This window comes from Prunus mume, linkage group LG4 (assembly GCF_029339155.1).
Source record: "Prunus mume cultivar Tortuosa linkage group LG4, ASM2933915v1, whole genome shotgun sequence".
Lineage (NCBI taxonomy): Eukaryota > Viridiplantae > Streptophyta > Magnoliopsida > Rosales > Rosaceae > Prunus > Prunus mume.
Window position 1 is genome coordinate 1,987,990 of NC_142701.1, and position 57,835 is coordinate 2,045,824.

The following is a 57,835-nucleotide window of genomic DNA, read 5'->3' on the forward strand; positions in this document are numbered from 1 at the left end:
GAATGATAGTATGAGGATTATAGCTCAAGTGGTTAAGAGCATTTAGATGCGCACTCGAGGTCTCAAGTTCGATTTTCCCCTCTCCATTATCACTTGTATAAAAAATAAAAATAAAAATAAAAATAAAAAAGTTATTAAAAAAAAGAAGAAGATAGCATTGGGCCTTGTTACCCTTAAAGTACCATCTATCATAAAAGTTAGGTATGGACTCAAGATTTCAAAATGGAATGAGCTAAATTCACCTTACGTGAAGGAGTTACGTGTGAAGTAGTATTATGGGTAGACTTGGGTGGGTTGTATTCGAAATTTTGGACTAAAAAAAAACCCCATCACCTGTGCTATAACCCCGATTAATTAGTTTTTACTAAAGATCGTCCCTGATAAAAGATTCGATTTAGTAGAAGCAGTGACGGACCCAGGATCCGAACTCCGTAGGGTCATAGTGTAAATGTTCGAAAGAAATTTTAAAAATGGGTTATTTTTCTTATCTACTTTTTCTTTTCCAAATTTTATTCCTTTATTAGAAAAATATACTTTGAATGATTTCAAGTTGTCATTTCTTTTATGTATTTTTTGAGTGTTTCAATTCATAAAATTTCAAACCAAACCTATGCCAATTAACCAAAAAACGAAAAAACCACAACCGCCTAATCAACAAAAATAAGCAAAATCTTCATCCAACAAATCAATCTAATACATATAAATCATAAATTTCATCCAATCAATTTTAAATTTGATTTCCATTAAATTAAAACCAGTATACATGCATTTTGTTCTAATTACAATGAAGAAAAACAAGTTTGTTTTTTTTTTTTTGGTGTGGAGAAATTCTTAAGTGTTAAATAGTGGTGATAAAACCATATTGTGGTCATCCTTAGATAAAATTACAAGTAAAGTTCATCATTCATGGATTCTAATTTCTAAGCCAGTCATTAAAATTTGAGAGGAAGAAATAATAATAAATAAAATAAAGTTGACTTGTTGATTCCTACAACAAAACAGGTTAAAAAGATTAAAAGGAAAACAGTGTTATAAACTAAATAGATTGAGATTGAGAAACTGAAAGATTGAGAGAATTGAAAGGGAGAGAAATCCTAGTTAGGGAGTTTTATTCAGATTGATCAATCATTACAATGAAGATGAGGCCTCCCTTTTTTTTTTTTTTTATATGAACAGATGCCTCCCTTTATAGAAGGGAGGATACGTGCTCATCAGGTATTGTACAGGGAAAAGGAAAAACATGTGGGCTCCACATGCATATATTTACAACAAACATTTTAATGTTGGAGAATGGAGGGATACGGAAGGGTTTTTATGACAGGACCCGCCGAATTTCAAACCGGGCGGACCGCTTTGGTGCCGACATCACACCGATGCCGGGCCCACTTACTAAAACCCAAGACATCCTACCAAAATTTTGGCAGAGTCTCCCCTGCAAAGTGCTCAAACCCAACAATAAACAACCTGCAATACTTACATCAATAAAAATCCCAACCACAAAGATGCTTTAACATACTACAATCCAACACAAAATGGCCTCCGGCCTCAAGTAATAGCCTAACATGGGCAGAATAGAGCGTCTCAGAATTTGTTTACAACAAACAGGGGAGTAGAAAGAATTTATACTGACCCTATCAACTGACGACAAGCTTGGAGCTCGTGACTTGCTCGAATGCCTTCAAAGCAACTACTGTCTGGGGGGCGCAAAACAGAAATATGTGAGTGGACAGAAATAAAGTTTCACTTTAAATCAACATAGTAACCCCACCATGTAAAAATAATGCTCTAGCATGCAGTTTCACAATTCAGAAACCAAAAACTCAAACACAAAATCCCAAAGTCCAAAACAACTCCACAACTCAAATCCACAACTCATTCCCAAAATACATGCAACTCTCAACAACCCGTAAATACCCATATATAAATATATATATATATATAGTTAGGACTCTAATATAATATATACTCCTCTCCATACTAATGTACCGGGGAGACAATCCAACCGGGATTGTTAGTGGTACGCAGGATTTCGAACACTAACCCGCGTCCGGGATGAGTAGTCCAACCGGGACGGAACTCCATAGCTCACACGCCGGCCGCCAACGACACGTGTAGCTCACAAATCTCATATCAAGTCCTACGCGCAGCAGTATCATCACCCCACCGCCAACGACGTGTGTGATGATACTCAAACAATATACATACTCTCCCATACGCCGCATCACAACGACACGTATGGAAAGTGTCTCACACACCGCACTGCCAACGACATGTGTGAGACCCGTAATCTCATGGCCTTCCCACCCCACCGCACGCAACGACGTGTGTGGGAAGCCTAGTAACTAGGGAATGGTACTCACCTACCATACTCGTACATCTCACAACCATCCCTCAATTTCACATCTTTCCACAATCTCACCACAACAACCTCTCATACTCTATACATAGACAATATAGATAGCCATCCCAAAATCCATATCAACATATTCATCGTACTCAAATATATATATCTATACTCAAAATATATAGCCAAGATATATAAACATATTCAAATCCATCAGCCAAAGGCTTATTAAATCAAAGTCACCATCATTTAAAATATATGCACAAAACTTTCATAAATAAAAACCATGCATATGCTTAAAACAAAGTCCACTCACAAGTAATCCCAAGCTGTCCGCCCTCGAGGGTCCACTGCGAGTGATCAACCAAGTACCTATTCCAAGATACAATTCCTTAATTAACATCACGTACTTCCAAAACGGAAATTCACGAAGGAAATACTTAAATCCCCAAGTTCCCGGTGCGCTCACGTCCAAAGGAACATCCTAAGGTCCGGTTCTGATTGGAATTCGCTTCCCAAACGCACGGTGATCGCGATTTCCCAAAACTTCAAATTATTGAATCGGAACATCCGGGGCTCCAATTCACGATCCGCGAATTCCTACAGGTTTCTAAGAGTACCTAGATCAACATACTTCAATTTGGAAACGATCCAACGGTCAGAACTTATCGAACCCGGATAACGCACAATATGCGAAATCCGTTCGATAGTCAAACGATATCCAAATTGAGATTCGCGAAATCCTACGCACTCGTGACAGCCTAAGGATCTCAACAGAATGAAAAACAACTTCACCCACCTTGCCCACACGCCGCCACACGCGCCGGCAGCGCGCGGGTGTGTAGAGAGATTTCCGGCGACGGAAAATCTCCAAACCAACGTTCACCCTTCCAATCCTAGCTACTACTCGAAGAATGGAGCAACTTTTCCAACTACGGCAACGTCCAATTCGGACGGCAAGTGGCCGGAATTTCAAATTGAAATCCGGCCAAAACCTAAGTTTCCAATTCGATTCCAAACTTCAAATTCGATCTAATCCTAACCCAAAATCAGCTAGAGCACAGAAAAGGAGAAGAAACCTCACCTGGTTCACCGGATTGACGGCGGAGACGACGGCACAACGCCGTGAAAATTCCGACTTGAACGATCGATAACACGGCTGATTTCGCGTTTTCCGGTAATCGTGGGTTGTGATCGTGGCTTCGAGGAGTCGAAGCTTCTCGCGTTTAATCGGGAGAACCAAGAGAGAGAAAGAGAGGGTCGGGAGAGAAACGGGAGAGAGAGAGGGAGGTACGCGGGGAGAGAGAGTGAGGGGTAAATGTGAAAAATCAGATTTTACCCCAAACTCACTTTGAAATAATTACTTGCCACCGAACAAGTTTTGATCGCCAAAACTTTGTTAAATCTCCGATTCGAACCTACTGTCTACGGTTTCGTCTCAAGTACCACCTACGCAACCACACCACTCACGGTCCCAAAATCTTCCCGGATAAGAAATTGGCCAAAATTACCCTTAACCCAAGAGTAAATTAATATTTTCCCTTAATTAAATTAAATTAGGAAAATAAACGGGTCGGGTGTTACATTTTAATTTTAAAAATTTTCCTGGTCAAAACGACGTCGTTTTGCCTAGGTGTTTTCAAAAAAGAAACGCGTTGCGCTGCTTCTTCTTCCTCTTGCGCACAGCTTCCCTCTTCCTCTCAGGCAAAACATCAAACACTTGGAGGGCAATTCAAGGGGTCACACAGCCAGCTCAAGTGGACTTCCAACCCTATTTTCATGGCTTCCATATGGTCGTTTGACCCCAATGACCCCACTGTGGGTCCGTCCCTGAGTAGGAGGATTAGATGCTCAAATACCATTAAAACTGACACTTCATGTGTCCGTTTCAATAACCACATGTTGGCAAAATAAGTTCCTAGTGTAGCCTTTTAATTCAATAATATATTAAATGTGTATCAAACGTGGAGGATATGGCACGCGTATAATACGTACATTTAAGAAAACTTGTCATTTACAATATATTTGTAAAAAAAAAATATATATATATATATATTCATACATGTATAGTACAAATATTTAATATGTTCGTACATGTATGTATAATACGAATATTATAACTAGATTTCGATTAAATTATTTCAAAGGATGACATTGTGAATTTCCTTTTGCAATTCCAAACCACACATAACACCGCAGAAGGTCCCAGAATCCAGTACTTGTGCGCAGATTGAAAACATTAGACAGCAATCGAACGGTTCAGATTCATTAAAAACCCATTGGGCCCACAATCTTACATAGCATTAGTGAAGCAAAGAACACACGCTCTCTCTCCTTTTGGAGAGGGCTACATCTCATCGGTAGTGCACATCTACAAACAAAACCAGTTGAACAGTACAACGTAGGAAAAGAGAAAAAGAAAAAAGAAAGAGCATTGGATGCCATTATAATTAGTGCAATCCAACGGCTACTTTTGGGTCATGGGGACAAGCCCTGTTCTGTGGGACTAGAAAGTGCTTAGTTAAAAAAAGTGCTTCTACATCTTGACCTCTTTGTCAAAGACCACACCTCTGCAAAAGTGCTGTTGCCATTAGTTAGCTAGGAGTGGAAATTTAGGCGAGAAGTGTAAGTGGCTTTTGGAGACCAATTGCTTGGAATCACATCTCTGGCAGAGAGAGTTTTTGCTGTTGAGAGCGTCGTTATCTTCACTGAGAAGGGCCCGTTTAAGGGTCCTCCATTTATGCACCAATTTGCACCCCATACATGGTTCATCTGTATCCACTCACTAGAACTTGCCTGCCACATAAAATTTTAAAATTTTAATTTCGTAAACAAACATTATAAATAAATAAGGAAATTATACTTCCTCAATTTATTTCAAGGGAAACCATCTTTGCCTTTTTGTTGATTTGTCATGCATAGAATATATTGATATGAATCTTTTGATTTATGGAAAGTAAGAGAGAAGAATATTGTATGTCTACTTTATCATCAACAAATCTTAGATCTAGTGAAAGTTTGTTGATCAACCTGGTTGGACGAGAACTCAAATTCGACTGACATTGATGCGAGAATAATGTATATATGCGACAGAGTTCGAGACCTAGTTGTGACTAGTCCTATTAGGTACAACAATGTAGTTCAAAGGAATAAAAAAGATTTAAAAAAACAGTGTCACTGTGGACATAAAGGTTCATCTTAAAAGAAAGTTATTGGTAGAAAATGATAATCGGAGAAGAAAAAGGACGGAAATGCTTTTCTCAGTTTCTTTCAAGTCTTGGCGTGACATATACTTTTTCCGTTGACAATAATTATTTAACGTGAAGCACAATTCATAAAATTCACTAATGACAATCATCAACAAAATTCATGGTAGTAAAAATAAAACATAACAACATATATAAAAAGGAGAAGGAGAAATATATAGATATACGTACTGGTCTTATATGCATTGATCCAACGTCTCCATCTCCACCCTCAAACTCGACCAGAAGGGATAGCCAAAAATTCGTTGAGCCTTCATTTACATGGAAGGCCACCTGCCTCCCTGGATATTTACATGGTGTCCTGTCAATACAAACAAATCCAAATTTACAGCGCCCTAATTGTGCTTTTTATGAAGATTTGTTGAAAAAAAACAGGAGCCAAAAAAGAAACCGAAAAGGACAAAAGAGGACCGTTAAAGCAAACAAGAAGAGCTAGCAGAGAGAGAGATAGAGTCACACACCACATAGCACACAGTATAAACCACAAAACAGTAAACAAAGATGACATTTCGTACACACCGTCGGTAAAGGACTGAGAGTTCGCCTCGGTTTCTGAGCATGCCACCTTCACCGGCCACAGCCATGCGCCCGAAGGCGGCGCCACTGAGATCGAATTGGGTCCTACCCTTGGTGCAACCGGGGCACTCGTCCGTCACGATTATCGTCACCGCTCTTCTCGAGCATATGCTCTTGTCCAGGCACTTCACTTTGTAGCACGCCCCGCACCCCTCGCCGTTCTTGAACAGCAGCGGGTTCACTGCTCCCACCCTCGCCCTCAACGGCTTCACGTCCACCATCGACCCGTATCCACATGCTCCGCCTACCAAAATTATGGCCACCGCAATTAGCATACGAATAAAACTATTTGTACCATCTTAACTGACTATATATAATAAAATATAGCATCATTTTTATAATAAATGTAATTTCACTTCAATTAGAAAGCTTTTGCATAATTAATAGAAAAAATAAAATTATTTGTACCATCTCAATTAACTATGTGACTATGTGACATTATTATTTCCGTAGATAATTAATTAAGATAGTACAATTAGCAACTCTAACGGTCCAAATAAGCGGCATTGTGTGCTAAAACCAAATGGGGTCTATGGGTAGGGGCTTACCGTCGCTGCCGTCTCCTTCGGGGCTGCCGTACCAGGTGGCGACGGCTGGGAGCCATACCGTGTGCGTCCCAACCGGGTGCTGAACTTGAGCGGAGGCGACAAGCTGCCCCAAACAATTGGCCACCAGGAGGACCAGCAGAAGCCCAGAGCCATGGCGGAGGAGGAGCTGCATTGTGCGCTGAGCTTGAGTGGGTCTTGTCGGCGGCGTCACCAGCTTCAAACTGGTTTTGGTCAACAGTGAACCCAAAGCTCTGCCGACAGTTATGAACTGTTTTCAAGGCGTAGAGGGGTTTTGGGTCTCTTGGTCCATGTGTTGCTCTTTATAAAGGCATAGGATATTAGCATTAGCTGCAAAAGCTGCCACAGAAAATAGGTTTTAATAATTTCATTATGACCGCGTGGCCCATGGGCTGTGGTATTATTTGCGAGACATGCCACTGCATCTGGGGCCCACCGGCGGTTAAGGCGTTAACTCCGCCCTGACTGTTCCTCCACGTGTCTGCTGTGCATTGAGCAGCGAGGGAGGGTGTTTTGGTCACGGAAATTGGACCGTTAAACTTTTTTCTTCTGGTAAGTTATGTGCTAAACCTCTTTCTTTATCATTTGATTGTTTTGGTAAACAGTGTGCCGTTAAACTTTAGCACGTGGAGGGCAGTGGCGCAACCAATGTTGGCGCGGCAAGTGTAGCCAGGAACGACGCCGCTTCGGAAATTATGCAGCAGTGTGAACAAGGGCCGACACATTCTACGCTTCTACTCCTAGATATCAGAGTTGCTGCTGGCAGTTATTGTTGACTCGTAGCGAACTCATATCATATAGAAGAGTAAATTGTAATGTCACATTTGTAGTGTGTTGAGGTACATTTTATTTTAAAATATGTTTCCATATAAATGAAATCAATTGATGTAGTACATATGTATCTATCATTTCATTCAACAATCACTTTCTCATGGGATGGTGAACCATATTAACTTTGGAGTAGTACGATAGACACCAATTTATTACACTAACTTTTATGATATATCAATTTATGCGATGGTGTTTGGTTCTTGACTTGGTTCACCTGAACTTTATTTTATTGCGTAGTTTTACTTAGTACTCGATGAAATCATATGCATAATGTGTGGCGAATCTTTTCAATAAGATGCGCTAACTATGGTAGTAGATATGGGCGTCATTTCCATGAGGCCGAACACTTTTTGGGATGTCTTGAGGAGGTCTCATGCCATTTTATCCCAAGAGTGGAGAACTATATTTACTTTTTAGTTACCTTTAGCTTGAAGTGATTGCTAAATGTACGATGCCCTCCTCTCCGTCCAAAATGTTTGTGTGAATTGGGTTGCGGTTTGAGGACTTACAATTGAAGCACAATTCTGGTTTGGTAGTCAAATTTCTCTGTGAAGAAAAAACAATAATAATTCCCCTCTTGCTGATAAGTCTTCATCACAAGGATGTCTTGGCTATTTTTTTCTTTTGGTTAATAAATGTGTGGCCCAAGGAGGCAAAATTTTGTCTGGTCCATTAATAAAATTTGTAGCCTATCAATCCTAGCAGATGGAGACAAAGCTATAGCTAGTGGATAGACCTCCAACCAATTTAAAAACAACATAAAAACTTACAAGAAAGTTGGAACAAACACACATGCAAATAGCAATTTCATTGTCTTGTTTCATATTTTCAAATCACTTAAAAACTAAATGACAGTTTCCATTGATGATGGTTGGTGTTATTGCTTTGCCTCCCAACTCCACTGAAATTTCTAGCCAATACGCATGTAATCTCGTGGATGAAGTTGCCCCAACAAGCACATGCACTCATATAATCGAAGATGACTTCCACTGTGCGTGCGTCATGAGGATCATGACGCAGCCAATGACTACATATCAACTCGTCACGTAACTACAAATGATATGGTGCTAGAGCTGAACCATAGGTAACAATTCGCAGCATTTTCTTGATCTGCAGTTCAAAAGTCATGCCGAGCAGGATCCTGTCAAGCATCAGTACGTCTTGGGTGATGCCCAGACCCAACAATAGATAACATTTTTATTATTATTTAAACATCCTTGATTATCGGTAACTGAGAAGTTAATTAGGACTAACCCATTACAAAATCACATCTTTGTAATATTATAAAGCTTAAACACAACGCATCGAACAAACGAAGAGTTAGCTAGGTGCTCTAAAAAGAAGATTTTCTTAAAGCTTTTTTTAGCATTCTTTGACCAACTATACAGAATTAATCTAAACAAACAAAAATATAATCATATAAAAATTCTATAAAAAGTCGGCTTTTTTTAATTAAGACTATAACTTCTTCTCATTTGTAATGTGGAGCGCTTGCATAGTTGGTTGAGTTCTTCAACCTCCACTCATTTGGGCAAATTTTCAAAACTGCCAAACACCCAATGAATATTTGTGTGTAAATCCTCGTTCTCCAATCGCTTGTACTAAAAAATGGAAATGGTTTAATACAAATTACTAAGATTAATAAATAATTAAAGGCCCTCTCAAAAGACAAAAAATAATTAAAGGCAAGCACGATGCATTTCCTAGCTAAAGGTACCCCTTAAAAAATTTATTATAAAAAGAGTGTGCGTTTGTTGATTCTGTTTTATCAAGTACGACTTTCTGGTAGTAAAGTTGCAACTGTAGAAGAAGATACTTTGTGAATCCATTCAGCAAAACCCACAAAATCTGCCCCAATTATTATTTATTTAATGATTAAATCTGACACAAAAAAACCCAACCCAGTTTTTATATTCAAGAGCATGGCTTGGGTGCATGTCCTCAGAATGAGTAGCTGCATCATGCTTTCTCCAAAGGCAAATTGAAAGAGAGAGCCTCTTTTAATAAAAATTACTTTACTTTTCCTCCCCCTTTATCTTTTCCTTGTTTTGTGTTGTGGGTTATGACTTTAAGCTGGAGGTGCTTTAAGCGTTGTACATATGAGCTCAATGCTAGGAGAAACATTTGTGCAAAATGGGAATAACACTATTTTGTTATTTTCAGTCAATCGCGACATGTCATGCTTGATAATTTTCCTACGTAACAATCTGTGATGGTTGAGTATAAAGAAACAGTGCTATCCCTGTTTCGTACAAATTTTTCTACAATGCTAGGCTGTATTAAGGGTTGAATTTCTTTGTTCATCAGTTGTTGCCACATGCCTCTTTACAAAAGCAAAGTTTTCTTGACACATACAAAGTCATCAAAAGCACCAAAAAAGAAAGAGAAAAAAAAAATGCCCACGTATCGAAATGTGATTTGCCTATGAGATTGACTTGGTGATTTGCCAGTATGCAGAACATACTTTCACAATGTACATGGGAGGCAACATGCACATATTCTTGAGGAAGTTGTGCGTGTGGTTTGCAAGTTCATTTAACTGTTAGTTGTGCATGTCATCAAAGAAATGGATCAAAACACGGAGAACGTTAGAATAATACTTTTAAAATTTATACAAAATTTATAAATAAACCCAATTCTAGACATGTATTTATAAAAAAACCCAAGCACTATTTAAACATAGAAACACACCCAGAATCAACCCCAAAGTCAACTTTTTGGGTGTGTTTATAAATGAGTTTTGAGTGTGTGTAATGATGGGTTTTGGGTGTGTTTATAAAGTGTTTTGGGTGTTGGATTTTTTTTATAATTTCAACCTCCATTTTGGGTGTTTTAGTGAAACTCCCTAAAATTTATGAGCAATTATTCAATCCGGTAAGATTTTTATATAAGCTGTGTATAATTTATTAGACATGTGGAACAATCTTTGCATATGCAGGAATACCAGACTAAGAAGTCTTTAATTAATGGTAAAATTGTAAACTAATCGTTACTCTTCTTAAAGTCAAATACCATCGCCGTAGCTCGAGTTACTAGCTCAACATATGCATCGGGGAAGAATGCTAGGTTAGAATCTGGTACTAAACTCTTAAAGGAGATCATGTCATAAACTAGGGAGAGAAGGAACGTACAAAAATGACGAGATCATTCCTTATAAACTAGGGAAAAAGAAGGAACATACAAAAATGAAAAGTTGTGTGAGGCCGAAATGCGGTGAGGACGTGCTTTAAGCTTGCATAAAAAGTCAGTGCCTTCTAAATTCGAAATATCTAAGAGTATGTATGTTGCCGACATTGCAACCTGTAATGATGAAAGAACACACAAACTAGACAATGTTGTATCAGAAAGTTGCTGAAGATTTAATATCCACACCATTCATGTCGATTATCTTTAAACTTTTCTGGAGACTAGAAGGCATCCATACACCTGTAATTATGATGTTGCTCACAGAATGATTCAAATGGATAAGTAAACTAATGACCAGAACATGCACAAGTACTTGCAAATCCAACTGCCACTCCTCATGTTCCTTCAGTGAAATGGACAAAAAGGGAAAAAAAGAAAAAGAAAAAACCATTTCTAATCCTGCATTTGGGGATGCTTGCATATGAAACATGCAAAAGTTGACAAAATAATTGAAAAGAGGTTTCAAGTAAAATAATCAATGTATTATGCGTCGCTAACATTCTAAAGCACAAATGCAACGATGATTTAATGTCAATTTCATGAGGTTCAGGTATATGGTAAGAGAGTTTAAGGTATGTACATGTTTCTATTCCTAATTCCACCCTCTGTCAGTTCGAAGTGTATGAATGTAAACCTTCAATGCTCAATCAGCCAACAGATATCCGATGAAAACCCTCTTATTGCGCCTCTGCACATCCATCCACAATAGTCCAAATGCAAAGATTTACCTGGTTGCCTGATTTACAAAAGGGGAAACAGAAGGAATGAATAATGAAAAATCATATAATTGTAGTGACAACCCAACTTAGCAACCAAAACCTATGACAGCTCACACCCTGCTCCTCTCCACTTGCAGGTCACTTGTAATATGCTAGCCATCCAATCAGTAAGAGATTGAGTGCATCTCAAGTTAGCCACACTATAAGATGCTAGCCATCCAAATGGAGAGGAGCTTATTCTTAATTACTCCAGTGAAAAGAGTAATAAAGACTGACGCACAAGAATAAGAATAAGAAAAGGTATGAACAAAGTTTGGAATTAGAGAAAACTCATCAAGACCTTTGATTTAATGAGATATATATGCCCTAAATATTGCACACGACCCATTAAAAGAATCAAACATTGCTACCTTGTCATTGATCCTTATGTTCCATGCATCGTTTTTGGACCCATAGACAGGGTCACCAATGACATAAGGAGGTGGGAGAACAGCATTCTTCAGGAGCGGAACTCTCTCAGGAACGTACTCATCATCACTATCATAATACTGATGTGGCCCAAGAGCTTTGAGTATCATTGCCAATAACAAAGACAGTCCCTGCAAAAGAAGACAAATGAACGGTCAACAGAAAGAGAACAGAAACAAAGGAAGGGAATAGCCATGATCTGCAAACCAGAAAGCCCCTCACATTGAGCAATTATTCATCATAGACAACGCTAACAATGAAGTAATAAAACCATAGAACACAGCAAATCTTAAGAAAGCAATTGAAGTTCTGCAGGAGGGCATGGATCATAGGCAACAAACACCAGTAAAGCAACAAACTTTCGAAACTGTTCAGAGCCTTTTAGTATTCCTCATGAGATTTCGGCTTTTACATTTCTCATGTCAGATTATTATTTTGCCTACACACACACATATTCTATGTTTTAATTGTTAGTGGTATGGTATGCAATAAAGTCAAAGTTTGCATGGTACCAAAGCAAATTGATCCTCTCTTTATTTCAACGTAACTATACTTGTTCTTAGCAAATTGCATTTTCTTTCTCAGCAATTCTGTCACATCTCTCGGGGTTTCATACATTAGTGTACTCGCTCTGGTACAGTACTGGTTTTCCAATTTCTTCTTGATAAAAAGTTCAGGTCAACACGATGTCTCTGTTGAAGTTAGCATACGTATCTGGAGTTGTGAGAGTTCCCACTGAACTATGACAGAGAATAAAGCACGGTTAATGGCTAATTTATACAACCCACTTAAATTGTCTACTGGAATACAATTGGCTAAGTTTTCTACGGACAAAGAAATACGGGATCATTTGGCAAGGTTGTATGGGCAGACAAATTTGCCAAAAGCTATCAATAGGAGACAGTTATTAGGACTGCAAAACAAGGAGACATATATCCAAGAGTTTTATGCTATTATCATTGCATTTTGGATCAACCAACAGTCACTGAACCTGCAAGGCTTAGTTTCAAGGAGCCCTATTGCACTCCAATAAAATAGCAAAGAATGGCTAATTTTGTGGCACTTTATTACGAATTGAGGCACCATGTGATTCCATTCTTGACCCTCACCTGATCCCTCTAGTTGATTATGGGGTCAAAGAGCAATTGGGAAAGGAAGCTTGGCTTGAGTCCATTGAAACAAAAGGACTATTTCCAACAAAGGTCAATATATGAATCTAGTGGCAGTGTAAAATTTACATGCATTTGGGGACTTTGAGGGTCCTTACGGTGATTAAGATTTTGAATAAAGGAGGAATGGAAGGCTTTGGTTTTTATAATTTGAAGGTTTTCTGGCTGATATTGAATACTTGAACAAACCAATAAGTTTGTTGAAGTGAAAGTTTTGTTTACTGGTAGATTATGAGAAGGAAAAAGCTTATATTTTTGCAGAATTTGGTGTTGAAAAAAGGATGATACCAATGTCTCAGGTTGTGTCTGTAGGCAATATCAAACACTAGAGTCTAGTTCCTCGAGAGAGAGAGGGAGAGAACGAGAGAGGGAGAGAGAGAGAGAGAGAGATGGGAGGAAATTGTTATCTTATCTTTTATTTTTAAGTTTCAAGTCAATACAGTACAGGGTTCACTAACAACTAAACCTTTGAAAACATTGTACTCGGAACGTAACCTTTTTGATGGCAAATATAACAGATTTCATGGAAAGGACCATTTTAACAGTCAAAACGGAACTGCACGGGGAATATGATTCAAATTGAAAGTCAAGGAGTAAAGAAACAGGCCAAAGCTCAAGGGGCATTGGGGTAACTGACTCTGCAATATATTTTAAATTCTTGACTGGTTCTGCCAGTCTTGGGAAGACAGATTAATTGAGACTCAATGAACATATAACTTTTCATTTCCTTACAAGGATGCCACAAAGTTGCAAACACACACACACACACACACACATGCATCGCACAGAGAGAGAGAGAGAGAGAGAAAGACCTGCACACACACAATTGACAAGCCAATCCATTTGCAGATATCAAAGTTCGACCTTACAAATTCTTTGAATTGATCAAATCTCCCAGTTGGATCATCTGGAAAGTCCTGGTTACAAATTGAAATTATTAGCATAACAGCTAAATAAACCGCCAATACGCTTCATTCTAAGTCGTTAACTGGTTAAACAAAAATAACTAGACTGGTCTTTGAATATATACCTCTTCCCAGTCATGGTTTAGAAATATGTCAGCTGCCACTCCAGCTTCAAGCATGAGGAGAAAAAAGACAAACACCATGTACTGTAAGCAGATAAGGTAAAATACAGACATTTGTATCAAATACTTTTATGAAGAAAATAGTAAAACAATTGAAGCCCCATGGAACTGGACTATATGTCTAAAATAAAATTTACCGAATAAAGGCAACAACCATTTGCAGTGTCTGCAGCAATATGACCTGAGCATGTGATCACACACAGGGTGATCCCAAGGCCAAGAATAGAGTATATAAACCTGCAATTCATGCCACAAAAGTAGTTCTAAAATCAGCATTGAGAAAAAAAATAATTATGTGAAACCTTTAAAAAATAAATACTTAATACATCACAGAAAGTTGTGAATATCAAAAAGAAAAGATTCTTCATCCAGTACGCAACCTTCATGCCCAAATATGCAATGCTGAGGACAAGTAGTCAAAATAAAAAATTACTCCATCTAACAAACCAAAAACAAATGGACATGAAACCCTTTGCACCAAAATCAACTGCTATAAATGACTAAATCACTAAGGAAGAACCAAATTAATTTGAATTTAGTTCATTTTTTCTTTCTTTATAAGATAATAATTAAAGCCGAGGAGATTATCTCAGGCCTCTTTTGTTTTTGTGCTTCTGCATTGCATACGAACACAAACCTGTTCTTACAATAAATTGGTAACGAAACACAAGTTTTCACTTCTCAAGGATTTAAATTGTTCTTGTCTTTTTGCTGCTTCCTGGTGTGAAATGGGGAAAAGGTAAGACTCTGGGAAGATATAATTGGATGGACGAACTCCTTTATTCATCCTCTTAGTTTTAGACTTTAGACTTTTGAAATGTTTCTATCGCTAGTACATGTGCAAATCCTTTTTTTCCATTCGAATTTTGGGTTTTGCAAAAATCTGAGTGACTCTGAGGCTGCGGAACTTTCCTCTTCACTCTCCTTGTTAGATTATAGTCCCTTAATGCTGTCTAGACTCGACAAGGGGATCTGGAGGTTGGATTCATAACGAGTCTTTTCATATAAGTCCTTTGTAGGCATATTGTATTACAACTCATGGTTTTTTTTCATTTCTACCCATCTTCTATGATTTGGCAGGCTACACTCATCTTTTTTTCTTTCTTAATTTCCACCTTATGCTTGCCCTTCTGCCTTCTTGTTTCTTCACTTTCCCATTGCATTAAATTTAGGGTGAGGATTGTTGAGGGAAGCTAATTTGAGTAGGGTTGTTCCAGGAAGTTGTTCTGCAGTTTTCTGTGACAAGTTCAAGGTTTTTAGGGTGTCAAGAAGGGAGAAGTCCTTTGGAGCTGTGGTGTGATAATAGTGTTTTGGATGGTGTAATTTAGAACGAAAGTGAAGGACTTTGACTGATTTCAGAGGATGATGTGGAATTTTTGTGGAACAAAGTTTTATTGTGGTCTTAGCTGTGTAGTCTTTTTAGTCTGATTAGTGTTGATGGATTTTGTTACCAATGTTAGACTTTAGATTGATTGTCAATGGACTCCTAGTCCTCTGTAATGTGCATCTACTTTTTCTGAAACTCAGTAAAATTCTACGTTTCTTATTAAAACAGAAACAACTAACTTCACTGAAGGAGCTTATAAGGAGAGAGAGTTAAGGGCCATTGTTGAAAACCAAGACAACGAGAGGCATAAGCCTCCAAGTTTATTTTCCTTTAATCTTTCCACCTCCTAAGTAAATAATGCAAGAAAAAGGAAGGGTTTTTTTTTTTTTTTGATCAAACAAGAAAAAGGAAGGTTCCCATACTAAAAGGCACCTTTCAGTAGAAAAAGGGAAATTGGCCCACATAAAGGAAGGTCCCCATACTTCAACGGCCATAACAGAACAGATGATCACAAACCCAAGTACTTAACTTTTCAAGCAATATACACATTCATCTCAAAACAAAAAAAAGACATTGTCATTGATACAATGTCTAAGAAAATAAGAAAAAGAAAATTTGTATACTTTCTAGTTGTTTCCGTCTTGTAAATCAAAGATCCATGGATAGCTTTTTATACTTTTTTTCAGGTCCCAGACCATACAATATCTACAACATCCACCACTTAAACTCCCAATTCCCTTATCTTTCCCACATTTTTCTCAGTAAACAAACAGACCCACGATGGCAAATTGAAAAGAAAATGAACATACCAAGGTATTGGATGATGATGAGAATGATCAAATGACAAGTGACCCATGTTCCTTTGCCAGGACCTAATCAACCACAAGGAGTACATGATCATGGCCAACCCAACCATCCCAATCACCGAGTTCACCAACTTGAGGATTGATTGTACGCAGCTCCTTACCACCCCGCCCATGCTTTCTCTCTGATCACTACCCAAATTACCAAAACAATTTACAGGAAAACCCTGAAAATTAGGACCAAAATTGGATGACGTCATTCGGGTGAGTTTAAGGTTTCCGAATTTTACGCTTTTCAAGGTGGATTCGTCTTGCAGTTACCCGCTTCCATGAAAATTGTTATTTTTTATAATAAAACCAAGTATTATATATATTCAAACCTCACATTTATCAACAAGCGGGTGCTGTGGTGTAGTGGTTATCACGTCAGTTTTACACACTGAAGGTCCCCAGTTCGATCCTGGGCAGCATCATTATCTTTTTGCATCTATTTTTCAAGTTTTGAGGCCAAGAGAAAAGATTTTATTATTCATTATCAGTTTTCATTACATTACTTAATTTTTAAAGCTGTGGGGAGCAAATTTGAGGACCACATAAACTAAAATTGGAATTGAAAGACGAAAATTCAACTCGGAATAATATTTTTCCCTTGCAAGGAAGTTAGTTAAGCTACTTTAGTTTGAAACGGTAATCAAATTGACTTCTTGCAAAGTTAAGGAGTGTTTGTTTAGCTCAACTCCTTATATGATAACTTACAAATCAAACTAAATTCTCTTTTCAAAACAAACACATTTACTAACTAGTTCATCTTCAAATTCCCATAATGTCCACATATTGCTGACGAGTGCCAGCCCTACTAAAACCAAAAGACAGAAAACTTGTTTCTAAAATTTCCCCCCAAGTAAATATCGTTCCAGCAGCTTGTTTAAGCAAAAAAAGAAGAGAAAATGCGTATCTTGGGACAAATTATGACCTCTATTTCACTGGCTGGCATCAAAATCCAAGTACATTCTATAGGCATTTCGATCGGAAGAGTAGTAACCTTCTATGAGGTTATCGATTTTGAAACCGAGTTTCTTGTAAAGATTCACGGCAGGAGTCCTCAAGGGATCAACGTGAAGCGTTATGCGCTGCACATTTCTGGTTCTGCATTTCTGAATGGCGGCTGTCAGCAGTGCCTCTCCATAGCCTTGCTTCCTACAAGCATCCCTCACTGCGGAAGAGAACACCCACATGCACAGAAGAAATCAATGTCTGCTGAATATGAGATGTAAAAATTTACCACTCTCTAACCGCAAAAAGAACCAACAAGAAGAAAATGCCAACGAGAAACATCCGTGCAGCAACTTATTTCTAGAGTTTATTTGGAGACTTTCATCAAATAGCTTCTGGGCATATTTAAAATTTCAGCAAGCTAACATTGTGCCTACTAAATAAGCAGTGAAAACCACTAAGGAAGCATTCCAAATTCGTTCCACTAATTAATTTCATGGTTACTTAAAAAAAAAAAAAAAAAACGTAAATTCAGCATTTTGGACAATTCTATCACATTCAGCGAGAGCTTCATATTGATCATCTCATATCCACACAGAAATAAAACCAACCCACAAAGCATCAAAACCAACACAAATCAAAGAAGCCAAACTAGCAAAGAAAAATAAAGCAAAAAATCAGAGCTCTTTTTGAACATGATATTTAACCTTGGACTGTAAATGCTCAAAAATCACATTTGAAGAAGAAATTGAAGAAAACTGATGTGTATGAAAATAGTTCAGGAAAGTAAATGGGTTTTCAAACCTGCGAGCTTTGTGATAGAAGCGTACAGGGAAGAAGGCCAGGAATACATGACATAGCCTGCAACTTCACCATCTACCTCCCTGTAAAGCAACCCACTGTTCTTCTTTCTCAGTTCTTCATCAAAGCTTCTAGCAAGAGATTCATGTTTGGGAAAGATCTTTCGCTCTAGCTTCACTATGTCTTCCACTACAGTGGCCCAGTTGGGAGAGTTTTTTTGGAGCTCCACAATGACCCCCGTTGCCATTGATGAAGAATTGGAGCTTGAATGTTTGTACTCTTCTTGTTTCAACGGTTTATTTGGGTATCGCCATCTTATAGTTTAATTGATCTGTTGTCTTAAATCCAATATATATGTATTGTGAACAAATCGCAACTAAAATATTGGGTTTTCTTTTGTTTGTACCATAATCAACCGAGCGCATTTGGTACTGGGAGACCAGCGCACATACAGACCAATAGACTGCTGAAGGAAAGACACTTCTGGGAATCCCTAAACACCGATGACATCATCATAATCTCAGCTACTGAAGACACCTTCCTCTGATGTGGCAATTGCATGTCGAAGGTGGTTGCCGAAACCCTCAACTACATAATCTAAGCTTTGGACACGTGTCGCCACCAAGGGGATTTGCGCAAAGTCCCACATCGAAACTTTGTGCAAACTTCCACTTGCACTTCTCCATACAAGAGGAATAGTGCCCACGTAAAAAGAGGTAACTACTTTCACATTTACTATTACTCTGCAAAAAATTACTGTGTACCCCACACTTGATGACTTAAGCATAGGAAAGCCTTCGGCAGATACCACATCGGTGCGAAGCTTGACAATTGCTTCTTCCATCTTTCTTCGTAGGATCGTTTTGTGGCCGAAGGTCTCTCATTGCCTTCGGTCCTAACCCCTAATCCTACCAAGACCCTACACTTCTTCTATCTAAGTTGACACCCGATTTTGGGCGTCAACAGTTTGGCACCTGTCTGTGGGAATCGACTTTTGAATCCCACATCTCTACTAGTCTCGCTCGCTCCTTCGCCTATAATCAGACCCGTCATATTTTTAGTTCATCACATTCCGTCATGCCTAGCGAACCTGGCCTTGGCACTCAGCATCACACCTCTTAGTGGAATCCTCCAGAAGGAAACCTCGAATCGATGTGCATCTTTATGCCGAAGTGGAAAGACTTCGTGCCGATGTTGCCAAAATGACGGAGAACTATGACCACCTCCACACCAAAAATGTCGAGTTGGAACATGATTGTTGAACCTTGAAACATAACTAGGAGAACACTCGCCACCAGTTAACCCAGCACGACGACACCTAAGATGTCGGGTATACCCTACTGAATCAACTAGCCATCTCCCTGCATAGCGCTTCAACGCAGCCTTGGTCTAACAAAGGCAAATGCCACCTTCATCCTAAAGCAGCCAAGTCACGACCTCTCCAAATTTCCCTACCAAAGGACCGACCTCATGCCCCAACCAAGGTATCACGGATTGTAGGGATCGCATCTCTAAGCTTCGGTCGAAACCCATTCAGATTCTCGTCAACCTCGACGACCCACGTGTCGCTCACCTTGGCCCTTTGCCTAAACCCACATGCCTCCCTGCTCAAGAAGAGGAGGTTGGTGATTTTGAAAATTGGGAACCTTATAACCCTAAGGATTGGCAGCCTTATCATTCTTGACAGGACCTGCCCGAATTCCTCGAAACCGGACGAATCCCGTAATATTTTCGACATCATACCGATATAGGGCCCATTTACAAAGACACGAGACTTTCTGCCGAAATTTCAGCAGAGTCTCCCCTGAAAAATAGACATTTCCCAAATTTCTCAACCTGTTAAAAATCACAATTTAAATACACCAACTGGCAGCATGCATAAGATAATATCATATAGTTTACATAGATGGCCTCCGACCTCAAAATCAAACCATAGTATGGGCGATAACAGAGCAATCTAAGAGTTTCGGTTCACAAATGATAACAAAGTTTAGCGGAAAGGAAATGAACAAAGCTTATCCTACAGAAACTTGGGATTCGGAAGTTTAAAGCTCGGGTATACTGCTCAACTCGATCAACTACTGTTTAGAGGCGCAAAACAAAAAACATATGAGTGGACAGAAACCAAGTTTGATTTAGTTTGCAAAACAACATACTAACCCCACAATTTGGAAAATAATGCCAAAAACATGCAGTTGATCCTATATCTATATAATCATTGTGAACTCTACATGTTCTCACTTTCCCGAGAACATATGGTCATATCCAAATCAAAGCCTTTTTGAGTCCAACCCAAAAGTTCTCGAAAACAATGACTTACAAACGACATAAGTGAGAATAACTTTAGAATATTTCACTTATACAGAAATATTCATAATTGAACGATATATATTTATATATCTCCATTCCATAGTCATGAAAATCTATTTTTGATGCAAGACAATTTAACCAATCAAAATAATGTTATTTTAAAATAGTGTCCACTCACAAATAGTCCCACGCTGGTTGACCCTGAGAGGGTCTTGCCTGCTGCGTACGTGTGGTCGGAGTATCTATTTCAGAATACGAGTACGAAATTAATATAAAACGCTTCGAACGTGAACTTTAAATTAAAATCATAGTTTCTTGAGTTTCAAGTATATGCTTGAGGAACGATACATTCCGAAGGTCCAACTATGTGTTTCGGATGATGGGATAACGTTGGAAGATGCTCAGTCAACTAAGCGGTCAAACTTCCCAAATTGGGTCAATAGGGCCCACGACATCTGGTTGACAATTCGGAAGTTCCTACGGGTTCAACAAGGTCTAGTAAGTGTGTTCAGTAAGTTTGGTCCGAATCGAACGGCCGAATTGCTCGCGATAGCACGATCAGACGGTTATCATTTAAAGCAAACTTTAAGTTATTGAATCGGAACATCTAGGGCTTCGATTCACGATCCGCAAATTCCTACACGATCTTATGGATGCCTATATCAACATATATTGATATGAACTCGATCCAACAATCCAAACATATCGAACCCGGATAATGCCTAATATGCCATATCCGATCGACGATAAAACGATAACCAAATTCAAGTCTGAGCATACCATCGTGCTCGCGACGACATAGGGATTATTTTAGAACCAAGAGACTAACCACAAAGTGGCCAACGCGTCGCCCCACTCGCCGGTAGTGGTGGGTGCCCAAAGCGATTTCTAGCGATCGGAAAAACTCTAAACCGCCGGTCAAGACTTATACCTACATGATCAGGGCATTAAGTAAAGCAACTTTTGTTCTTGGACCAACCCCAAAAAGTGGCCGGAATCAAGGGGCAAAATTGGCCAAAACTTATATCGCTGATTTGACAACCAAAACGCAGAAATTGATCCTAAATAACCTAACCATTAGGTAGAACACCTCGAGAGGATGGAAAAGCATTTCTGGATCGCGAGATTTGATTGTCGAAAACGTCCGAACGAGCTTTGGGAAATTTCTTATGAAAATCAGCCAATTTTCTCATTTTCCCGCAATTGTGTTGGCTGCCGACGTCGGGGTGGGGTGGGATGGAAGGCGAAGGAGGTGGCGGTCCTTTTGGGATTGGTGTAGTGGTGGTGGAGGGCTGACGGCGGCGGTGGCTAAAAGAGCCAACAGTTGAACCAAAAAAACAAGGAGGGTCTGTGTATGCGACATGAGAGAGAGAGAGAGAGAGAGAGAGAGAGAGAGGGAGGGAGGGGGGGGGGGAGAGAGAGAGAGAGAGAGAGATTCAGATATTTAAAAACCAATTTTGAAAAATTTACGATTATGCCACTGACCTTCTTTTGATCGTAACTTCTTCATTACAACTCCGATTCAAACCCACTACGTGCCTACGGACTCATCTCGGTACGATCTATGTAATAGTACCATTCATTTCCCCAAAATCTTTCCGGATTAAAAAGTGACAAAATTACCCTAACCCCAAGGGTAAAATTGTAATGTCACAATTAATTAAATTAATGAATAATTAAATTTTGGGTCGAGATGCTACAACCTACCGCCTTTATAAAAATTTCAAATTTTACGTACCTATCATTCGAAGAGATGAGGGTACTTGGCCTGCATCTGCGCCTCGGGTTCCCAAGTAACTTCTTCAACAGTTTGACTCCTTTATAACACCTTCATTACTGGAATGGATCTAGTTGCTCCTCATATGTCAAGTCTTCTCTCAACTCCACGGGTTGATGTTCCAAGATATGAGAAGGATCTGGCACGTACTTTCGTAACATGGATACATGAAACACGTCATGGATTCGAGACCATTCTAGAGGTAAAGCAAGTCTGTAGGTAGCGGGTTTAATGCGTTCCGTGATCTCATAAGGTCCGATATAACGATGGCTTAACTTCTCACGTTTCCCGAACCTCATAACACCCTTCCATGGAGATAGCTTCAAGAACACCCAATCCCTAACTGCAAATTCAAGATCCTTGGACCTGTTATCTGCATAACTCTTTTGTCGATCTTGTGCGGTCTTCAACTTTTCTCGGATCATCTTAACCTTCTCGGTTGTTGCTTGGATATCTTTCTACTTTCTCTAATTTCCTGTCACCCACCTCATTCCAACAAATAGGAGTTCTACACTGCCTCCCATACAAGGCTTCATACGGAGCCATCTCAATGCTCGAATGATAACTGTTGTTATATGCAAACTCCATTAAGGCAAGATGAGTATCCCAATCATCCTTAAGCTGCAATACACAAGATCTCAACATGTCTTCCAAGGTATGAATTGTTCTCTCTGATTGTCCATTGGTTTGTGGATGAAAAGCCGTACTAAACCGTAACTTAGTACCGATAGCATCATGTAAATACTTCTAGAATCGAGATGTGAATCTAGCATCCTTGTCTGACACAATGGACACAGGACCTCCATGTAATCTCACTATCTCATCCACAAAGAGCTTAGCCAATTTCGTCAAAGAATAGGTTTCTTTAATAGGTAGGAAGCGAGCGGATTTGGTGAGTCTGTCAACTATCACCCGAATTTCGTCATGCCCTTTCGAAGTACGTGGAAGTTTGATATGCTCCCACTTCCATTCAGGGATCGTAAGTGGTTGCATAAGTCCAGATGGTCTTTGTTGCTCCGTTTTCACTTGTTGACAAATCAAACATCTGCTCACATACCTAGCAATGTTGCCTTTCATATACGACCACGAGTAGTACTCACGTAGTGTCTGATACATCTTAGTATTTCCTGGGTGCATAGAATAGGTTGAATAGTGAGCCTCTTCCATAATTTCTCTCTTCAAGTCGTCATTCTTGGGTACACAGAGACGAGTTCTAGTTACCAAGGTTCTGTCTTCTCTTACTGCATAATCCGTCCGCATATCATTCTTTACTTCTAATCTTATCATGCAAAGAGTATGATCCTCCAATTGAGCCGCAATCACCCGCTCAACCAGAATAGGCCTCACATGCAAACTTGCGAGTATTCCACCCTGTTAACTCTTTCCCAATTCTACTCCATCCTTCTGCAGTTCCACCAATAACGGAAGATATGCCATTTTGAGATGAGCTAAACTTCCATTAGACTTCCTACTTAAGGCATCAGTTACCACATTAGCTAGGCCAGGATGATATTCAATCGTGCAGTTCCACCAATAACGGAAGATATGCCATTTTGTCTCATATTCAATTCCTTTTGAGTGAAAAAGTACTTGAGGCTTTTTGATCAGTGAATATCTGATAGGTCTCACCATACAAGTAGTGTCACCATATTTTGAGAGCAAACACCACTGCAGCAAGTTCCAAGTCATGGGTGGGATAATTATGCTTATGCTTCTTAAGTTTCCTCGAGGCATAAGGAATCACCTAATCATGTTGCATCAGAACACATCCCAAACCTTGTAATGATGCATCATTGTAGATCACAAAGTTCCCTAAGTTTTCCGGAAGAGCCAAAACAAGTGCGGTGGTTAACCACTTCTTCAGCTTTTGAAAACTCTGTTCACACTCTTCCGTCCATACAAACTTAACTCCTTTCCTCGTTAACCGAGTAAGAGGTGCAGCTATCGAAGAGAACCCTTCCACAAATCGATGATAGTAACCTGCTAACCCCATAAAACTCCGTACTTCTGTCACACTAATGGGTTGTACCTAATTCACAACAGCCTATATTTTTTGAGGGTCCACATAGATTCCTTCTGCAAATATCACATGCCTAAGGAAGTCCATTCTATCCAACCAGAACTGACACTTGCTAAACTTGGCATAGAGCTGCTTCCTTCTCAAAGTCTTCAATACCAACCTCAAATGCTTCTTATGACCCTCCAAAGTTTGGGAATATACTAGGTTATCGTTTATGAACACAATCATAAAGTGATCCAAGTAGGGTCGGAACACTCTATTCATAAGATCTATAAATGCTGCTGAGGCATTCGTCAATCTGAAAGGCATCACCAAAAACTTATAATGGCCGTAACGAGTCTTGAATGCCGTCTTGGGAATATCTTCTTCTCTGACTTTGAGTTGGTGGTATCCCGATCTCAGATCAATCTTGAAGAAGTACTTGGCACCATTCAACTGATCGAACAAGTCATCAATTCAAGGAAAAGGGTATTGGTTACGCACTGTCACCTTATTCAACTACCTCTAATAGATACACAGGCTCATTGTGCCATCCTTCTTCTTTACAAACAACACCGGTGCACCCCAAGAGGAAACACTTGGTCGAAAGAATCCAAGATCAATCAATTCTTGTAACTGAGTCTTCAACTCACGTAATTCCTCTAGTGCCATCCTATAAGGCGCTTGATAAATTGGATTCGTGCTCGGAAGAAGTTCAATAGTGAACTCTGTTTCTCTCTGAGGAGGTAAACAAGGGAGATCATCCGGGAAGACATCCGGGAACTCTCGAACAACAAGGACATCTTCTAGATTCAGAGTGACCTCACGAGTATCAATGATGTTGGCTAAGTATCCCACACATCCCTTCTCGAGTAACCTTTTCACCGTTATGGCGAAAGATGAGACATGATGGGAGAACTCTATGCTCTTGGCAGAAAATAACTTCAGGTTGTCCCGGACTTCGAAGTACACCATCTTTTCGGAAACAATCTACTGATGCACGATGCTTCTCTAACTAATCCATTCCCAAGATGATATCAAGATCAACCAAGTCCAAGGGAATCAAATCGGCTTTTAACATTGTTTCAGCCACTTGGATATAACTATCCCTGAGTACCATTTTCGCAAATAGGACATGCCTTATAGGTAAAGAAATACTAAATCTTCCGGCCATGGGTGTAGGTCTAACACTGGCATACTATACGAAACTATGTCCAATGAATGAGTGTGTGGCTCCGGATCTATCAAAACACCTGCAAAATACCCAAACACAGGAATCATACCAATAATGACGTCGGGTGTGGCATGTGCCTCATGCTGAGTCATCAAGAATACACAAGCTTGGGTAGTAGAATGCCCAGGTTAACCCCTCTGGTGTCTACCACCCCTACCCCGGAAGGTGGAATGAACTCCACTGCTAGATAAAGCAGAAGACAATGCGCCACTATGACTCTGGCCCTGGCCATGACTACCCTGCTCTTGATGGGCTCTAGTCCCTTGAACTGCTGAACCTCTCTAATAAGGATTTGGGTAATTCCTCTTGGTGTGCCCTACTTGCCCACAAGCATAACATGTCAAGCCGCTACCTTGGCCCTGCCCTCCGCTCTAGGTGAAGTTAGGACAGTACCTCATAAAATGTCCGACCTGATTGTGATAGGCTGCACTAGTCTGCCGTGAAGGATCCTTGGCTGTACTTAGCCATAGACTGTTGTCCCGAATGCGACTCCAAACTAGTCGAGAACTAGAATTGGATCCTCCAGACCAGCCCTGCTTCTTTGCTACCTTATCCGCCGCTTGGGCCAAAGCCCTCATAGTGGTATATGTGGTGGCAGTGATCACCGCCTGAACCTCTATCCACATACCTTCCTCAAAGCACCTGCACTTCTCTCCCTCATCGCGAATCAGCTCATGAGCAAATCTGGACAACTTGTTGAACTTATGCTCATACTCCAAGATCGACATCAATCCGGATGCAGGAATTGACTTTTTGCATTCCAATAGAGTACGAGTAGAACTGATCAAAGAAAACCTGCTGAAACTTTGCCCAAGTAATGGCAGTAGGGTTAGCATACCCTCTATTAACAGTCTTCCACCAATGATAGGTGTTCTCCTTCATAAGGAAAACGGGCAACCGAACCCTATCCTCATTCATTACACTGTAAGACCTCAAATACCTGCTCAATGTTTGTGAGCCAAGTCTCAGCTTCAGCAGGGTCCGCACTACCCCAGAACTCCTTTGCTCCCATTTTCTTGACCTTCTTTATGTCCGAGCCCTCAGTATTACGTCTCTCCTATAGAGCTGTGGTCACAATTCAGGTGAACTGATAGAGTACATGTCTTATATCTACCTCATTCTCTCCAGCTTGCTCACCAACATGTGGAGGTGGTGATGGAGGTGGAGATGGTGATGGTGGTGGATGTGGTGCATTCCCCCTTCCCCCTTCCAATCTTAGGAAGTGAACTCTCGGCCTACCACGTCGAGGACGCAAGGTTCTATACGAAGGAAACAAGGAAATCGTTAGTTTTCAACAATGCAACAAAAGTGCGAAAGTTGAAGGAAAATGAACCTAATGCTCTGATACCAACTTTTGTTCTTAGACCAACCCCAAAAAGTTGCTAGAGGTGGCCGGAATCCAGGGCCAAAATCGGCCAAAACTTCTATCACTTATTTGACAACCAAAACGCAGAAATTGATCCTAAATAATCCAACCGTCGGTAGAACACCTTCAGAGGATGGAAAAGCATACCTGGATTCCAAGATTTGGTTGTTAGAAACGTTCGAACGAGCTTGAAATTTCTCGGAAAATCGCCGTTTTCTCTTTTCGGCTATTGTGCTGGCTACCGCGTTGGGGTAGGGTGGGATGGAAGGAGGAGGAGGTGGCGGTCCTTTTAGGACTAGTGCCATGGTCGGTGGAGGGCTGTGGTGGCGCGGTGGCTTAAAAAGCCAATGAACCAAAAAGGGGGTCTGTGCGATGGGAGAGGGAGAAAGAGAGAGAGGGAGGGAGGGAGAGAGGGAGAGAGAGAGATTCAGATATTTAAAAACCAATTTTGAAAAATTTACGATTGTGCCACTGAGCTTCTTTTGATTGTAACTTCTTCGTTACAACTCCGATTCAAATGCACTACATGTCTATGAACTCATTTCGGTACGATCTATGTAATTATAAGATTGATTTCCCCAAATCCTTCCAAATTAAAAGGTGACCAAATTATCCCTACCTCCAAGGGCAAAATTGTAATTTCACAATTAATTAAATTAATGAATAATTAAATTTTGGGTCGGGATGTTATAATTCTGAAGCCTTCGAAGAATGGGAAACTTATCCATCGCTACCCACTCGACACCACCAATCTTCCACCTAATATCCTTCTTCATACCAATCTCGCCATTCGACTTTTGTTTAAGAAGGTTCGTCCTTGGAACACCCTTAACCCTATTTAATTGTTTTATTCAATTTATTTCTATTTGTGAAATTACAATTTTTGCCCTTAGGGGTAGGGTCACTTTAATCACTTGTTAATCCGGAAGAATTTTAGGGAATTGAGTGGCACTGTTGCGTGGAGCTCGCCGATATGCGTTCTCAAACAGGTGGCACACTCAATTCCGAGTTGTAATGAGCATGCAAAGGTTAGAAAATCAAAAAGACGTAAAAGGAATTTCAAAATTTGTCAAAAAACCTTAAATACCCGATTTTCTCTCTCGCGGACGCGTCACTCTCTCTCCTCTGTCTTTCTCTCTCCCGACCCTCGTTCTCTTTCTCACTACATGCGACAGCCAAGCCCTCCAAAGAGTGGAGCAACGCCATCCTGCTAGCTCAGGCCACGAGACCAGACCCAAAAGAACTGGTCGGCCTCCTCTTCCCATCCCTCACCAGTTCGGTTGACCCATGCTCTCCAGTGCTGGCAAGACCTCGAAAAAGGCATGCCGGTTCCTTGTTCTTCTTACGTCATTTCCAACGACTCCGGCGGCCAAATCCATCGATCAACGTAAGATTCTTCATCTACTCAACATGCTATAGCTAATGGTACGGTTGGTTAGGATCAAATTGGAGTGTTTAGAGTTCAATCTAAAACCTAGGTTTTTCTCTGACTGTGAGTTGCTTTTCCAGCTAGCTTCGGCCACTTTTTGGATGGGGTCCAAGACCAAAACACGTTCCCCTAAGTGTGGTAGTTCTAATGGTATTGGTATTGGCCGGCGATTTGGAGTTTTTTTGATCTCCACCCACCACTACTGATGTTGTCCCGAGCATGACAATATTTTCGGTTTAGAAATTGGATAACATGTGACTATCGAATAGATATTACGCCTGTTAGGCGATATCTGGGTTTGATAGATTTGGACAATCCAATCGGTCTCATTTTCAAATCTGAAGTTCCTCGTACCTTTAGGATCGTGTAGAAACTTGTGGATTGAGAATCGGAGTCCTAGATACTCTGAGTCAATGACTTTGGGGTTAGGTAAACCGACTGCCTTCTGATCGTGCGATCAAGAGCGATCCGACCGCTCTATCGAGATTAAACCCTCGAGACTTGGTTAATAGACATTGTTGGACTTATAGGAACCTTTGGATCAGAAATCAGAGGTCGTGGGCCCTAGGGGCTCGGTTGACAAAAAAAAAAGGGAAGTTTAACCAAACTGTTGGCACGGGTCATTTAAGACCGTCTTATCCTTTGGGGAAAGTACTAGAATGGCCTTAAGACCTTTCTAAAGTTGTGTACAAATGTTAAGTTTCCTGGAACTAGGGTTTTGAATTTTAATTCATGGTTGAGGTTGTTTACTAAGTTGTGATCGTTGGACAATTGTTTTAAGTGTGCATTGCTTTCAGAATTTTGGAATCTGTGTATATACATATGTGTGTTATTTGTGTTATAGATTGGGACATGGGGATGGTGTGAATTGATGCATGACTTGATGTTGAATAACAATATTTTCTATGCGAGCCTGAAATTCGAATTTGATGGTGGAAAAATGAATGGTTTGGAAATTAGTATTTGGTCAATGGAGTTTTGAAAATGTGCTATCGGATTGTTTTCGGCTTTTACACTGTGACTTGGGAATACATAACTATTATTATTATGGTTATTATTATATTATTGTCGTTATCATTATTATGTATAAAGACTTGCATGTTGAGTGGGAAGTGGGGCTATGTATATGTATATTATATATATACACGCATATATATATATATATATAATATTGGAATATGGGTTTGTGAATTTCACCATCGTATGTAGCTTCCCTTGTTTGATTTGGATGATAACCACACGTGCGTTGAGGTTTTTTTTGACGTGTGAGATGTTGATGACCCGGGCACCCTTGGTTGGGTGTGTCGTAGGCCTTGACAGGCATTCCGCGGGTGTAAAACTTGTTTCAGCCACACGTGTATTGAGGATTCTACCGTGCATGTTTGGGGAGCAATAGTCCCCCGGTTGAACTGCTCATTCCCTAGCCACATAAGTATTGAAGATTCTGTCATGTGGTTTAGTAAAACAATTATCGTGTTGGATTGTTTTCCCCTAGTACATGATGTGCACTATGATATGTACCTCCCATGTTATTGATACTTGATATATAGACACACGATAACACTTCAGAGGTGTGTCGGGATACTGGGCACCCTTGATCGGGTGTACTGAAGGCCTTGATCGGTAGTTTGCTCTCGTAGGAGAGATATTCAGCTACACATGTATTGAGGATTCTACCGTGTGTGTCTGGGGAGCAATAGTCCCATGGTTGAACTGCTCATTCCCTAGCCACATGAGTATTGAGGATTCTGCCCTAGTTGGATTGTATAATGTTTAAGTTTCTGTTTTTTTTAATTGATGTGTTGTTTTTGGTTAATATCATGTTTAAATTAGCATGAAATTAGCATTAATGTTTAAGATTTTGTTTTGTTTTGTTTAGTTGGATTGTATAATGTTTAAGTTTCTTTTTTTTTTTTTTAAATTGAGGTGTTGTTTTTGATTAATATCATGTTTAAGTTGTTGTTTTTTTGTTTATTAAAGAATTCATGAATGAGTCGAACCCATTTGGAGAGGTGCATGCCACTACTAATAGTGAAGTTGGTTCGTCATCCACATCCGTATCCACATCAGCATCCGCATCAACACCTTTACCCACTGTACCGATCCCTCAACCCCAACCCAAACACCAAATCAAAGTGTACCTTATACCCAAACACCACCTCCATTGAGTGGTCTTCCACCATTACCTCATTTCAACCCAAGAAAAGAAAAATCGGAAGTATGGGATCACTTTGAGAGATATGGAGATGTGGTTGAGAGTGTGAAGGAGGATGGGAGCAAATATGCAACAACTAAGAAGAGAGTTAGGTACAAGTATTGCTCTATTAGCTATGCGGTGGACTTCATTAGAAATGGGACCTTAAATTTGAGGAAGCATATTGAGAACCTATTTAAGAAATATTTGGGGAGGTTTCCTAAATATAAATGGCAAAAACTCTTGTCTTTTGACGGTGCATGGTAAAGAAGAGTGGTTAAAGTTATGTGTAGAGATGGTAGTAATGGATGAGATGCCTTTTAGTGTGGTTGAAGGAAAATGGTTCAGGCGGTTTTGTAATTCTTTGAACCCCCATTTCCAAGTGCCATCTCGTAGGACACTTATAAGGCATTTATGGTAATGTATGATGCCATGAAACAAAAATTGAAAGAAGAATTAGCACCACATAGACTATGCCTCACAATGGACACTTGGACAAGTGTTCAAAACATAAATTACATGGTAATCACGGCACATTTCATAGATAGTGATTAGAACTTGCACAAAAGATTCTTGAACGTTTGTGTCATTTCCAATCACGAGGGGAACTCAATTGGTAAACTTCTCAAGTCATGTTTGCTTAATTGGGATATGAAGAAGATACTAACCATCATGGCCGATAATGCTTCTTCAAACACAAAGGCAATAGATTACTTGAAGTCGAAAATGGGTCATTGGGGAAATAGTAGTCTTGTATTAGAAGGAAAGTACATGCACGTTAGGTGTTGTGCTCATATTGTGAATTTGGTTCGTGATAGGTTGAAAAAATTGGAGAAAAGCATATTTTTTATAAGAAATGCTATGAAGTATGTAAGATCTTTTCCCAAAAGGTTAGAGGACTTTAAGATTTGTGTTAAGAAGGAGCAAATTGCATGCAAAGGGCTTGTGGTGTTGGATGTGCCAACTAGGTGGAATTCCACATATATGATGTTGGAAGCCGCTTTAAAGTTTGAAAAAGTCTTTTGGAGAATGAGAGAAGATAATGAAGGCCCATATATTTCTTGGTTTGGTGAAGATGAACCGGTTCTTGAAGAGTGATTATATCTCATTACTCTAAAAAAAAGGAAGAGCCACCACCTAATGATAGATTGGAACAATGCTCGTACATTTGTGAATTTTTTAAAGGTATTTTATGAGACTATATTGAAGATGAGTGTCACTTTGCATCCCGCTTCCCACACCACATTTCACGACTTGATTGCAATGGAAGAAGAAATTGAGGATTTGTTGATGGAAGAGGAGGAAATATTAAGTGAAGCCTAAACTTCTAAGGTTTTGAAGGACATGACACTTAACATGAAGATGAAATTTAAAAAGTATTGGGGTGACGTTGATAAATTGAACCAAATTTTGATGGTTGCTCTTGTTCTTGACCTGCGATACAAATTGGGGAACTTGGAGTTTATCTTGAAAAGCAGATTTGAAAATCCGGAAGATGCGGTTAAGAAGAAGAATGAGATCAAAGAGATTTTAAAGAAGTTTTATGAGGTGTATGCCATGCCACCACCACCACTACCACCACCATCCACTCAAAGTAGCAGTTATTGTTCTAGTGATACTACTACCATAAATATAACAAGTAGTAGCCTAAGTCGAGGGGGAAAGAAATGAAGGCAAATGAATGAAAATTGGAGAAAAGAGACTCAAGCAAATAATTTTGTGATATTGGAGCATGAGATTGATATGTACGTCACTGACCCTACTGAAGATGTGGTTGACGAATTCGATGTTTTAAAGTGGTGGAAATTGAATGGGGTTAAGTATCCAGGTTTGACACTTATTACAAAGGATGTGCTTGCCATCCCGGTATCAACTGTGGCTTCGGAATCATGCTTTAGCACTCAAAATTGGTTAAGGTCAGATGACATATTCTCTTTAAAAAATGAGCCAACAATTCAAGATATGGAGTTCTATGAATCCATTGAATTATGTATTTCTTTGTAATTTTATGTGCTTTATTAATGTATTATATAGTTTGTATGTTTCACTAATGTTTTAATTGGTTTATTATTATTTTTTTATATATATAGATATTATGAGTTCATCCACGCCTCCCAAGTTTGCCCCAACTACTTTTCAATGTTAGGAGGAATTTAATTAAGTTGCAACACTTGGGACTACATGCCTTTGTGGAGTTTTTGCATGCTTGTATTTTGTTTATATTTTGCTGCAGTAAGATTTTAATTTATTTTGGAGCTTATTTTGATAAATTTGGATTGTAATTTATATTTTGCTGAAGTTGGATTGTCATTTATATTTGCTAAAGTTGGATCGATTTTGATGCGTTAAAAGCCTGGTTGAAGTTTAAATTTGGGCTTGGCCTATTTGATAATGAACAAATTGGTCAGGTCTGTAATATAATTAAATTTTGGGCAGGTCTGTAATATAATACAATTTTGGGCTGATTTGTAATATATATTATATAATACAATTTTGGGAGCTTTAGTTTTAAAACACAATATAGTTTACTAATCTGGAAGATAAGAATACAATTTCATCTAATTAGCATAAGGCCAAAGACCAAATGTGGCACCTAATTTTACAAAAATATCACTAAAAAATATCAAAATAACACACAATGCCACTCCTTCTAAGGTAAGCATATTATGCCACATGTCCATATCTAGCTAACCACCACCGCCCACCTGCCATCGGCCACCACCGCCGGAATCCCGCCCGCCACCACTGCCGGAATCCCGCTGCCGCCACCACCGGAATTCTGTCCCCGGCCAACACCACCGGATTCGCCGGCCACCACCGCCGAATTCCGCCGCCGGCCATTGCCACCACTGCAGCCCGTCACCGCCTGCAACCATCTACAAGGGACCAACTCCGTTGCCCCTTATTCACCTGAAAAAAAAAAAAAAGATTTTGTGTCATTGATTAGACTTGAACTTTGACCCTCAAAAGAGGAATGCTCACTCACAAACCACTACACCAAACTTGATTTTGTAATTTTTATTCAGTTATACAGTATTTATATAAACAATCAACGGTTTAAAAAAAAAAAACAATCATAAACACTTGTTCACACAAAAACTGCAAATAAAAACAGAAACTGCAACAAAAATACAATGTAGATATCAATTATGTTTTAAAAAAACAAAAGCAAAAACAAAAACAGCTACAAAAATAATTGTAATTAAATGAAAACTGCAATGATGTTTCCAGTTTCCAAAAGTCCAATTTGAGTTCCTTTGCTCTTGGGTAGTTCTACTCTTCTCTTGCCCACCCAATTCCTCATCTGGGTTGCCTCTACTCTTCAAATTGGTGAGGTTGAAGGTTAAGGAAAGAACAAAAATCAAATTGTAATTAAATGAAAACTGCAATGTAGTTTCCAATTTCCAAAAGACCAATTTTGAGTTCCCTTGCTCTTGGGTAGTTCTACTCTTCTCTTGCCCACCCACTTCCTCATCTGGGTAGCCTCTACTCTTCAAATTGGTGAGGTTGAAGGCCGAGGAAAGAACAAAAATCAAATTGTAATTAAATAAAAACTGCAATGCAGTTTCCAGTTTCCAAAAGTTCAATTTTGAGTTCCCTTGCTCTTAGGTAGTTCTACTCTTCTCTTGCCCACCCAATTCCTCATATGGGTAGCCTCTACTCTTCAAATTGGTGAGGTTGAAGGCCAAGGAAAGAGCAAAAATCCAATTGTAATTAAATGAAAACTGCAATGTAGTTTCCAAAAGTCCAATTTTGAGTTCTCTTGCTCTTGGGTAGTTCTACTCCTCTTGCCCACCAAATTTCTCATATGGGTAGCCTCTACTCTTCAAATTGGTGAGGTTGAAGGCCAAGGAAAGAACAAAAATCTAATTGTAATTACCAAAACTGCAATGCAGTTTTCTAAAACTGCAATGTAGTTTGTGCAAAACTACAATGCAGAACCTGTGTAAAATTTCACTGAACTGAAGCTTAAATGCTATTGCAAGATATTATATGACAGTGATGGCATCAACCATTTCCAAATCAAGACAAATGCATAGTAAGTGAGCTTTAGTTGCAACTAAATTAGATCATTGCCTGACCTAATTATGTGCTATATAAAACGACGTTTGTGCTATATAAAATAAGACCAAATTATGTACAACGAACAACGATCATAGAATAAGATGCATCAACCTCCAAACTTGAGTGATGAGTACATGCCCTAAATAAAAGGAGAAAATATATTTGAAACAAGCAAAGGGCAAGTGGCAATCCTTGTATTAGAGCTGTATCAAATTGATTTAATAAAAAATAATTCTAGCTACGTTCTTTGTCACTTGCCTGCCCAGCTGGATTACTAGTAACACTAAGCATGCTCATTGAAAAGACATTGGAACATGCAATGGAAACATATCAAGGTAACAGAAGTTCCTTCCATTTTCTGCGTTGCAATTTCTAATCAAGTTGCAACCACACTAACAAAAAAACAAACCAAAAGGCAAAGCCATCATGAAAACAAGCAACTAAACAAAGTCAAAAAGACATATTCATTGATGACAATTGTATAATTTCCATTAACTTCAAAAATCATACCAATATCCAATGATAAAACAATTTAGCCAAATGTAATTAAACGGAAACTGCATTGCAGTTTCCGTTTTCTGCATTGCAATAAAAACAAATTACCACCAACAATCCTACCAACACAACTCAAATTTATGATTTTAAAAGAAAAAAACCAACATAAACAAACAATTACACAAGAACACAAAAATCCAGTGCAGTGCAAAAATGTTGAAAATCATCAGAGAGATTCCCATTAGACTGAGTCATCACCCTCCGAAGAGTGCAGAGGTCCCTGTCTATTTTATCATCACTTGCAATCCAAAACTGCAATGCAGTTTCCAGTTTTCAAAAGTCCAATTTTGAGTTCCTTTGCTCTTGGATAGTTCTACTCTTCTCTTACCCACGCAATTCCTCATCTGGGTAGCCTTTACTGTTCAAATTGGTGAGGTTGAAGGCCAAGCAAAGAACAAAAATCAAATTGTAATTAAATGAAAACTGCAATGCAGTTTCTAGTTTCCAAAAGACCAATTTTGAATTCCCTTGCTCCTGGGTAGTTCTCTCTTCTCTTGCCCACCCAATTCCTCATCTGGGTAGCCTATACTCTTCAAATTGGTGAGGTTGAAGGCCAAGGAAAGAACAAAAATCAAATTGTAATTAAATGAAAATTGCAATGCAATTTCCAGTTTCCAAAAGTCCAATTTTGAGTTCCATTCTCTTGGGTAGTTCTCTCTTCTCTTGCCCACCCAATTCCTCATCTGGGTAGCCTCTACTCTTCAAATTGGTGAGATTGAAGGCCAAGGAAAGAGCAAAAATCCAATTGTAATTACCAAAACTGCAATGTAGTTTGTGCAAAACTACAATGTAGAACCTGTGTAAAATTTCATTGGACTAAAGCTTAAATGGTATTGCAAGATATTATTTCACAGTGATGGCATCAACCATTTCCAAAGCAGCTAGATGAAATTGAGTTTGATTCTTCAAAGCAGCTTCTTTTTTCTCAAGTATTTTGATTTTCACAAAATTGACCAAAAACATAATCACTTGTATCAAAAAGAAAAAAAAAAGGCAATTATATAGCAAAATTGATCCAACAACACCAGGCCATCTTTTCAAACAAACAAACAAAAAAGAAAAAGAAAAACCTATAAAATCGTAAGGATTAACAATATTTTCAAACCCCCAATTCCAAATACATGAAAATGCATTAAAAGAGAATGAAAGAGAAAGAGGCTCTCACAGGTGGAGGAGAGTTGATCTCCTCGAAATACCCAAGCATCCTACACACACACACAAGAAAAAATTGAACCAAGTATCAATTGACTGCTTCAAATAGCCTTATTAATCAAAAAATAGTAATCTTCTTCGTGGAGTGGGTCTCATCCCAGATGGGAAACAAATAGAAATTGTTAGTTGGGAAGAATAGCATCTTTCAATAGATAAATAAAAAATTAATAAATAACAAAGAAGTGCAAATAAAATAAAATATCATAAAACCATAAAAGATAAAACATAGGAAAGAGCAAAATGAAATGGTGTCCAAGGTAGGGGTTTGATATTTTCCTAAGTTTACACAAAAATACAATTCCTTTCAAGTCTTTTGACAAACTCAAAAGAAATTATTTCCATACCTAGACCATGAGCAGCAACATCTGTTGCAGTCATTAGCTTTAAACTTAGAGAGGACCCAATCCCTTTCTACTTGACTTTTGTCTCCATGCATTGAGAGAGCAGGCCAACCATTCATGCGGAGCTGTCCAGTGATCTGATCACATCCTTTCTTAGTATCCATGAATATCAATATTCTGATGTCATCCATGATATCCTCAAGCAACTTTACCAGTCTGTTAAATTGAAAGAAATCAGATATATAACCTGTAGAAAATAGCTCAAGTCTAACCGTATGAAAGTTAGAAACCATAACAGCATAGACTGTACCCTACTTGTTACCAGTCGTCATCGCAGGTGGCCTGAGAAGCCATGATCTGAGGCAGTCGCTATGCCACATCTGTCCAAGAGAGAGAAAGAAAGGGTGAGATCTGATTTTGGAAGTGTTTTAAACAAAAAGGGTACAAATGTATTTTACCTTTATAAATTTGACAGGCCTAATGAATCTGGGCCTCTTCTTAGGCCTAATCCAAAATAACAATTATTTTCTAGGTATTAAAACCCAAACAAAAATGCCCAATGTCTCAAATACTAATTAGTAAAGTTAATTATTGCAAGATATTATATGAACCGGACCGAACCGGTCTTCATTTTCAGTTCATGCTCCAAGACCGACCATTTACTCAACAAGAAACCTATTGATCTTCTCCCTAACTCTCTGTCTTTTGCCCACCGCTCGTGCCCTACCTTGGGGACTTATCGTTTGGAAAGAGGACTCACGAGTCAGACCTTAAGAGAGAAAACAAATAATTGTCTTGAAGAATAAAAGAAGTAGAAGAAGAAAACTACAAAACTTCAACTCAGAAAACCTAAACCAGCCACTTGGGTTGGATGAGTTGCAACTTAGACGAACTCTCACAACTCTTATGGCTCTGATACCCGAAGGGTCTAGAACCAGAAAGGATTAGCATAGATAGTGATGAGACATACATAATAGAATAAGCGAAGCTTATGCATGAACCTAATTAATGAAAATACAAATATAGAACATAAAAACAATAACATAATGATATGAATTTAAAATACTCAAAATATATTGATAACTTGAAAATAGGCTTATGAGAATGTTGGCTTACAAAGATTGAAAGCTAGCTCTCGAGTTCCTATTGTTGTTCTTCAGATAATTGTTTCTGAGAGAACATTTAAACTGAGAAACTAAAATTTCGCTCTTTTAGATTCTGAATACAACTGAGGCTGAAGCCATCTTAAATAAGAGAAAAGCAAACTCAACTATGATTACATAACTATGGTAAAGTAACTCAACTAGAATTGGATTTTTTAACACGGGAAGAGAGACTGCAACTTTAACTCAGGGAATCTACTTTTATCAATTCAACTTTCAATTTTGTCTTCTGCTCATGCTTTTACTGGTCACCTTTTGCTTTAACTCAGGGGAATCTCATAATGAAGGATTTGCTTTTAGTCTAAATTCAGGTCATAAGCAGGGTAGTCATTATTGGGGTCTTGACCATGAGGATAATCAGACCATCTTAAAGGGCGATCAGGACTTTTTTGACTAGAGGAGAGAGGGCGACAGCTGGAGGACGACTGAGACTCATTGTCTTCATCATCATTCATTTGAGAGGCTTGGAGCATCAGTTGATGTGCAATATCTTGGAGCTCAGCTTTAGACTTTCCTTCGACGGAGAGGGAGGTTTGAGAGGATTGAGAAGAGGAGGACTTCTGCTTAGGCAACTGAGGTGCAGGAACTCGAGGAAAATCTCTATAAACATACTCAGCAATTCAGGGAATCTCAAAGCTATCCCACCACTTAACGGAAAATTGGCGAGAGAAGGTTCTTGTCTCCCAATTAACTGCATAATGCCACTTTAATATCCAGGGAATTTTATAACGGGCAACTGGGAAGGTTGGTTTTGTTTCTCTTTTTGTTTATCTTTTCTGCTAGCCATTGCTTATCCTGCAAAAATTCTCTAGTAAGAAAATCAGGAACATTATTCTCACTTCCTCTCAGATATTCAATTTCAAAATAAAAAATGCTTAAAATAGCTTGCCAACGTGCAAAAATTTGTTTTGATGCAATATTTTGAACATCTTTTTCTAATATAGGCTTAGCAAATTTACAATCAATGCTGACTAAAATTTTTTGATTTAATAAATCATCTTGGAATTTAGTAATGCATAGTACAATAGCTAGTATTTCCTTTTTTATAGTACTATAATTAGATTGTGACTGGGTCCAAACACCGGAATATAAGCGAACAATTTGCTCAGAAGGAGGAGAAGTAGTTTTTGGCTTAAGAATCCCACCATATCCTATCTCAGAAGCATTTGTTTCAACTATTTTAAAGGAATCTGTTGTAGGAATGCCAAGATAAGGAAGCGTCTTAACATGACTCTTGATTTGTTTGACTATCTCAGTATGAATGGATGACCAAGGAGGAGGATTACTCTGTAGTCTGTCAAACAAAGGTTTACACAATTTTCTCAGATTTTGATAGAAGTCAGAAACATAATTAAGAGAACCTAAAAATCTCTGCAACTGATTTTTGTCAATTATTTGATCAGGGAACTTATCTGCAAATTGGATAACTCTATCGATCGGACGGATCTGCGACTGATTAATATTAAAGCCAAGGAATCTAATATTGGTTTGGAATAGCTTAATCTTAGGGGCAGATACAACTAGTCCATTTGACTTGACTATTTGGAAAAATTTACGCAGGTGCTTCCAATGTTGTTATATGGATTGGGAGAAAATAAGAATATCATCAATATAAACAATAGAGAAATGACTATAAGGATTAAAAATCTCATTCATTATATTTTGAAACGCGTTCTTAAGACCAAAAGGCATAACATTCCATTCGTAATGACCGAAGGGAGTAACAAAAGCAGTTTTGTATCTGTCAGACTCGGTGATTTGGATTTGCCAAAACCCACTCTTCATATCAAATTTGGAGAAGATAACAGCTTTGCTTAATCGATTAATTAAATCTCTTTTATTAGGAATAGGGTATCTAATCCATTCTAACACAGTATTAAGTGGTTTATAGTTAATGACTAATCTTGGAGAACCTCTTTCTAACTCAGCATTCTTTTGGACATAAAAAGTAGGACATGACCATGGTGACTTGCTTTTTCTAATTATATATATATTTTTTTTGTAATAACTCATTAATCTCAGTTTTGCAAAATTCCATCATTTCTTGACTCATCTGGATTGGTCGAGCTTTAGTAGGGATATTTTTCTCAGAAAAATTCCTAACATAAGGTAGACTTACAACATTCTATGCCAAAATGCAGTGGGTAGATCTGAACATATTTCCGATACTAATTTTTTCTCAAATTCTAAGACCTGTTGTTGGAAAGACGGGCTACTCAGTTGAGACTCAATTCTCTTAGTTTTTACTTCTTCTTGAAGGTGGCAGACTTGACTACTTTTGTCTTTTATTAAAGCAATTGTCTTGGCAATATCATTTTTTTGTAAAGATTTTAACTTATGTAACTCGGGTTTGGTTAAAAATTCAAATTTAACTTTCTCACCTAAATGACTTGATACCACACCATCAAATTCAACTTGAAAAGGATAAAGAAGGCTTATAAAAGGTAATCCTAGAATGACTTTATCAGTTATATTTTTAATTAAAACAAAAGAAGTTTTAAAACAAATTTTATTCTGACAAACATGGGCTTTTGGGATCTCATAGCTTAATTGAAGTAACTTTCCTGAAGCGGTACTTAAGGATTCTCTAGATTTCTTATAATACTTAGTGGGAATTAAACCTTCTTTTATACAATTAAGATCAGCTTCTGAATCAAATAAGGCAACCATTTTGAATTCAAAATTTTTAACAACTATAGTAATTTTAGAATACCATTTCCTGAAATGGACTTGTTTGATTAAATTAATGGTTTGTTCTTCCTGTAAAGATTTCTCAGAATTGGAGGGACTGCCAGGTTGACTATCAGACTCAGAGGATTCTTTATTTAAGAGGGAATTCAAATCTTGCTTAATTCCATAATTATCAGTCTGTAACTTATGACTTAATTGTTTTAACTCAATTATTTCCTTTTTAATTTTCTTTACTTCAGAATTAAGGTCTTGTAAAGAAACTTCTTTTTTCTTATGGAATCTTTCTAGAGTAGTATTAAGACTTATTGTTGGAGGACTCGGATGACTTGTATTAGTTTCTTGAGTGATGATCTTTCTAAGTTTCTTCAAATACTCAGATTTTAATTCAGGATTTTCTATTTTGCTAATCAAATCTATTAATAATTCTTCTTGTTCCTCTTGCTTAGTTAAAACAGAAATAGATTTTAAAGTATTGCAGCATTTATCTCTACATCCTAATTGGATTCTAGGTGAACTTAACTGGGAATCTGACGACGACTCATAGTTAGTTGACTCAGGGTCATTAACCGAAGTTTCAATCTCACTAGACTCAGAATTGCGTATCTCAAGGACTTTAATTAAATTGGCCTTTTCCTCTTTTGTTATTTTTAATTGTCGGATAGCATCTTTTACCTTACACTTATTAGCATAGTGACCGAACTTTTGACATTTATAGCATCTTACTTTTCTTTTATCAATACTTTTCTTAAAGTGATGATTATCTTTTGGCACTTTTGACCAATTTTTCTTAGGGTGAGACTTTCTTTTCCTATAGAATTCATTATGCTCATTATTATGTTGGAAGAATTGTTTCTTTCTATTATAATGTCTTTTCTTACGGATATGACTAGGGTAATTGGACTTATTTTTTCTGGAAGGAGGGATAGCAATTAAACCATATTGTTTACAGAAATTTCCTAACTCATATTTAGCAGATTTTCTTTCAGATTGAATTTGTCTACTAATTTTCATATCAATACACATTTTCATACCTTCTTGATTAATCATACTAATTATATTACCATAAGTTAAATTATCATAATCTATATGTCCAAACTCATTACTTAAGACTGTTCGAATTTTGTGGGCGAATAAATTTGGTAATCCATTAATAAATTTTTCTTTCCAAAAAGCTTGATGACTATCTTCTCGTAGCATTACTCGGGAAATAAAAACATCTTTATACCATCTAAAATCACTTAATTGAGGGCATCTTAAATTACTTAGTTGATCATGTATTCTAGCTTGGGTATGACTTGGTGTTCCTATGAAATGATCGACTATTGTGTAAAGGAGGGTGTTGACTCCGTCTTCTACACTGCGGCCTATATTCTCATAAAATATGGGGAGACCTTCTTCATTAAGTTTGATAGCATGTATTATATTTCTTCTAGACTCATCAGTTAAGTGTTTATCCCACCAGGAACGTAAGGTTCTAGTAAAACCGGTTTCTAATAAAGGGACTATCTCAGATTGACGAAGATTATGATTGGTGATATAACTATTGGCTACCATAGACATATGAGTTAACTTGTTCATTATTTCTTGCTCAGACAAACCGTCTATATTCCACTCATACAACTTATCAGAAGAAACATAAAACTGACTCAAATTATTTCTTTCTTCAAACTGGATATCACGTGGTGTAGGCTTAGGATACCAGTTTTTAGTTAAGCTAGTGGGGTTAACTCTATTAGTTAATCTTTTTACTTTTAACTCAGATTCTAATTCTAAATTTTTGAACGCATTTTCAATTTTTGAAATATTACTAGACTCAATAGTTTCTATACTTTCGTCTGAATCAGTGCTTGACTGGGCAATCAAGGCTGAGGAAGATCCTAAGACTTTAAGACCAGATTTCTCAGGTTTGACAGGAGTTAACTGCTCAAGCATACCTTCTATCTTTTTCATAGTGGAAGATGTCTTAAGTGAGTGTATAGGCTGTAAATCTTGAAACTGAACTAAAGGTTTTTCTTTTGACTTAAGTTTAGGTTCAGGGGGAAGAAGCTTGTCAACTTTGGTTTCTATTTTATCTAATTGTTTTCCTATGACAACTAGGCTTTGATTGGCATAATTATTTTGTTCAATCAATTTCTTATTTTTGTCATCCGTTTGGTCAGTAATTTTAAAAGGACTGCCAACAACTCTTGATGTTCCATGGTTAATAAGAATGGTTTCTACCGGGGGATGGCTAGAGACAACTTCAGATTGGTCTACTTTTACCCATTTTTCTTTTGTTAAGGTTTTTAACTCATTCGGAATATAACAGCTTTCTACAAAATCAAGATAATAAATTTCAACTTTTGCAGACTGCATATAGTCTTTCCAATCATTAAAAATTTCTTGTCTTTTGTGTTTGTCTGGGACAACTATGTGATAATTATTTCTCCTAGTCTCATTGTTGGGGTCGTAAAGGTGCTTATCTAAGGATTTCCAATTAATTTTAAAGCGTTTGACTTTCTCAAGAACTATTAATTGATCATCCATGACATAAGCATTGGCCTCACTTGCTATGAAGTCTGTCTGTGTGGGAGAAGTAAGAGGAGACTCAGGTTTGGGATCTTTTGCAACTGGAGGAACAGGAGGAGTTCCATAGCATGGGTGACTTACTTGGGCTGTTTTTCTAAGGGATTCTAATTTCAAATCAATTAGGGCTTTTTCTATTTCTAAATCTCTTTCTTGAGTAGAGGAAGAAGCTGCGAAGGAGTGTCTAGCAGGCGTATTTCTCTTGGATTGGCTCGGTGTAGGCAATTGTTGTAATTGGACTGAGGACTTAGGGTGATTGCCAAAATTAATTTTAACTGTACCATCTACATATTGTTGAATATAATATAAATTATTTAAACTTCGTTGTATGGGGGCAGGTTGGGTCTCAGTGACTAAAGTCCAATCAGTAGGTAGACTAATCTCAGACCATTTAACTGTGTGTGGAATTCTAATATTAGCATCAGGCGTACAACTTTGTATTAAAAGTGTTTGATCTTTCGGACTCTTATTTAAAGCTTGAAAATTCATATTTGTACCAGTAACTTTGTAGTAAATTCTAAAGACTAAGGCTAAAGGTTGGGTACCTGGGAGGACATTATAACCAGAAGTCTTAATATTCAAAGTTAAAGTTTTAAGAATATGAGGATCATTTAGACTTACAGTAAAATCAGGGTAACAATCGAAATGGACTGGACCATTACACAAACTGGACTCAATCATTCCTAGAACACTATCATTAAACTCAGTAAATCTAGCATCAGGTAAACACAATAAAATAGGGGCTTGTAAGCCTAATCTAGTAAGTGGTTTAATAGCAACTTGAACAAGACCTATATGCAGAAAATTATTACCATCATGCTTATGTTTCTTAATAGACTCAAGATTAAGTAACTGGCAAGATTCATGTTCTTTACTTAAAGCATAAACTTGTTCAACTGTTTTGACATGAGTAGTGGAATTAAAACTAGAAAGCGACCATTTTTTCTTATAAATATTTTGACTTGGGACTTTAGGTATATTCCAATCTCTAAAATCTAATTGTTCATCATTACTAGAATTATATTCAAACTGTTCTTCATTTACTATCTCAGGGAGGCGGCCTATTGTGGTTCTAGAGTTGCTCGAACTATAAGAATTTGTCCAATAGAGGCGACTCATATTTACTCAAGTGTTTGGGGTTGAATTTCTGAAGGAGAAGATGAATAGTGACTTCTAAGACTGACCATTTACTCAACAAGAAACCTATTGATCTTCTCTCTAACTCTCTGTCTTCTGCCCACCGCTCGTGCCCTACCCTGGGGACTTATCGTTTGGAAAGAGGACTCACGAGTCAGACCTTAAGAGAGAAAACAAATAAATGTCTTGAAGAATAAAAGAAGTAGAAGAAGAAAACTACAAAACTTCAACTCAGAAAACCTAAACCAGCCACTTGGGTTGGATGAGTTACAACTTAGACGAACTCTCACAACTCTTATGGCTCTGATACCAGAAGGGTCTAGAACCAGAGAGGATTAGCATAGATAGTGATGAGACATACATAATAGAATAAGTGAAGCTTATGCATGAACCTAATTAATGAAAATACAAATATAGAACATAAAAACAATAACATAATGATATGAATTTAAAATACTCAAAATATATTGATAACTTGAAAATAGGCTTATGAGAATGTTGGCTTACAAAGATTGAAAGCTAGCTCACGAGTTCCTATTGTTGTTCTTCAGATCATTGTTTCTGAGAAGAACATTTAAACTGAGAAACTAAAATTTCGCTCTTTTACATTCTTTTGGTCATAAAAAGTAGGACATGACCATGGTGACTTGCTTTTTCTAATTATATATTTCTTTTTGTAATAACTCATTAATCTCAGTTTTGCAAAATTCCATCATTTCTTGACTCATCTGGATTGGTCGAGCTTTAGTAGGGATATTTTTCTCAGAAAAATTCCTAACATAAGGTAGACTTACAACATGATTTTTTCTATGCCAAAATGCAGTGGGTAGATCTGAACATATTTCCGATACTAATTTTTTCTCAAATTCTAAGACCTGTTGTTGGAAAGATGGGCTACTCAGTTGAGACTCAATTCTCTTAGTTTTTACTTCTTCTTGAAGGTGGCAGACTTGACTACTTTTGTCTTTTATTAAAGCAATTGTCTTGGCAATATCATTTTTTTGTAAAGATTTTAACTTATGTAACTCGGGTTTGGTTAAAAATTCAAATTTAACTTTCTCACCTAAATGACTTGATACCACACCATCAAATTCAACTTGAAAAGGATAAAGAAGGCTTATAAAAGGTAATCCTAGAATGACTTTATCAGTTATATTTTTAATTAAAACAAAAGAAGTTTTAAAACAAATTTTATTCTGACAAACATGGGCTTTTGGGATCTCATAGCTTAATTGAAGTAACTTTCCTGAAGCGGTACTTAAGGATTCAACAAGAAATTTCCTAAACCACAATGGAAATTTTATGTATGTCCCAAGCAATGTAGCCCAAACCACAATGGATATCTTGGATGTCTTTTCATATGATTTGTAAATTTCAGTATTAGGGAACACTGAAATGAGAGCATGTATATAGGTGAGTGCCATAGAAGTGAGAGTGAGACACACGGCCATTGTTGGAGGGGAAATCCGCCAACAAGCAAAAGGGTGACACTGAGAGAAGCAATGAATGAGACGGTATTGAATGTTACGAACGCGAGGAAGTCTTTTGGGAAGCCGCTGCCTGCCACTGAAGTTCCAGCAGAGCATATGTTATCATGGGTGCAATAAGTAGTACCTCCAGCGCTACTATTTGTATTATTGTCTTGCCAAACACCACCGGGTGGATTAACTGCAGCTTCGAAAGTTGTGGTTGATATCATGGTTGCCACAATCATCAGCATGCCACGTGTCTCTTCCAACCAAGTTCTTGGGTATTCCAAGCAATTTACCAGTCTATTTATCAGACACCAAGCTATCGCTACTGCTTTGTCTGTATCTGACCAGTAGCGGCAGTAGTTCTTTTTGTTTCCATACCTGGGCCTGGCTCAACCAAAATTTGATCAAGTTCAGGTAGGGCGCTCGAGTCTCTTGGATTTTGTTCTGAGGAATATAACTGGATCACACCATTTTCTTCTATTACAGCAGGTATCATCTGCACAAGTGGTACCATTATTATTACTACTACTTGTTTCTCCTTTTAGTTCTTTGTTGTCACATCCCGGGATCGGCTCCGCCGTAGCATGATATTGTCCGCTTTAGATTCCGATCTTTAGATTCCGATCTGCACAGCGTTGCAGAGATCGATCAATGAGTGACTATGAGTGCCCTCTTAATTATTTATTGAACCAAAGTGATAAATTGTCCAAATCAATTAGCGATCAATATGCTACTCTATTCTGGGGATGTGATCCTTCATCAACCAAAGCAAACAACAACATTGCCAATCACATTTCTTACAAGAGAAATGCCCCGTTGACGATATGATCATAAATATGGTACAAATAGTTTTATCAAACAAAGAGTTGTATAAGATTAACTCTGGTCCAAAGAAAAGCTGTTCATTGGTCCCCCCCCTTGTAAGCTCTGTAACATTCATGCAGGACTCAATGAAGTAATTAGATACAATCACATATATAAATATGATCAACAACAGCTACAGAATCTTTATGTATTACATAACATCCAAACTGATCATTCTGACTCACTCTTAACAAATTCTAACAGAAATAAATTAAGGCAAACACTGGCTAGCTCACTAGCCAAACACAACCTGCTGGTTCTCCTTAAACACATTCTTCATCATTAAATAGATGGTTTACTTTAGCAATCCAACACACAAGGAAACGGCAGGCGTATTCTCCTCAGAATTTTTTGGTACGGTGACGTGCTTCTGAACTATCCACCAAACTATCAATCACGTTCCTGAGGCTTTTTGGGATCTTATGCTTGAACCTGCGCCACAACTTCCTTGACAACCAAATGGGAAGGCGAATGGTATGGATTGCAGCGATGGTTAGAAGCAACGCAGTCCAAACCCCAACAGATATCTTGAACATTTTTACATATGATTCGAAAGTATTATCGGCAGGGGACACTAAGCTGAGAGCCTGTATATAGGTGAGTGCTATAGAAGTGACAGTGAGACACATGGCCATTGATAAAAGCCACATAATTACACGATTCCGGAGGGGAAATCCGCCAACAAGCAAAAGGGTGACACTGAGAGAAGCAATAAACGAGACGGTATTGAATATTACGAACAAAAAGAAATCGTCTTTTAAAACGGTGGCTACCACTGAACTTCCAGGAAAGCATTTCTCACCATATTCACAAACACCGCCGGGTGGGTTAACTGCAGCTTGGAAAGTTGCAGTTGATATCATGGTTGCCACAACCATCAGCATGCCACGTGTGTCTTCCATCCAAGTTTTTGGGTATTCCACGCAATGTACCAGTCTATTTATCAGACACCAAGCTATCGCTACTGCTTTGTTCTGAATCTGACCAGCAGCGGCAGTAGTTCTTTTTGTTTCCATACCTGGACCTGGCTCAACCAAAATTTGATCAAGTTCAGGTACGCTGCTCGGGTCTCTTGGATTTTTTTCTGGGGAATAAAACTGGATCACGCCATTTTCTTCTTCTTTTACAGCAGGTATCGTCTGCACAAGTGGTACCATTAATATATTGAAAACTTTGTTGCTTGAAACCAAGGCATAAGAATCGAGTGCAGTGGTGTATCCATGAACTTTTCAGGGGAGGTGCAATATTTGAAACACTAAAAATTCAAAAAATAATTTAGATAAGCAAATGCCCTTAGAATTTAAACAATACTAATGTCATTCAAAATTAAAACAAATAAGAGTTTTACGTCTATTATTAATTGATTACAGTCTATATGGTATATCAATTAATATGAACAAAATCCATGTCAATGGACATAAGTAGTTTACCAAAATTCATATCAAATATATATGAACAAAATCCATGTCAATTAAATAATTCATCTAACAAAAAGTCAATACCAATTAATCTAACCAACATTAATACCAATTAATCTAATCAAAAGCTAGCACATGTGGTTTGGAGTCACGAGATAAAAGTACATGGGATTACAAGTTCGGGATAATGTTTGATGAATTTTTCGGTGCACATATGGGTTTTTAATGAATTTTTAAAGCTAGTCCAAATAAAAATTGACATTTGGCAGCTTGCTATTGGACTATTTAAAAAAGGTATCAAAATTAACACGGGGTCTTTCTTCCTCGTCAAACTCGAACATCAATTCTTAATAAACTTCTAAAATTTATAACTTTGGTTTTGGAACTCTGATTGTTGAACCATTTTCTTCTATATGTTGATGAGATCGAGCCTAACAATCTAGGTAAATATTCAGGGTCTCACACAACAGTAAACAAAACAACCTCTTCGAGGCATTTAGTTGAACAATTTGTCGGCACTAGCAAATGGGTATATTCTAGCATCTCCAAGGAAGTTTCCGACAAGTCTCTCTGTGCTTTTGTGGATCCACCAATAATCATGTGTAGGATCAAAAATTAATCCCAACTCAAAAAACAATAATAATGGTGAATAAAATTAAAATTGTAGTTGCCGTTTATAGTATAGCTTATGTAAATACGAGATTGATCCCACGGAGAATAGTAACTTGGTTCCAAGTTAAATTACTTAGAATGCTAGAAAAACATAGAACAAAGAAACTGACTAACTAGCTAAAGGCAAGGTCGAATTCAACAATGCCTCTTCCTAATTACTCAAGGTTTAGGACAGAATCCTAGCACCACACACGCACTCGAAATGGGGGTTTTTGTTGTTGAAATGAAAAGAAGAAAGTGAAATGAAAGTGCTCGAAAGTAAATAACTGGCTGCAATTAACAGATTGTGAAACAATAATTGAGAGGTGTTAGAGCCTTGGAATCCACTACTAGTTTTCCTACCCAAGTTATGAATGCATAGAAATTGACTCAAGCTTCATCAACAATAGATTATCGCCTATAAGCCCATGGTATCTAGGTGCAGGATGCATGCTTCTCCTAAGGAATGTAATTTTGTATGGTATCTACACAACACGTGATCTCTAATATGCAACCTAAGCATGGTATCTACTTAGAATAAAGCATACAAGAGTCATTAAGCTCCATGAGAATATGATAATCACACAAGTCCTAGAACATGGTATCTGTCCTAGTCAACCAATGGTTATTAACCCCTTGAACGATTCTTAGGCCATTCATGTGTTGCTTGTGAAAGGAGACTAGAATTGGTGAATCTAAACCCCTTCCCAACCTGTGCTATGCATAAAATCCTAGTTAGCTACTCTAAGAAAACATACATCAAGCACATAATAAACTGGAGATTAACAACTTGATAATGAAAGCAAGGAAATCAATTAACTATAAATCATCCATAACATTGAATATTCATGACTAGGGCTTCATCCTAAGCCCTAACTAAATGGATTAATTAAACATAACTATGAATACAGAAAATAAGAAATGCATAGATAGAATAGAAGAGAAGAGAAGAACTAGCTGGCAGCAATGTAGTTCCCAGGACAGCTCCAATCTCTCTTCTCTCTTTGTGGTGAATCTGAATATGTGTATGAGAGTAATGGATGAAGTGAATGTGTATGTCTGCCTCCTTCTTGAATGAGTGTGCAGCTATTTATTTATAGAGTGCAATTTCGTCCTCCTCTTTGGTTGGTGAAGCTCACCTTTCTTAGCTGCTCCCAACTGCTCCAGCTGCCTATATTTGCCAACTGCTCCAGCTGACATACTTGTCAACTGCTCCAACTGCCAAATACATGCTTTGGTATGGTTTCTTTAAGGAAAGCTTGACTTTTGTTCATCTTTCTGAGTTCCTGAGCTGATTTGACTCTCATGTGTGGCTGCCATTGTGTAGCACATGGCTCTAGGGATGTAGCCACATTAAATGTGATGGCAGCCAACATGACATTTTTGTGAACTTGGTTCAGTCTTTGACGTACTGAGGGCTCCAGATTTATCCAATTGGGCTGAAATTTGGATATGTTATAATAGACACCCATTGGAACAACTTCTATCAAGGATGTCTCCTCATCCGACCTGTGTAAGTTGCTGAAATGAGGCCTGCAAGATGACCTACGAAACTGAACTGACAAGGAGTGTGGCCCAAATTGGGTTTGTCTTTAAGCTCATATTCCTCTTATCCCAATCAGCCCTTAACATGCATGAATTGTATCAAATGTCATCCCCTTGCTGTCTTAACCTACAAAACACACAAACATAGGTAAGAGACTCAAAATAAAGAGAAGCTAAACAAAATTACTAAGCAAAGAAGGCATGCAAATGTGTGAAATTATGACCTTATCAAGTTGTCTCGAATTGGAAGTCTCAAATGTATTAATTCTAAGAAAGATTAGTGTATAATGGTTTTAAAAAAAAAACTTTATTAATTAGCATATGGTAAATGGCTATTTTTGTTCTGGGGTAGGTGAATGAGTTTTTTTTTTTTTTTTTTGTTAAAGGTCAATGATAAGCCCATATGCTATAGGAATGACTAACATTTACGTTTTTGTCATTTTCCTTAATTTTTCTTTTTTTTTGCACCACTATAAACCCCCACCCATAACCGACACCAGCCGCCACCCGCTACCCGCCAACACCCTCTTCCGCCGCTGACACTAGTCACTGCTACCATCCTTCGCTGCCACCCATTAACCACCATCTCTGGCCACCACCCACCACCAGTTGTCATGTGACACAATTTTGGGGGTGTTGGTGGTATTGATTGGGTTGGTGAATTCAGAGGCATAGAAGGAGAAAGCGAGATGGAGAGAATGGATTCCAGCGAGGATGGGCCAGTCAGATCATCAAGGAGTTCAGATCCAACCCGACGTGGTTCCCGTTGATATGAGATGCATGACTTGTTGCACGATGCAATCATAGGCGTCGAGGGAAGAGAGAGCTTGAACAAGAGGCAAGACAAGGAAGTGTGGTGGAAAGGTGAGAAGATAGCGGAGGAAAAAGCCTGAGAGAGCGTAGGATACGTCGATGGTGGGAGATTGGGGGTTGGAAATGAAGTTGGAGTTTGAACTCGACATGGATGTTGAATTTAAAGGTGACAAAACCCGACCTGGATTTTGATGAGAGAGGAGGAGGAAAAGAGAGAAAGGAAAGAGAGAGTGTAACACCCTGACCCAACAAATTGTTTTATCTAATTAATTAATTGTATAATTACATGTTTGTCCCTGGGAGTAGGGGCACTTTAGTTGCTTTTTGTTCGGGAAAGAATTTGGGAAATTGAGCGGCACCATTGTGTAGAACTCGTTGATACGAGTTCATAAACAGGGGGCAGGTTCAATTCGAAGTTAAAATGAAGAATAAACTTTCAAAATACTAATGTTTTCAATAATACTTTTGGCGGTTTATATTCCTTACATTTTAAATAATCAAACATGATTTTATGAGATTTTAGTATAAAGTATATACATTGACTTGTTGAGGTATCAATATTGATATAAACTGTATCTTATACTAAAACTGGATTTTAATATTTTGATTTGCATGGGAATTTTAATTTCTAGTATTTCTAGTATTTTCAATGGGGGATGAAAATAAGGGAATATAAGGCAATGGGCGGGCAGAAGGTTTTAAATCCTAAGCACAAGCCCTACCCAACCTTAGAAGGTTGAGCCGAGCGGGCCTAATTAACCATCGGGTCAGGCTGAACTTTGGCCCATTAAGCCTCGAGTTACCCACTTTGGTCCGCGGACTACGAGCCAAATGATGATATCCCTATTTTAGATCATCCATTCCAGCTTATTTATATCAGCCTCAAGTGATTTTAGTATTTTCTCAATTACTTGTTTCTCCTTTTAGTTCTTTGTTCAATTTCTAGACTACTAAATGCTGTCTTGTACCTAACACACTAAATAAAACAAGGAATTCCCTTGGTAATGATAGCCAAAATCATCATCATCATCAGTAATATGATAAAAGTAGATATAACACAAACATACCCAATCATATGATGCACTAGTTTCCGAAGTTCTTTCTGAAATGTCACGAGATGTCATGCCCCTATAATTCAAGACCTTTAAGTTGGTCCTTCTATCCAAAGTGAAAAGGTCCACAAGCTTGGGATGATGGTACATCTTTGCCAAGTGCAAAGGAGTATTTCATCTGTTGTCTTTTTGGTTTATCAACATTTGAAACTCAACATTCTTGAAAAAATATTTGACAAGATTGTCCTCGCTACATCTTGCTGCAACATGGAGTATATTTTGGTCGTTTGAGTTCCTCAGCTCCATTGAATCGGGACAATGTTGAAGTAGCTCTTTAACAATGTTGACATGACCTTTGCTTGATGCATAATGGATCGGAAAGTTGCCACAATGATCCTTTCGATGAGAATCCACGAGACGTTTGCCTAAGAAGCGAACCCCTTCTAGATAACCAATTGATGCTGCATAATGCAGTGGAGTCCTCCCTGTCTCATCTTTTGAGTTCAAAATATTTGCTTCCATGTTTGATATTATCTTTAGGACTTCTGGCGTCAGTAAATGAATCAAGCATAAATCAGAACAACATGATTGTAATAATAATGTTTTTCTATAAAGATGTTGTAATATCTATCAAAATCTATCACTGTTGCTGTGACAACAAGAAAAGTCACATTAATATAGGCCCTTACAATTTAAAAACTCTAGACCATAACCCACCAATAATAAAACCTTTAAGTAAAACTCAATTTTAAATTTAGATGCCATATTAAGGGAGTTTCACTAAAACACCCAAAATGGGGGTTGAAATTATAAAAAAACCCAAGCACTATTTAAATATATAAACACACCCAAAACCCATCATTACACACACTCAAAATTTATTTATAAACACACCCAAAAAGTTGACTTTGGGGTTGATTTTGGGTGTGTTTCTATGTTTAAATAGTGCTTGGGTTTTTTTATAAATACATGTCTAGAATTGGGTTTATTTATAAATTTGTATTTAAATTACTCTTTGATTGCTGATAGTTTTTTAAGTCCCTAATTTTAAGCAATGGAATAATGAGCTACAATCCAAATTAGTTCAAACTTCCATTAATTAGGAAATATTTTTGTTCACCACTTTAACCTAAGATGTATGCTCATCACCCTTCTTAATACTTGACATGTGTCGATAGATATAATCATAATTAACCTTTTACTTTGATTTATGTAACTATGGTTATACTTATGGACATGGTAATTTATAAAATTATGAATTATTGTATTGTGCCGGCCAAAGAATATGCGGCAAAAGAATATTGTGCGTGTTGGTGGGACCATATGCTTCTAGTATTAAATGTATTATTAATTATAAAGATGAATTGGCACCTCAAAATGGTGCCATTTTGTTTTAACAATTATTTTTCACTTTGGCACGGATAAGTAATGGTGTCTTTTCAATGGGCGCTTACAAAGATTTAACAGTATCTTATAATCAATGGAAACCCCAAAAATCAGATTCCAAGTTTGGAGCCATTCAACATGACTTGGCTTCACTTAAATGGTTTCTATCTTAAAAAAAAGGGATATCTTTAATGGAAAATAGGGAAGGGCTGAGCCAATAAATGATACTCAATAAGCAATAGTAGTGATAATACATACTCTAAATAAAAAGGAATTATTATTTCAATGTACGAAACTTTTTTATGGCGGCCTAGAATTGCAGCAAACAACGGCGACTTGCCTTGAATTTTTGTGTTCTTCTCAACTGCTTTTTCTTTTATTAGCTTCACTATCTCAACAAGCCTTTGTTCAGCGGCCAGATACAGTGGGGACTTTTGTTCCTTATTCGTGTAAAGTGAAACTTGTTGATGTATAACCCTTAGGATCCTTCGCCAAAGTTGCTCTGTTTGCATTTTATTTCATTTTTATATGTTTAAATTCTGTTTGTAACGTGAGCCATTGGATCATAGTCCAAGTGGTCACTTATCTAGCCTAGGATATAATTCGTCAGATTGTGACAAGTGTAATCATCTCATAGGGTGATAGGATCAAAGGCTAAGATTTAATTTCTGTGTAAACCAGTTAGAGAAGCAGCTCACTTCTCTCTTTTATACGAATATACATATGAACAGTAAAATGGTATGAACATATATCTTGCTCTCTTACAGAGCAACATTCTCTCTTATTTCATTTGATTTCTGTGCTTTCTCCCTTCCTCCCAAACATCCAAAAACATTGAGAACTATGAATTCTAACATGGCCTCAGAGCCAGGTTCGGTTGCTTAAATTGGCCGTGAATCTATGAACAGAGAATCGGACTCGATTTGAGCTATTTTTGAGCTTATTTGAAGCTCGAAGCTGTGATTTCTTGAACCCAATGTCTAATATGGCAGGATCCAGAACAACTGAGCTTCGCACACCAGTTTTCAATGAAGAAAACTATGAGTTTTGGAGCATTAGGATGAAAACCATTTTGAAATCTCATGGATTGTGGGATCTGGTCGAGAATGGGTTCAATGATTCAGATCTGAAGAAGGAGAAAGAGGAGGCTACGGATACTGAGAAGTCCACGATGGCCCAGATTCTGATGAAGGATGCTCGCGCACTTGGATTGATTCAAAGTGCTGTCTCAGATCAGCTATTCCCCAGAATTGCGAACGAGGAGACCTCAAAGGGTGCCTGGGATATTCTGAAGCTGGAGTTCAGAGGCGACAAACAAGTAAGAAATGTTAAGTTGCAATGGTTGCGTAAAGAATTTGAATATATTCATATGAAGGATAGTGAATCTCTATCTGTATATCTTGTTAGATTGTTTGATATGTTGAATCAAATGAAGAGTTATGGTGAGGAATTACCTAGAGAGAGAGTTGTGCAGAAATTGTTGTTTAGTCTGCCGAAATCATATGATTCCATTTGCTCTGTGATTGAACACTTTAAGGATCTTGAAACTATGGAAGTTCAAGAGGTGCTTGCCTCTTTGAAGAGGTTTGAGCTCAGATTGGATCGCCACACTGAGAATTCTACAGAAAGGGCCTTTACTAGTCTGAATATTGAGGAAAAGAAGTCTAAGAGTGGGAGTTTTTTTGGAGATCAAAATTCTCAGAAAAATTGGAAGTCTACTAATGGAAACAAAACAGCTTGTAAACACTGTGATAAGCTGCATTATGGCAAGTGTTGGTTTGAAGGGAAGCCCAAATGCCATGGGTGTGGGAAATTTGGGCATATGATCAGAGATTGCAATGGGAATAAAAATGTATATAAGATGAATTATGCAAATCAAGTTGAGGAAACTGGTACTTTGTTATATGTGTGCAATGCTGCGACAAACGTGAAAGTGAATCATTCATGGTACATTGACAATGGTTGTAGTAACCACATGACAGGAGATGAGGGACTTTTAGTCAATATTCAAAGGAACTTGACTTCTGAAGTGAAGATGGGAACTGGAGAACGTAGTTCCAGTTGCAGGAAAATGGACTCTTGTGATAAAAACCAAGTTGGGTAAGAAGCACATTCAAGAAGTAATGCTTGTACCTGGTCTTGAAGAAAATCTGCTAAGTGTTGGGCAAATGATGGAACATGGGTACTATCTTGTGTTTGGAGGGAATATGGTGAATATTTATGATGATTAGTCACTGAGAAATCTTATTGTGAAGGTTCGAATGACAAACACCAGATGTTTTTCACTTACAATGATGCCTGCAAGTGCTTTGGCCTTAAAGGCAAGTGTTGCACACTGTTTGCAGACATGGCATAAGAGATTGGGGCACTTAAACGAAAGAAGTATAAAATTGCTTGAGAATCAAGGCATGGTTCATGGCTTACCTCATTTGGAGCAGATTTCAGTAGTCTCTGAAGGCTGCATGCTAGGAATGCAACACAGAGACTCTTTCCCCTTGGAGTCCACCTAGAGAGCTACAAGTCCTTTGGAATTGGTTCACACAGATATTTGTGGACCAATGAAGACTGAATCCATTTATGGAAATAGGTATTTCTTGCTATTTATAGATGATTGTACTAGAATGTCATGGGTGTATTTCATCAGAAACAAGTCAAGTACATTTGAATGTTTTAGAAAGTTCAAGGCTATGACTGAGCTACAAAGTGGATATAAGATAAAAGGCTTGAGGAGTGACAGGGTTGGAGAGTTTTTATCAAGTGAATTTAACAAGTTTTGTGATGAATTCGGAATTCAAAGGCAGCTGACTATAGCATACTCTCCTCAGCAAAATGGAGTAGCTGAGAGAAAGAACAGGACAGTAGTGGAAATGGCAAAATCTATGCTGCATGAGAAGGGTATTCCTTATGAATTTTGGGCAGAAGCTATAAATACTGTAGTCTATCTACTAAATAGATGTCCCACTAAGTCTCTAAAGAAGGTAACACCATTTGAAGCTTATACTGGCAGAAAATTTGGAATTGCACACTTAAAGATTTTTGGATCTCCATGTCATGCACTCATCCCTTCAGCATTAAGGCATAAATTGGAAGAAAATAGCCACAAGTGTATCTTTGTGGGTTATGAACTCTGTGAAAAGGGCTTTGATCCAAGCATTAGAAAGGTTATTTTGTCTAGAGATGTGCAGTTTGATGAGAATGGCTCATGGAAGTGGGAGAATGCAAGTGAAGGAGAGATGACAGTCCCTGTGACTACTGAGAATCAAGACTGTAATCCAAGTCAAAACTTGGATACACAAACTCAAATGGATGAAGGAATCACACTATAAATGAACCAAGTCAAAACTTGGATACATAAACTCAAATGGATGAAGGAATCACACTACAAAATGAACCAAGTCAAAGCTTGGATACACAAACTCAAATAGATGAAGGTACTACTCTGCAAGATGAAGGAATAAGTGAAAGTTCTCAAGCTATTGATCACACACCAAAGAAATGGAGAAGTGTTAATGAAATCATGGCTTAGTGAAATATGTGCATTGTGGAACCTGAAAGTTTTGAAGAAGCTAATCTTGATGAGTCATGGAGAAATGCAATGAAGGCTGAGCTGGAAATGATTGAGAAAAATAATACATGGACACTTGTGGATACACCTTTTGGTAAGCCAATTATTGGTGTCAAGTGGGTCTACAAAACGAAGCTAAATCTGGATGGATCTGTGCAGAAAAACAGGGCTAGACTTATGTCAAAAGGCTACTCACAGAAGCCTGGAATAGACTATAATGAGACGTTTGCTCCAGTAGCAAGATTGGCTACTATTAGAACATTGATAGCACTTGCTGCACAGAAGGAATGGAATTTATATCAACTAGATGTAAAATTTGCCTTTTTTAATGGAGTTTTAAAGGAAGAGGTTTATGTGGAGCAGCCACCGGGTTTTGTGAAGGAAAATGAAGAAATCAGAGTGTATAAGTTGAACAAGGCCTTGTATGGACTAAAGCAAGCCCCAAGAGCCTGGTATGATGAGATAGACTCTTACTTCAATAAGGTAGGATTGAAGAAAAGTCCTAGTGAAGCAACACTCTATGTCAAAACTAGTGAAGATTCAAGTATTCTTATTGTTTCACTCTATGTGGATGATCTTGTCTATACTGGAAGTTGTCCAAAGTTACTTGGAGAGTTCAAAACTGATATGATGCAACATTATGAAATGACTGATCTTGGACTACTCTACCATTTTCTTGGGATGAGAGTAGTACAAACAGATTAACATATCTTTCTTCATTAGAAGAAATATGCATTGAAGGTGATTGAAAAGTTTGGATTGAAGGATTGCAAGTCTGTGGTAACTCCACTAGTTGTAAATGAAAGGCTGTGCAAAGAAGATGGCAATGAGGCAGCAAACGAGAGTGAATATAGACAGATTGTAGGTAGTCTGCTCTATCTGACAGCTACAA

General features: G+C 38.1%; 5 protein-coding genes and 2 non-coding genes across 10 annotated transcripts; 1 reads left to right on the plus strand and 6 right to left on the minus strand.

The window, feature by feature from the left end:
• Window positions 1-4,583: 4,583 nt before the first annotated feature.
• LOC103328571 (expansin-B3-like) lies at window positions 4,584-7,036 on the minus strand. Its single transcript, XM_089051270.1, has 4 exons — window positions 6,735-7,036; window positions 6,130-6,430; window positions 5,782-5,911; window positions 4,584-5,140 (listed from the first exon to the last, which is right to left on the minus strand). The coding sequence occupies exons 1-4, from the start codon at window positions 6,904-6,906 to the stop codon at window positions 4,943-4,945; spliced, it is 801 nt and encodes a 266-aa protein (XP_088907396.1). The 5' UTR covers window positions 6,907-7,036; the 3' UTR covers window positions 4,584-4,942.
• Window positions 7,037-11,229: 4,193 nt separating this feature from the next.
• LOC103328555 (Tetraspanin family protein) lies at window positions 11,230-16,568 on the minus strand. Its single transcript, XM_008230952.3, has 6 exons — window positions 16,349-16,568; window positions 14,350-14,449; window positions 14,156-14,236; window positions 13,938-14,042; window positions 11,899-12,087; window positions 11,230-11,505 (listed from the first exon to the last, which is right to left on the minus strand). Exons 1-6 carry the CDS (start codon window positions 16,516-16,518, stop codon window positions 11,494-11,496), a joined length of 657 nt encoding a protein of 218 aa, XP_008229174.2. The 5' UTR covers window positions 16,519-16,568; the 3' UTR covers window positions 11,230-11,493.
• A 174-nt stretch (window positions 16,569-16,742) lies between these two features.
• On the plus strand, window positions 16,743-16,815 carry TRNAV-UAC (transfer RNA valine (anticodon UAC)). The gene has a single exon. It is a non-coding gene; the product is annotated as a tRNA-Val (tRNA).
• Window positions 16,816-17,002: 187 nt separating this feature from the next.
• On the minus strand, window positions 17,003-18,680 carry LOC103328556 (Acyl-CoA N-acyltransferases (NAT) superfamily protein). The gene is made up of 2 exons (XM_008230953.3): window positions 18,140-18,680; window positions 17,003-17,555 (listed from the first exon to the last, which is right to left on the minus strand). The coding sequence occupies exons 1-2, from the start codon at window positions 18,381-18,383 to the stop codon at window positions 17,323-17,325; spliced, it is 477 nt and encodes a 158-aa protein (XP_008229175.3). The 5' UTR covers window positions 18,384-18,680; the 3' UTR covers window positions 17,003-17,322.
• Window positions 18,681-33,250: 14,570 nt separating this feature from the next.
• LOC107880987 (DEAD-box ATP-dependent RNA helicase 20-like) lies at window positions 33,251-38,543 on the minus strand. 4 transcript variants are annotated; one of them, XR_016125823.1, is made up of 5 exons: window positions 37,735-38,543; window positions 36,929-36,998; window positions 36,622-36,834; window positions 36,231-36,270; window positions 33,251-33,355 (listed from the first exon to the last, which is right to left on the minus strand). XR_016125823.1 is itself a non-coding variant. In XM_089049589.1 (5 exons), exons 2-5 carry the CDS (start codon window positions 36,996-36,998, stop codon window positions 33,305-33,307), a joined length of 369 nt encoding a protein of 122 aa, XP_088905715.1. In that variant the 5' UTR covers window positions 37,735-38,528; the 3' UTR covers window positions 33,251-33,304. The 4 variants fall into 4 exon arrangements, 2 of the variants coding, with proteins under 2 accessions (XP_088905715.1, XP_088905716.1); XM_089049589.1 differs by having other exon boundaries at window positions 36,934-36,998; window positions 37,735-38,528; XM_089049590.1 differs by lacking the exon at window positions 37,735-38,543 and adding an exon at window positions 37,077-37,668 and having other exon boundaries at window positions 36,934-36,998.
• Window positions 35,226-35,311, minus strand: LOC148917627 (small nucleolar RNA R44/J54/Z268 family). Its single transcript, XR_016126531.1, has one exon. It is a non-coding gene; the product is annotated as a small nucleolar RNA R44/J54/Z268 family (small nucleolar RNA).
• An 8,311-nt stretch (window positions 38,544-46,854) lies between the features above and the next one.
• On the minus strand, window positions 46,855-47,670 carry LOC103328558 (uncharacterized). Its single transcript, XM_008230955.1, has one exon. The coding sequence runs from the start codon at window positions 47,668-47,670 to the stop codon at window positions 46,855-46,857; it is 816 nt and encodes a 271-aa protein (XP_008229177.1).
• Between the last annotated feature and the right edge of the window lie 10,165 nt (window positions 47,671-57,835).

Excerpts from the sequence above, each read along its gene's own strand:
- LOC103328571 (XM_089051270.1), bottom strand. The coding sequence starts at position 6,906 with ATGCAGCTCCTCCTCCGCCATGGCTCTGGGCTTCTGCTGGTCCTCCTG. Across the intron at positions 6,431-6,734 it reads CGAAGGAGACGGCAGCGACG|GCGGAGCATGTGGATACGGG; the intron begins GTAAGCCCCTAC and ends TAATTTTGGTAG. Across the intron at positions 5,141-5,781 it reads GATCAATGCATATAAGACCA|GCAAGTTCTAGTGAGTGGAT; the intron begins GTACGTATATCT and ends TTTATGTGGCAG.
- LOC103328555 (XM_008230952.3), bottom strand. The coding sequence starts at position 16,518 with ATGGGCGGGGTGGTAAGGAGCTGCGTACAATCAATCCTCAAGTTGGTG. Across the intron at positions 14,237-14,349 it reads ATGGTTGTTGCCTTTATTCG|TACATGGTGTTTGTCTTTTT; the intron begins GTAAATTTTATT and ends ATCTGCTTACAG. Across the intron at positions 14,043-14,155 it reads TAAACCATGACTGGGAAGAG|GACTTTCCAGATGATCCAAC; the intron begins GTATATATTCAA and ends ATTTGTAACCAG.
- LOC103328556 (XM_008230953.3), bottom strand. The coding sequence starts at position 18,383 with ATGGCAACGGGGGTCATTGTGGAGCTCCAAAAAAACTCTCCCAACTGG. Across the intron at positions 17,556-18,139 it reads TTCTATCACAAAGCTCGCAG|TGAGGGATGCTTGTAGGAAG; the intron begins GTTTGAAAACCC and ends TCTCTTCCGCAG.
- LOC107880987 (XM_089049589.1), bottom strand. The coding sequence starts at position 36,998 with ATGTGGCATAGCGACTGCCTCAGATCATGGCTTCTCAGGCCACCTGCG. Across the intron at positions 36,835-36,933 it reads GCGATGACGACTGGTAACAA|ACTGGTAAAGTTGCTTGAGG; the intron begins GTAGGGTACAGT and ends TCAATTTAACAG. Across the intron at positions 33,356-36,230 it reads AGATCAACTCTCCTCCACCT|GTGAATAAGGGGCAACGGAG; the intron begins GTGAGAGCCTCT and ends TTTTTTTTTCAG.
- LOC103328558 (XM_008230955.1), bottom strand. The coding sequence starts at position 47,670 with ATGGTACCACTTGTGCAGACGATACCTGCTGTAAAAGAAGAAGAAAAT.